General features: G+C 44.2%; 1 protein-coding gene across 2 annotated transcripts; it reads left to right on the forward strand.

Annotated features, from left to right (window-relative positions):
- The first annotated feature begins 1,419 nt into the window (after window positions 1-1,419).
- Dyrk1a (dual specificity tyrosine phosphorylation regulated kinase 1A) lies at window positions 1,420-60,427 on the forward strand. 2 transcript variants are annotated; one of them, XM_051191926.1, is made up of 11 exons: window positions 1,420-1,505; window positions 33,689-33,885; window positions 37,019-37,138; window positions 38,950-39,138; window positions 40,969-41,116; window positions 44,906-45,192; window positions 45,575-45,721; window positions 46,703-46,843; window positions 50,708-51,023; window positions 51,956-52,083; window positions 57,213-60,427. In XM_051191926.1, the coding sequence occupies exons 1-11, from the start codon at window positions 1,496-1,498 to the stop codon at window positions 57,831-57,833; spliced, it is 2,304 nt and encodes a 767-aa protein (XP_051047883.1). In that variant the 5' UTR covers window positions 1,420-1,495; the 3' UTR covers window positions 57,834-60,427. The 2 variants fall into 2 exon arrangements, with proteins under 2 accessions (XP_051047883.1, XP_051047884.1); XM_051191927.1 differs by having other exon boundaries at window positions 37,046-37,138.
- The last annotated feature ends 8,777 nt before the right edge of the window (window positions 60,428-69,204 follow it).

Genomic DNA, 69,204 nt, shown 5'->3' on the forward strand with positions numbered 1-69,204 from the left:
CTACTTCAGACTTAGTTTTCTTACTGTTTTGTAGCATTATTTGGATTTCTACTAATGAGTTCATTTGGGCTAATTAACACCACTTGTTGTGAATTAGTTACTGTAAATTGTTTAGTCTAGATGATTTTTTTTTTTTTGGTAGTTTACCTGAAATAATGGACTACACTGATAAGTAAGACCTTTGCATGATAATTTCAGAAACTAGAGTAAGTTGGAGAAAAGGATCATGGCAGGGATAACTGGAGGGAAGTCATTATGTAAAGCGTAGGGATTACAGGCATCTCGAGTAGGGACAGCGCCACAAAGGACAGCTTGCCCAGACGAAGTAGATTAGATAGGGTTAGCCTGTGCTCACTGTCTATAGTGAAGTAGATTAGATGGGTCAGCCTGTTCTCACTGTCTATAGTGAAGTAGATTAGATGGGTTAGCCTGTTCTCACTGTCTATAGTGAAGTAGATTAGATGGGTTAGCCTGTTCTCACTGTCTATAGTGAAGTAGATTAGATGGGCTAGCCTGTTCTCACTCACTGTCTATAGTGCCTATGACCACAACAGTATCTTTGTGTTTGTTAGTTTGTTTCTTTGCGCTTATTTAAAAAGCAAACAAACAAAAAACAAACTTGGTAGTTAGGAGGACTGTCTGCTCTTCCAGAGGGCCTGAGTTGAATTCCCAGTACCCATATGGCAGCTCACAAATCAGTCAAGGTAATTTAGCTACCTTGAGAATTAGGTCACCGTAAGCGACCCTGTTTCCTGTGGACCATTTACTGGGTCCTTCTTCAGCCCGCGGGTTTTGCTTCTCTCTCGTTACTCTGTCCCCATGGATAGCCATGGGGCTGCATCATCCACTTTCCCACCACTCTCCATGGAGGTGTCTGAGCAGTCTCAAAATTACCAGTGGAAGCCACGGAGAGGCGGGCCCTTAGAAAGTTAAGTGGGCCACTGGGAGGGTAAGGGAGGGCCCATGGGCAGGGTAACCCATTTGAAAATGTCTCTGAACTCCATATAAAAATAATATTGGTAGATAGCTTTTATCACCTCTGCTTTGATAGTAAGTCACTGTGAAAAGTGAACTAAAGTCTGTATTAGTTTATACAGATTGTATGAGATCATAATGGTTTGTTTTCTTTAGATAAATTATGTAAAAGCGCACAGTACTGCTTTATGCCTAGAAATGCCTGGAATGGTTATTGGTCATAGGTGCATTTTAAAGCTTTATTCTTTTTCATGATAATTGTTATATTTTCTATATGCTTGATTTTGATGAGTAGAAATTATTCAAATAAGCTAAATGTTAGTAAATTATATTGATAAATTTGGAATAACTTAAATTTTGGAGATTGTAGTTATTAAATACTTCCCAATTAGGGGTGATTGTCTTGCATCATCATATCTTATTGTAATCTGTTTTTCTTCACAGTGTTATAGTTTTGCCGCTGGACTCCTCCCTCCCCTCCCCCACCCCATCAGGATGATATGAGACTCGAAAGAAGACGATGCATACAGGTGACGCACATTTTGATGTACAGTAGAGCTGTGGCTATATGACAGTATGGGGACTGGCTGTTAGTACTTTCAGGGTGGGGCCTCTGATGGTGTTAAGATCAGTAAATGAAAGGTGGAAAATACTGGAAGTGAGTGACTTTGGGTTAATGCTCAGTGTTAATAGTGGTGTTAATAGAGTAATCCTTAGCAATTGAGCTTTCCACAAAGCTGGCTCGTGCTTTCAAAGTTGAAATATTTGTTTTAAAAACTAATAACATTTACGTTTATGGTTAAATATATGTCTCCTGGTATTCCTATGGAAATAGTAAATCTTTCCGGCAGTGGTTGTTAAGATGACTAGATGACTTCAACCAGACTGATAGGTCAAGGTAAAAAGCTATTAGCAGAGCACTTGCAAGTGTGGTCCTTTAAGCACACGGGTGTGGGGTGTGGAAATTTGTGTTTTCTTGTTCCTTCCTTCCTTCCTGATTTGTTTTTGTAGTTTCTCCTTCTCTCTCATCTTTTGTCATTTGAATTTATGAAAAGCTGTGAGGTTGTTTTGAAGATTATGTTTGTGTACTTCACAGTTAATGGAGAGGGTCTTACTGTACTGTGAAAACAGACCCGTTTGGTTATACTCTGACAAAGAAGACAGTGTGCTTGTAGACTAGGTAGTTACGTTTATGGTAGAGTTGAGTTTTTATTTGATTATATTATAAGCTTAATGCTTGAAAATGATTTTTACCTGGGAAAGAAATCCTGAGTAGGTATATGATGATGATTGGTATAGCTGTTGGTGATTTTTATTTTCTATGACCCCAATTTTTTAAAATCTAATTTTTTATTTTGCTTTAGAATGAGATTTTAGGTATGCCATTTTCTGTGATGGAATGTGTTCGTATATAACATTTATAAAGTAAATGGCAGGGGAAAGTTAAGTTACCATGTATCTTACACAAGGGACCCACCGTTTTTGGAATGGTGATGGTAGCTGTCTAAGTCAGAGACCAGTCATCCCTCGGTGGGTGTAGATTTACTCAGGGTTCGCCGTGTGGACACCCTATTGTGTCAGCTTTCTGGGGACACACTCTGCCTCAGTGGCTGGTTGTTAAAGTCACAGTGCCGATGCTGGACATCATAAAAGAACCAGGAGGAATGTTCACGGAAACCTTTCCTTTAGATTTTATAAACTTGGCCTTTCGCTGTTGGTGAACAGTTGGTCAGCACTGTCCTTCAGCCCTAGGTGGCTCCTGGCTGCAGTCTGTAGCATCTGGGTGATGCCAACCCAATGCTGCCTGCACTGTTGTAGAGCTCAGTAAAAGAACAAAGCAGCTTTCAGTTGTTTGATAGTTAGCTGTGACTTTACTATTGGGAGAGACTCTTCTTGAGGTTTTCCTTTTTGCAAAGTTGTTCCTAATCAAAGCTATACAATGTGTTCCCAAGTAACTATTTCTCTTAAAAGCTTTATGGTCTCAGTAGTATTAAACAGCTGGAGAGTAAATGTTTTTTTTTTTTTTAAAGATACCCAATTAACTTAAAAGTGTTACAATATAAGATAATTCTGTGACTTTAGATATGTGTTATAAACTAGTATTTTGACTTTTTTGGAATGTAATCAATATTCATTGCCTTACAAAAGAAAAATATAATTCAAGAAAGCTCTTTTTAACATATGTGTACATTGTTGGTATATTTTTCATTCACAATTTGGAAGTATATTCTTTTGTCATGAAATCATTGGCTTCCCCAATCAGTTAATGTGGTACTTTCCTCTTAATGTTACTTATACTTTAGCTGACACAACACATACACGTTTATAATGGGTTTGTCAATGAAAATGATTTCTGCAGTGTTTACATGCATTTGAGAGTGAGTGCTCTGCTCTTATACAGTACTCACGATTGGTTAAATGGAATGGTAACTTACTTTCCCATTCCATTCTGCTGATGGAAATGTAGGTTGAGAAATGCTAGAAAAGTCATTGAAGTAGGCATTGACTGTTTGATTTTCTGTAGTCAAGTGTAATAGGGTTTCATGATAACCATATGACGTGATAGCTGTGTTAATTTCTTTGATTTTTTTTTTTTTTGTAGATTTGCTATTATACACATATGTAAAGTACCATGCAGTGTACCACAGGCCATAAGTATATGCTGTTGGCATTTCCTAGATATACCCAGTAAAGCTGTGGAGAAAGGAAGGAAAAGACAGTAAAGACTGTTTTTACTGCACACTGAGCCACATGAGACTGACATGTTCCCAGCACTGGTGTGTGCCGGCTGGCTGCTTTGTGCTCCTGAAAACTCTAAGCTCTTTTGTCGTGCATGGTAAAGGGAACTAGGTAATAGTATTAGGTAAATTCAGAGTTTCCTTTAAATTTTGGGAGAGTGTATGTAAACACTTACTTGTCTAACACTTGTTTCATAACAATACTGTAATGGATGTTATGGCTGTAAGGATTCTGGGTATTAACTATCTAGGGTCATATTTCCTTTAGAGCAAGGATGGGTGTATAAGGACCTATGTCATGGAATGGATGTATGTCATAACATTTTAGCACTTACCTATGGATTTCAAGGCACATTTAGTCATCTATCTAATTGTGTTCACCGCAGCGGCTTCAACTGATACCTCAGTGCCCGTGGTACAAAATGTGCCCGTGGTACAAAATCTCTGTCCAGACTTAGTGAGGAGTCTCTGTCGGTGTGTCTGGCAGTGGGCGTGATGGGCAGCACACAGATGTTTTAGACATTTCTTTACTTGTGTGTGCCTTCCTTCCTCTATATGGGTCCTGGGGATTGAATTCAGGGCAGCAGCTTCCTTGACTCAAAGTGACGACAGTCTCCTACATGATCACTTCTCCTGCTGAAATGTCACAATGATGGTTTATAAGTAACCCAGCTCTGCTTATTTTGAATACGGAATCATTGCTAAGATTAGGTTTGGGAAGGAAAAAGGAACTCTTTCTCAGGTTCACACACATTAACATACAGCTTCCTGCAGGAAGGAACCTGAGAGGCCAACATCTCTTCAGTGTGTTTGATAAAAGACTTCCTTTTTGTTTTGAGTTGTACTCACTCACATCCTGTAGACTATTATTTGGGAAAACTTGTTCATTACGCAGTTGTGGTTTTATGGCTTTCTTTGACTGCCTTTTTTTTTTTTTTTTTTTTTTTTTTTTTTTTTAAAGCACATAATAGTGTTATGCTCCTTGCTCAGCCTTGCTTTCTAGAAGCATCCAGGATGACGTACATAGGGGTGGCACCACTGCAATGGGTAGACCTCAGTCCATAGTCAGGCCAGTGCTGTGCAGATCTGTCTTTAGGTCAGTCTTCTTTCTGGAGGCGTTTTCTCAGTTCAGAACCCTTCTTCCCAGGTGCATCTAGGTTTGTGTCAAGTTGATAAGACCCAACCAGCACAGTGTACTTCTAAAACAAGGTTTGCGGGCTAGAAAGCTGATCAGGGTTAAGGGCACTGTGTGCGCCCACTTGTTAGCTCACAACTGTCTGGCTCCGGTGCATCTGATGCATTCTTTTGTTCTCGCATTTCCCTAACAGTGGACAGGACATCTGGATGGGCAAAGCCCCCAAGCCCATTGACGTTGCGTACACGACTGTGACACCATCCCACAGACGAAGATAGAAGTGGGTAGGTGCCACAGTGGTGTGGGGTCAGCATCTGCAAGAGAAAGCACAGCAGAGTGCTGTGGCAGCAAAACCCCAAGCTCACAAGCAAAGGCTCCCACAAGAGCAGAGTGGGCAGGCCTGCGAATACCAGTGCAAGCCCAAAACCGTTAGAGCTGGCCCGTATATTCCCCAAAGCACTCAAAGCTTCCTTGCTAGCCAAAGCAGACACCACTGGGAAGAGACTCCAAATTGAGCAGTTGTGGGATCGGCAAGGACAAAGGAAAATGGAGGAAGATAAAAACACAGGGATTCTTGCTTAATAACCTGTATTTTGACATCCTTCGTGAAACAAGGGAAGAGAAGACACTTACTGTAGACAGATACTGCAGCCACCCAGTGGTTTTATTTCTGTGTGTGGAGGTCAGGGGACAGCTGTCAGGAGTTTGTGCTCTGCTGCCACCTGGTGGGAGCCAGGGGTCAAACTCAGGCTGCCCCAGCCAGCTAAGCGGTTTTGCTGCCCCCTCAATGGTATTTTATTTATTTTATTCAAAAAGGGCAGAGAAGGCTCAGCACACATTAATCTCTTGACACAAGAACATGTCCTGAGATTGAGTGGTTTTTGCCTCTGTTTTGGGAGAGAGGGGAAGCATGGGGGTATGTATGTAACTTAAAAGAGTAATGTGGATAAGGCTAGGCATGGTGACACTCATCTGTGTACTCCGTGCACCCTTAGACAGAGGCAGGAGGAACCCTGCTAGTATGAGGCCAGTCTGGTCTACATAGAAATTATAGGCCAGCCAAAGCTGTATATAGCAGGGTCCTGTTTATAAAAACAGTTAGGCACTATCCTCTCTCCCTCTCTCTCTCTCTCTCTCTCTCTCTCTCTCTCTCTCTCTGATGGGTTATTGAGGAGGTAATATTAACAGCTGAGCTGATTTTTTTTTTTTGATAGCAGTGTTTTGAGCAGAAACAGTAAAGTAACAGTCAATGTGCTCAAGGGAAACCTAAGAATTTTGTATCCAGCTACAGCACACAAAATGCTAAAAACACGAGTGTGAATTTGGACACCATTGCTTGTATGATCTCCTAATGACTGCCAGAGAAGACAGGAGTCTTCATGCTGTATAGCTATGGGCCAGGAGTCAAAGAACATCACTTCAGTTTAGAGACAGGTGGCACAGGTTGTCGTCTCTGGGTAGGGATTCTTAGGCTATGTTCCGTCTGACACATAACAGAAAAAAGGAAGTAGACAGGATTTTTGGTGTTGTTACTGGCAGTTTTCCCGCCAGCCTGGTCCTACAGCCGCTTCAGCCCAAAAAAAAAAAAAAAACCCACAGAGACGCTGCATTAGATACAAAGCTGTTGGCCTGTTACTAGCGTTTCTCATTGTCTAGCTCTGTTACTGTTCACATTTGGGACTCGCAGGTTCTTAATTTCTTTTTTTGTTTGAGAAACTGGTAGATTTTCTCAGATTACATATTAATGCTCCACATGTTATTTGTTCTGTGTTACTAGTTCAGAGTCATGTTATGCACATAATTGGGAATTTTTGTTAATCATGAATATACAGTTCTCCTGTGCATCAGATCATTGAAAATGGACTGTAATTGTGTGTTGTGCCCATCAGGCACTGGAGTTCTCTGTTTACTTGGTGTGTCACGTCTGTTCTTCGTGCCTTATGATTGGGGTGGAACTTTTTAATTCAAATATACTTGAAATACTTGATGTTCTTTCTGTCCTCATAAAGTAAAATACATCGTATATGTGATTGCTAAATTCTTATCTTCTTGAGGTTAAGTGTTTCTTACTCATCACCTCTAAAATAAGTTGTGTGACCATAAAAATTGCACAAACTTATTTGTGATCCATACATTCACTGATTTTAGAAAGTCTTATTTCCTGGTGCATTTGTAACCATCATCCCAACTAATTGTACATGTTTCCCATTAAGAATAATTTCAGTTCACTATGTGTGTTTATCCATTTCTGTATGTTAAGAGCTATTATAAGTTATATATGTAATAACCAATTTTCTCTTAGTGGTAGCTCTGGGACAGGTGCCATGATTGACACCATATCACATGCCTGTAAGAGTCGGACTGGTGTGCAAGCTGAGTATTGACATCCTTTCCCGGACCCTCGTGCATTGTTTACTTGTGAAGTCGTCTTTAGTTTGCTGTGTCTGAGTTTGTTTTCGCAGTACCATGCTGCACAGGAGCTGTATGTTTTGTCTGGAATGGATAAGGTCCTGTAATAACGTCTGAACATAATAGCTTTTCAGATCTCTTGAACAAATTAGAATGAAGCCATTAGCAATCTGTTGATGACCTTTTATTTTCTTTAATATGTTTCCCCCTTTAAAGGTCCCGAAGGGTTTCACAGCTAACTTCTGCTTGTGATAAGGTGCAGCAGCTTAGCAGTGGCAGCTTTTGTCCGTGGAGACAATCACTTTTAAGTAGGAACATGCTTTCTTAAATGGCCAAGTCAGAGTTTGTATTCCTAACAGGGATTTAGATCCTCGACAGATTGAAGCGCCATGCTTGTTTCTGAAGATAAGCTAATGGAGTTCTTGCTTTGTATTTTTAGAAAGTATTATGGATAAATTTGACCATTGTTTTAAATTTGTTTTAGTTTATGAAGTAAAACAGCCGAAACCAAGAAACCTAATACAATGTTCTCATGTAGTAACCCTAAAAAGATGAAGTTTAACTTTTTTTTTGGTCAAAGACTAGTCCTGTGTGTAGTCTTTAAACGAAGTGTTGAGGTCTGTGTCATTAGTGGCTATTTTTAGGGAGAGTGACCCTAAGTTCACTATCATTTTGTTGATCTAGTTTGGTTTGTATCAGCTAGAGTTATCTGGGATCAGGAAACCTCCATTGAGAAAATGCCATCATGAGACTGGCCTGAAAGTCTGTAGGGCGTTTCCTTGATTGATGATTGGTGTGGGAGATCCATCTCACGGTGGGAGGATTACTGGGGCATGAGGTCCTGAGTTGTATAAAAGAGGTTAAGCCAGCCAGTAAGAAGCACTCACTCCTGTAATGAATAGGGTTTTTCCTCCCGCCGCCGCGCCAGCCCCAGTTAACACACAGAGACTCTGTATTTGATATAATGCTGTTGGCCAGGTACTAGTTTCTTATCGGCTAGCTCTGCCTTAATTATTAACCCATTTCTGTTAATCTATGTATTTTTATGTGTTTTCATCTTATCAGGGAATGGGCTGGTGTTGTGCTTCTCTGGTCTCTCCATCTTGACTCCTCCTTTCTATTTTTTTCTTTCCTCCTTGTCTCCTAGTCCCTCCTGTCTTCCTTTCCTGTTGGCCAACAGTGCCTTGTTCATTAATCAGTATGAGAAACATACTTACAGAATAACATCTCCCATCACACTGCTTTGTGGTCTCCTGTTTGGTTCCTGCTTAGGCTCTCGCCTGACTTTCTCTCAATGATGTCATCTGAAAGCCAAGTAAACTCTTCTTCAGTTTGGTTTTGACCATGTATCACAACAATAGAAACCCAAGGCACAGTTATACAAATTATCTACAAATACATCTACAAGGAATTTATTTTAAATCAGATGTGCAACATGTAATGATTTTAAAACTGGCTGGTAATTAAAGGCGTGATTCCCTTCCTGGAATGTGGTCATCTTTAATACCTTTTCTAATGAACAAACACAGTATACAGCATTCTCTCTTTCAGTTTCAGAGTCTCTCTCTCTTTCTTAATGTTCACCGGTGATGTTGTGAGGAAACCAAGTGACCTCATGAGAAGCCCCCACTCCCCCACCCACAAGTCACCTAACCACCACTGAGTGGACAGAGAAATTTTCCCTGACATACCCTACCCAGAGTTTGTGTTCGGGGTGTTGCGGGGCAGTAGTAATCAGAACAGCAACTCTGTGGCCAGGGCTGTTACCCAGCTGTGCTGTGATGGTGGCATGGTGAAGGCTGGCCCAGCATCACTTCTGAGACCCCCAGTTAGTGAGAATGTGCAGATACTGAGACAGGGGTCTCAAGTTCTCTTCCGTAAGGTGGGCACCATTCACTGGTGGTGCCTCGTTTGTTTATGACTGGGAGGCTCAGATGTGTGGCTGGAAGCCCACCGAGGACGCACACACCCCTCGCTTCACTGCTGGTGTCTCTGCGGTCACTGCATGGCCAGTGCACATGTGTTTGTGCATGTCCTGTCTGCCTGCCTCCTGAGTGGGTTGGAAGCTGGGTAGAGGAATGGCATTTGCCCACTGCCCAGCACTCCCCAGTGGGTCTTCAGGCCATACCTAGCTCCCTTGCTAATGCAGGCTTGTGGCTCCTGCCTGCTTTAATACGTTTTGGAAATAGAAAAAATTGTAACTTGTTTTTTTTTTTTTTTTTTTTTTTTCCTTGTTCACATTCCTAGGAATAACTTTTAAAAGCACTTTTAAGCTCTCTATCACTTTTAGATACAGTGATAGTTTACTGCTATGTTTTAACATTTAAAAAACAAACAAACAAACAAAAAAAAACCTACTGTCAGTCTACCAGGGAGACAGAACAAATACCCGTCTGCAGTGTGCCTTCTCACCATCCTTTCCTGACCCTCTTACAGGTTTTGGTTAATTAACATTTAATACAGTTGATTTGAAACCTCCCTCCTTTGTGACTCACTGGTTTCTAGGCAGTTTTTCACTTAGAGCTGCAGTGTGTGACCTCTCCCAGCAGATGTTATGTTGTGTACAGACACCACACATTGCACACTTCAAAGCTACAGCTACGGCCACATTTTTGCCTTAAAAGCCCCGAAGACTGAAACCAGACGACTACTAGGTAAAATAACTTGTCAGGGCCCTAGAAAGGGAGTGCCTACCACGTCACTGACTGCATTGCTGTGACCCTAGAGAAAGTGCTTGCCTAGTGTTGCCAGGTAATAATGACTAACAGATTTCATAGTCACCTACCACATGACAGTTTCTGTTCGTTTTTAATCTTAGATACAGAGTAAGTGTTGTTGTTGCTTATCTTAAGGCCAGGTGTGGCCTGTTTTACAGTGTTTCTGTAATAAACACTACTTTGAACCCTTATTGCCCAGTCAGGAGCCAAAGGTTATCCTCTGCTGTTGTGTGCTTTTCTTCCGAGCTAGAGGAAGCAGGGAGGCATGCGCTGGTCTGCTGTTGGCGGGTGAAGCTTAGTAGTGGGCTTCGGTGTAGTGGCGTGGTGCTTTTGAGTCCACCATGAGGAGGCCCTGTGGACGGTGCAGTGAGGACCTGCGCTCCTTCCTTCCAGCCCAGTCCTTAGCCCTGGCCTGGTGTGAACCCTTTTTCTGCTTCCTAGAGCTACTGGGGGACGCTAATGCCCAACCCAGCGGTAGCTCTGCCAGCCCTGCCTTCCAGTTCTCTCCTACCTGTGGATACAGGAGAGACGGACAGACCGGGAGAGACCAGATGACAGACTGTCCGCGCGCGCGCGCACGCACACACGCACACACACACACACACACACACACACACACACACACACAGTGGGTGGGGGCTGTGGGGGCGCTCAGACTCCGCCTCCCTGTTGTCCTGCTTTCTGTGTGCGGGTATTGGAGTTGATGTTTTTGATCTCATTCACCCCTTGTCTTGTAGAAAGCTCTTAAGATCCTTCGGCTCACTTGATAAGGCTGCCACCACCCATCCTTTAATGCATTTTAATTTTGTGTATACCAGTGTTTTAATTTTGAGTGCTTTGTGCAACTACGTGTGTTCTGGTGCCTGTAGAGACTAGGAGAGGCATTGGATGCCCTGGAACTGGAGTTTACACAGTCGTGGGCTGCTGTGGGAGTGCTGGGAATCGATACTGGGTCCTCTGGAAGAGCGTCTAGTGGTTTTTAAATGCTGACCATGCATGCTTTAACTAATCCTACTTTGTGATTGTTACTATTCTGCTTTTTAAAATTAAAGGTGTAAACAATACGTTAAGTCTACTTAGGGAGTACTTCAGATTTTTGTCCTAGAGGTGTCCCTCCCCAATTTTCAGAATGTAATTTCCAGATGTCCTTCTGACCCCTCTTGCTGCTCACTCACTCAGCTCTGAAGCCCCAGCTGTGCGCTTCACTTACCTGAGTGGTAGCCCTGGTGGCCCTGGTGGCCTGGCCTTGGGAATGACTGCCTGCTGCCAGGCAGCTGGAGGAAAAGCCACGGGAACTGCAGGTGTCAGCCCTGTCTGTCACTTTTGATTTGGGATCGCTTTGCGGGTTGCCTTCTGTCTCCTCTTCTTGCTCCCAGGGCTCAGCCACTCAGAGGTCGACTGACCATGTGTCCCTAAGGTGGTTTACACCCAAGGCTCCAGAAAGTAAATTTTCATACTGTCGGCTGGGTGGTGGTGGCACACGACTTTTATCCCAGCACTCTGGAGGCAGAGGCAGAGGCAGAGGCAGGGGGATCTCTGTGAGTTCGAGACCAGCCTGGTCTACAGAATTAGTTCCATGACAGCCTGGGCTATTAAACCCAGAAACCCTGTCTCAAAAAACAAACACCCCTCACCCACGAAGAAAAAAGAAAATTAGGACAAATTTATACCTTTAATTTGTTAAGTCTGGAGTTTTGTATGTGAATTTCTTTGAATTTGAGGCCACCTTGGTCTACAGAGTGAGTTCCAGGTTGATCAGGACCGAATAGTGAGACCACGTCTCCAAAAGAAGCAAACAAACCTAACAGCTCTCATTAGGTGACTAGGGATTGACAGGAAACATTTGATGTAGTTTGTACAGACTAGTTAGTGTACTTTAAAGTGATGATGCTGTTTTATCATCTCTAAGTATAGCTCATATACATTTTTAAACCTCAAAATTGTTAGTCTTTCGTTTTAAAAGCATATTATTATGTTAACTTTTAGTTAAATAAAAGCTGCCATAGCTAACTGTTCAATTTCCTTAATACCCAACTGAGAAAACAGTACATTTACTGCATAACAGTGAGCTCCAGTAATGGTTTAGGTGACTTCTGTGTTTTGGAAGAGAACACTCTTAAACAAGAAATCAGGTCTCCAAAAGCAACAGTCCAGTATTTAAAGCTTGGTGTCTGCAGTGTGGTTGCAATTAACAAGGGACCTGTTAGCATCTAAGAAGTAGTGGTCAGAGACAGGCGCATGATGGCTATGAAGTTGGAGCGAGAATCTTGTAAGAGATGCCCAGCAAATTATATGGTAGCCAGTAGCTACCATGTTATAGAGTTAGGTATTAAAAACCTGATCAGGATAGATACCCAAAAATTATTGACTACTTTTTCTAAATAGACAATTTCAAATTTAAAAAGGAAAAGGTATATATTTAAAAAAATTGCAAAACTATAGAGCTGCATCATTTTTCTTCCTGGTGATATGTCACTGGAGCTTATGTAGTGTGGTGAGTGGGTAACATGTCATGCCGTCATGTCTCCTGTGCATGAAGGGACAGGCTGCTTACTGTAGATGAGACATTCTTCCCACAGTACAGGAGACCTAACTGAGAACGCTGGGTTAAAAAGTTAATGATTAATCATATACTTAGAGAACTTACTTCCTTTACTAGAAATTCTAGTGTGTGTTTCATGTAAAGGTTCTAATTTAGTGAGTGAGCTACTTTTAAACATTTTAAATGTTTAACTTCTGTTTCTAAACCTAATACTTATATTTTAATTGTTTGACGAGTGATGATGATAGTGTAGTAAGCATTGCTGCTTTATCCCTGCAGGGCTCTCACCACGTGGAGGATGTTTGCTTGTGTCCTTAGGCCCTGAAGAGAAGGCTCTAGTGCGAAGGCTTTCGTTTTTTTTTTACCCCTTTCAAGGATAGGGGAATTTATTTATTTATTTATTTATTTTTTGATATGGATAGTGTTTGAGAGGTATATTAAGAAACAGTCCTTGTGTATGTGGAAAGTGCTTTTTAAAATTGCTGTAGATTGGAAGATAAGCAGAGTTAGTTAGGACCCCCTATTCAGTGTGAGGGAATAAAAGGGATCTGAATTTGATTCTTGGGTAAAGGGGATGAATTAAATCAGATATTTCCCTTTTTGCTCCGTGCCTTTATAGTTAAGATTTAAAGGAGGCTCACAAAGCTTGTAAGTAGCTAAGAACAGGCCAGCGATTCTGAAGTTTGAGGTATTGGCATGAGCTGTCTTATGGAATCCATTGATGCTGAAGTTTGAGGTATTGGAGTGAGCTGTCTTAAGGAGTGGGTTAAATATTTTGGGTTAGTGAGATTTAAACCTTTCTCAGTAAGTGTAGATGATTACTTGGGGGCATGATTCTCAGCTCATCTTACTCAATTACTTTGATTAAAAAGGCTTTTTTTTTTCCTATGGGCAGGAGAAATTTTTATTAATATTGTTTGGAAGACAATTTGGTAAGGCTTACTTCATTTATAGGATGCTTATAAGGATGTTCTAAAAAAAAAAATGTAGCTTGTAGGAAGAAAAGTTAGTATTTTATAGCCCTTAGGTTTTCTTCTAGATCTCTGCCGTTGAATGAACCCTCTGCACCCTTAAAAGAATCTCACTGTGCTTATCTTAGTACAGTGGACTCTGAGTGCTTTACTTTTTGCTTTTTAAATGAAGAACCTCTGAGGTAGAGAGACCATAGGAACAGATCGGGGACAGGTGTGTGTGGTAGCTGTTGGGGACAGGTGGGAGGCGGTGGGAAAGTGGCTTTAATTCTTTCTCTCTCGTTTTTTGATTATCGCTCCTTTCAGTTTTCTTCTAGTTTTCCGAAATATTTGTGTTTCATAAGACATTTTCATCATGCTACTGTACTTTGCTTATAGTTGCCCAATGCCCTTGTCTCCCTTGTCATTTCCATAAGCCCTGTCCATTCCCTCTGCCTTGTAAGAGGGGCCAATAGTCACCATGCACATTCCCAAGCTAGTCAGCTTGAGTGCGCTGTGCCTCCCTTCATGCGGTTTGCTTTTACAAGTGCTACAAATCCTTCTGAAGACATTTACAGGCCGCCTGTGGAAAATACTTAAAAACTATAACTTCTCAACAGCATGGGACAGATCCACATTTTATTTAGGTGAGGATAATTGCTAGGAAGGGTGACATAAGTTAACGCATTTTAAATGCATCCTTTGTAAGGTAAAAGTAACAACTGTTTCCTTGACATATTTTAAAGCATTTCTACGAAATTAAAGAAATTCTCTCAACCACAAGATTGTCAGACAGATATTTTTAAAAACTGTCTTTGTAGCTATTGGTATGTAGTAACAGAATTGGAAAAAATATTTTATTCGTTACTGAAATTTTACAGATGTATGTCCTGTCTTTATATTGTGGCTACATTTTTTAGTTGCACGTTTTTCTCAGCTATGAAAATTTTACTTGGTTCCAACCTACATATTTTAAACCTTACATGTTTAATACTTACTGCATTTTATTATCTTTGAAATTGTGTTACATAATTATATTCTAAAAGGTACCATAAAAACAAAATACTATTTTTTAACCTGAAAATATTTACTTGAGCTTTGTTTTTTGTTACAATCATCTAAACTATAGTTTTAAAAATTAAAAATGGTATTATAGGATGTCTCTAAAGTGTAACGTTTGAGAATCTCTTTAAGTGTATAGAAATGCATTTACATGATTTTTAGAAGGTGGGGTAAAACTTGAAGTGTTGAAGGGTGCAGGTGTTAGAAAACCGTATGTCTATAAAGTAAAAAGTTAAAATTGTCAACGGATAAGTGCTTCAACAGTATTCTCTGTGTGTTAGCATCTGTTTGCCTTTGTAGTACAAGGTAGTTTGAAAATCTAATCTTTTATAAGTTGCTGTTAAATTTTTTCTAAACCTGAAAGTGTTAACAGCAACTTGAAAATGTGACAAAGCTCGATTTCATTTCTTGTTTATTGCTTGTTTTCCTATTGGACAATTGGAAGTAGCTCTACCCTGGCAACTAAAATAGTCTATTTGCATAACCTAGTTTGATTGGCTAGCATTCTGACTAACAGTTCCAATCATATGGTCTCAGTTTAGTGGTAGGCTATGCTAATTAGCTGCTGTTGCTGGGGTTCAGGATGGTGTCCGTGTGCTTTTCTGCATTGTGTTGCCTGGTGAGAGACATTGATAAAGGCGAGATTAACGATCTGCGGCAGTCCCCACTCACTGCGGGCAGGCGGACTTCAGGACAGGAGTGGAAATACGGATTTAATTGCTCCGTTAAATGTCTGTAGCCAAATAAGTGTATTAAATTATAGAAGTGGAGTTGTAAATCTTGATTAATTAAATACAACATAAAAGGCAGCACTTCTGCTTTGTCTTTTATAATCACTGTGAGGTAGCAGCACTATGTAAATATTTTCTAAAACTGTTCGGTGAAATTGACCCTTCTGTTTTAGAGTAAGCAGTAGTACCGTTTCACAATCAGCAGCAGAGATGGTTCCCCTCACAGTCTGGATCTCTTATAGTGATACCTGTTAGTAATAATACGTTGCTGTAAGCTTTTGCATCGAAGTTGCCTCTTGCTGCCGTGTTACCTAGCACAGAGGAGAAGGAACCTTGACCCCATGAATTGTTCTTCTGTTCTGTTTGAAAACCACACTGTATTCATTTGCTTCTGTCATTTACCAATTTAAAGCACACAGTTTGAAACACAGCTTTACTCCTGCTTAGTTTGGGTTTACAACAAGTCTCCTAGGTGTTCCTAGGTGGAAGGTTCTGTGAAAAATAGAAAACAAAGTCAAATCTTTGTTAATGAAATATAAGAGCAGAGACATAAGCATATACATCATTAAATGAAAATGCAAAATGGCCACACACAGACGTGCCACCAGGGTGAATGCCAGTGATTTAGGGGAAAGTCTCTAGGACTTTTTGTTTTTTAACTGAACCTTGACTTTTATTTCTTTAAAAAGTTAGGTATTTCCAGGACACACTCCAAAGCTACACAGAGAAACCTTGTCTCAAAAAAAAAAAAAAAAAAAAAAAAAAAAATTCTATTTCTGACTCTGCTTTGCTTTCAGAACTCTCAAGCTCTCTGCCCCTCAGTAAGGAAGGCCCGCTTGATTCTGCTGCAGACAGACTCAGCACACATGAGCCACCATAAGTCCGCAGACGCTCTGACGAGGCGCTTTGGTGTCAAGCATGACGCCCTCAGTTTGTCTGGGCTGGTGCACACCGAGTGTGGGTTCTGGTGGCTCCCCACACTTGTTGGTAGAAGGCAGAGTTTTCTTGCCAGGGTTTGTTAGAGGCTGTGCTGAGGAAAACCTGTGTCAGACAGTTGCACTTTGGAAGCACTGGGTGGTTCAAGGGCCTCCCAAGGCCCTCCCTGCTCTCCACCTCTCTATGGCTGTCTCCCTCACAGCAGCTGCAGCACTGTCCTCAGGGTGGCTGGCTCAGTGGCTGGACATCCTAAACAGAGCGGCATGCACCACCCTTGTCAGGGTTAGGACTTTTGATGAAGGGGGTGGAAGAGTGTCTGAGGGAAACTAAGGAGACCTGTGGTTTGCGGAAGTGTGGCCTAAATGAGTGAGCAGCTGGGCGTGTTGCAGGAATGAAGAGCTTTAGGGCGATGGGCAGATGGGGAGAAGCAGCCTTTGCTCTCACACATAGGTGTTCACTTCACCAAGGCTTCTGATATCTTAGACGGCTCCATTGCCTGAGCTTTCAGACTGGCTGGTGTCATCCATTATCTTAAATCTGAGCTGGTGTCTTACTGTCCGGCTAATGTTGCTGGCTGTTTTCTTCTTCTTGGTTTTTGTGCTTAGTATTTTGCATTTTCTGGGTCTCCTGGCTGAACACATGGCACTTTTACCTTCTTTATCCCCTTGTTTGGCCCTAAGGCCTTGAAATCCCCCGAATAATCTGAGTTTATATGTTTGTCCTCACTTTTTTAGAATATTTGCACATTTAATTCTTCTGTCCATTATTGAAGAACTACTTACGTCAGGTAGGCTAATTGGACAGTTTTACAGACTTGTGAAGAATGAAAATAAAAATTAAGACTGTGACTTTATTAATTATATTTTTTCTATCCATGTATCCTGGAGATATTTAAAAAATAACCTTAAAAGAATGTTTTATTTGTCCACAGAGTCAGTGTTTTGGTTTTTAATTATAATTCAATGGAGGGGATGAGATTTGTTTTTCCATGACTCCATCTCAAGATGGAGTGTGCCCATGCTGGGAGCAAAGTGGATCGGGCTGGACAAGCATTGTTGATGGAAGTAGCATTTCACATGGTTTGGAAATATGGGTAGGATTTTCATGGGTGGCGTTGAAAGTCTCAGGATGTGGAAGGTGGTCCATCAAAGTGCAGGTGATTGTTTTCAGAACTTAGGTAGGAGAGATTGATGATGCTGAGGGCTGTGGAGGGAGATGGCCCCCTGGGTAGAGTGGCTCATGCTTGTAATCCAGCTCAGGAGGCCGAAGCAGGAGGTTCCAGGCCAGCTGTAGATAATAAATGAGAGGCTCTCTATCCTCCCAACAAACAAATCATGAATGGTGGAGCACACGGATTCCAAGACTGTCTTGTGGAAATGGGGGTGTTTTAAATTCTGTATAGAATTGTGTTATGAGTAAGAAAGCAAACAAGTTTTCTGTGACTGTTGCAGAGCCTGGAGGGAAGCTCGCAGCTGCCAGCAAGGCCAGCACTGTTGCAAACAGTTTTATTTGGCATACAGTAAACTTAGAGTGTGACTATTCTCTAATTGAATGCACTCTCCCCTCTCCTGAAGTCTATAGGTTGCTATCCCCTCTCTTTTTGTCGTTATTTATTGCTTTGCCTTTTCTAGAATTCTGTGGTAGCCCACATACAAGTTGTCTTGTTTTCATGTAGTATGGCTCTTCTGAGAGTCATATGTGTCACATTACATATCATTAGTTTGTCTTTTTGTTTTAAACAGGTTAGTATTGTGTTGTTACCACAGTTTGCACATTTGTCTATTGGAAGTTTTAAATCTTTTCAGAATTTGAATATTAATGCACAATCTTTGTATTGATACACGTTTTAATTTCTTGGGTAAAGCGGGATGGTGTCATATAGGGATTTATACTTTTTGGAACTGTGAGCTGTCTTTCTGAGGTGTCATGTCCCCCTTGTCTCTGGGCCCATTTAGACGGTGAGCAGTGAAGGCTTTCAGCGTGTTTTCATGGTGGCTATCAAAGGGGCATTTTGCACATACTCGGTTTGCCCTTCCAGTGAGTAACTGACACAATGATTACCTTTGTTGTTGGCGTTGATCTTTAATAAAACAATTGGTTGTTTCCTTACTGAGCTTCAAGAGTTTTCCGATTTTAGTTTTTGTTAGTTTGTTTCCCAAGACGGGTTTCTCTGTGTGGCCCTGGCTGTCCTGGAACTCACTCTGTAGACCAGGCTGGCCTGGAACTCACAGAGATCCATCTGCCTCTGCCTCCCGAGTGCTGGGATTAAAGGCGTGCATTACTATCACCTGGCTTAGATTTTTTTTTTTTTTATTTAAATCAGTATGTGATTTCTAAAATTTCCTCCATCCCATGGCTTGTCTTTCATTAAGTGTTGTAAAGATTAGATGTTTAAAATTTTAATGAAGTCTTATTAATTGGATTCTTTTAAAAACTGGCCTTTTGCCAGTTCTTGACTTGATTGTTCTGGTGCTGTGATTTTTCTCTCCTAAACTTACAGCTTCCATATTTTACTTTTAAGTCAGGGGATTCATTTGAGTTAATATTTGATGGTGTCAAGAGATACAGTTTTAGCTGTCACTGTCACTACTTGTGTGTGTGCGCTTCCCTTTTCAGGGTTGTTGCTGCTGGTTGAGCTCCTCGACACGGAATCTTTCAAGTTGTTTTGTTAATTTCTTTAAGAGAAAAACAAACAAAAAAAAAAAAAACTTAGATTGTATTGAGTCTATAGTAATTTTGGAGGACTTGTTAGCGGTATTGCTTTTTTAGACTCAGTTCGAATAGTACATATTTTTAGTTGATTTCGTCTGTTTGAGATTTTTTTCATTTTGTTTCTTTGATATGTAGTTTATCATGTGACAAAAATATTTTACATTTTTGATGTTATAAATTCATTTACAGTCCAGATTCTAATTGTAGTTAGTGATGTATGGTAATTTTCCTATATTGATCTTGTATTATTAACTCAAATAGGGTTCATTGTTTGTTCCCAGTTTTTCTGAGAGAGGTTGGTTTCACTGTGTAGCCTCGGCTGTCATGGAACTCACTTTGTAGACTTTGAACTTGAGATCTGCCTGCCTCTGCCTCCCAAGCCATGGGCTTAAAGGTGTGCGCTACCACACCTGACTGAAATTGTTTTTGGTTGGTGATTTTTTTTTTTCTTCAGAGATAATTGGCCATTGATGAGAGATAGTTTTCCATTTTGGTTGTTTATACTTCTTTTTCTTACATTACCACACTGACGAAGTCTCCGTGGACTATATTTACAGAGAACACTTATAGAATATATTTGTGGAACGTTGGATATGGCATTGAGTAGAGGTCCCTTGGTTCAGAAGGAGGAATTTCATTTCCAAAGTGTGATGTCAGATGTAGGCATTTTTTCTGTTCTTCTTTTCCCGGTTTCCTTTGTCGCTCTGAGGAAGATAAGTTCTAGTCCTCATGTAAAGCTTTTTTTCTTTTTTTAAAATCTAGAACGGTGTTAAATTTATCAGTTCTCTGTCTGATATTTGTAGAGACTATTTATTATTTTTTAATTTATTTTTTTGAGTCTCAGTGCTAAACTACATTGCATCTGAAATAGAGGCTAGTTGGTTATGGTATTTGTCCTTTTAGAAAGATCGTTGATTTATTTTATTGCAGTTTTGTTTAATACTTTTGACTCTGTGACCAGTTCTCTGTGGCATAAACATCAACCAGATCGGATTAGTGTCTATTCAATAACTTTATCTTAACAAACATAACTGAATCTTTTGCTGAGTTATTTCCAAATAATCTCATAGTCTGAGTGAGGTGTCACATGGAGAGTTTAGAGAGGTCACAGTTCAGACTGCAGCCTCTTTCCCGGGTGGGATCTCCTGCACTTACACTTAATGGCCTTAGGTTCTTCTATCTGGTGGTCTTTTCTTGCTTGGAATGCCTACTCCCCTTTCTCTCTTTATCCTGTTGGAAAGCCATTTTTACTAATCAGAAGTGGCTAAGAAGTTAACAATGATGCCGTGTCACGAATAGACCTATTCCAGCACTTGCTTGCAGCAACTTCGAGAAGGAAACTGGAGAGGGCTGTTTGCTCGCCCTGGTACCTCCTGTGGTAGTACTTTGTAACTACTGGCTGCTTGCAACAATCTGTAAATGAATGTACCGGAATGGGCAGGCTGCAGGAACGAGACACTTTAGCACAGAATTGTGCAAGGGAGGCTTGGGAGTTTAGAGGTCCAGCCCAGGAGCTGAGTTGGGAGGATGTTTGTAGTGAGTCAGTTAGGGTGTGCTGTTTCTTAGGCTGAGCTCAGGGAGGGGAGCGAGCCCTCACCAAATGCAGACAGCACACCAGAAGTTTGATAGTGTGCCTCTGACCCCACAGACTTAAAGGAAGAGCATTATGGTAACACACAAGGTGAATCTGGAGCAAGTGGCGTGGAGTTTAAGTGGCACCAGGGCCAAGACCAGCTGGGTAGAAGGGAGCTTGTGTGGTTCCTGTAGCTTCTCTTGTTGACTTCTGGGGCATTGTTGCATTATGCTCTGTGTCTGTGTAATGATGAGTTGGGGTGTTTATTTATACTCAGGGTTTTGTGCTTGTTGGTCAGTGTTGTGCAGAAGATCCTGGGAACCCCTCATTTCCTGAAGGACCTCACATTGTCCCACGATTGGAGCTTGGGAGCATGTCTGTTCGTGTTTAAATAGTCATGTTGGTGAGACTTTATGGTAATGGTAGCATCTGGCCCTCCCTCCCTCCCTCCCTCCCTCCCTCCCGTCTCTGTGTCTCTGTGCTGTTTGTGCTGACCACATGCTTCTGGTTGCTGGGCCGTCCACTGGAGCATGGTCAACCTACCAGAAGTTACACCTGTAAGTCCTTTCCAGTTGGAACGGTGACAGTGTGGCCTTGTGCAGGTGAGTGTAGCTGCTGTGAGCCCTGTCATGTTCAGAAGACTGTGGCCTTCCCTCGTCTCCAGCTCTTACTCTGTTCTCTCTCACAGCGATCCCTGAGCCTTGGGGTGGTGGTCGTGTTATTCCGTTTGGGGCTGGGCACTCCACTGACAAATTCTGCAGTTTGTCTTTTAAGGCGCCTGTTACTTGTCCATTCCCTACAGACTGGTCATTGCCCGGGGCAGCAGTTCCAACCTCAGAGTCCATTGATTGATTGATCCCTTATAGTTGGAGAGGAAGACTTAATAGCAGAAAAATCTATGGGAGATAGCTCAGTTAGCTCAGTTGATTATGTTCTTGCCTTGCAAGTATGAGGAGGGACTTAAATCTGCCTAAAAGTTAGTTGGCTTTTTTTTTTTTTCTTCAAACCACAGCTGTTGTCTTTTTTTTTTTTAAAGATTTATTTTATTTATTATGTATATAGTGTTCTGTCTGCATGTGTCCTTGCAGGCCAGAGGAGGGCACCAGATTCTCATTACAGATGGTTGTGAGCCACGATGTGGTTGCTGGGAATTGAACTCAGGACCTCTGGAAGAGTAGCCAGCGCTCTTAACCTCTGAACCATCTCTCCAGCCCCTAAAGTTTGTTTAAAAAAAAAAAAGCAGTGGTGCATGCCTTTAATCCCAGCAGCAGCACTTGGGAGGCAGAAGCAGGCGGATCTCTGTGAGTTTGAGGCTCCAAAGCTATAGAGGAACTCCCCCCCCCATCTTGAACAACACCCTCACCACCACCAAAAAAAAAAAAAAAACCCAAACCAAACAAACAAAACACAAAACACTGAGTTGATTGTGGCGGTTCACGCAGGGAGGCAAATGCTTAAAGGCTGTGCCAGGAAGAGCACAAGTTTGAGGACAGCCTGGCTCCCCCTGACAAGTGTGCCCACTTGTCACCTGGCATGGGTGAGGGGTAACGGGACCCTGGGGCTCATTGCCTGCCAGGGTGGGCTGCACCTGGGGAATGACAGCTGGGCGTGCCCTGTGGCCTCTGCTCAGGGCACACTCACCTCCTACCCCCATCGTATTGCTCTCCTGGCACTCAAGATCATTCCGTACTAAAAACATGCAAAACAAAGTGAGGTATTTCAGGCCTGATGTTGACACACATTTATATTAATGAACCTACGTACAAATAAATATGAGTTTCAGGGCTACTGAGACTTACTTTGTTTCAGAATGCCAAGATTCAAAATCCAGCGTCTGCTGCTTCTTTGGGATCCAGTGGTGCGCATTGGATTTTATAATAACCTTTGTGTGACAGTAGTATGAGTGGCTGTTGAGATAGAGACTGTGTCACACAGTCAGACTGGTGAGCCACCCCAGATTGTGTGTCCTGAACAGGCACCGTATGAGCAACTCGAAGAGGGACTCGACAGGATGTGTACTCTCTCTCTCTCTGCGTGTGTGTATTAATTAATAGTGATTAAGAAGGGGGATGGGGAATGCACACGAACATTCTAAAAAACTAATTAAATTCTAAAACATTACTGATTTCTGTTCAAGGCTTTGCTGGCCATTTTACTGAAAAGCAGGGTCCAGGGTTGGCGCTAGAGAGTTAAGTTCCCTCTGAGGGCCAGCAGAAGTGACTCATGCTGCGTGCTGCAGGCAGGCGGCGGCAGCTGCCACTTCTTGGTGCGGGATCGCCGTGTGGCTGTAACCACTTTTTACTTTGAAGTGACAAACCTGTTGTGCCTCAGAACAACATTTATTCTAAGTGTTTCTAGGTGTGGATATGTTATGGTTTTATGTGTTAAAATTACAAATTAACAGAAGTGTGTGTAAACTAGACAGAGTTGCTCTTCAACTCTCCTGCTTCACGGAAGTTGAGATACAGATTTCCCTCTGAGTTCTTTTCTCTGGGTTGGAATTTTATTAATAAAGTTGTTTAGTAATTTTAAGACATGTTTTATTTCAAATCATATTCCTTCACACAGTGACTTGGGTTTCCAGAAATAGAGAATGCAGGTTATTACTTTGTTAGTTATGTTATAAATTACATTAAGGAGAATTAACAGGCTCTTCTGTCAGCTAAGAGGTTGATGGTGTTCTGAGTTTTGTTATGTAATATGCTAAACGTTTAAATACACTATTATACCTTTCTTGTTCATTCGTTCGTTCATTGGTTCATTCACTCGATCCCCTAGAGTTAATATCTCGCTGCTGTGTGATGTGAGCCGGGCTGGCCTGGACCGTGCTGTAACCCGGGTTGATAAACTCACCGTCCTGCCCTGGCCTGCAGTGTGCTGGTGCCCCAGGCGTGTGCCACCACCGTTTGTCATTGTTATTTCACACTGTACTGTTCAAGAAACCCCGAGACACCGTGGGAAACGGATGCTCAAAACTGCAGAGGGGGTGTCTAGTATTGTTGAGGAGGCCCCTCGCTGAGCCATGGTGAAATAGTGTCCTGCTGTGGTAATGAAAATGTAAAGTTTCAACACCAGTGATGGAGGCACGCCATCCCACTGGTACAGACCAGGGATAACTCTTAAAAAACAAAACAAAACTGTGTCTGGTTGAAGACGTAGTTCCTGTCCCACCTGGTCAATGCTTTCAGTCCCAAATACACCCACAGAGGCTTATGTTAATTATAAGTTGTTTGACCGGTGGCTCAGGCTGCCTGTTGGCTAGCTCTCTCTTAATTATTAACACATTTCTGTTAAATATGTATTGCCATAAGACTACGGCTTACCCCATAAATGCTCTGGCATGTTGCTCCTTTGGCGGCTACTTGGCATCTCTCTCTGGCAACTGTGTCTGTGTGTTCTTCCCAGAATTCCTAGTCTGGTAGCTCCGCCAACACTTCCTGCCTGGCTACTGGCCAATCAGCATTTATTCACCAACCAGTAAGAGAAACGTACATTCACAGCACTCAAGGACATCCCCCATCACTTCCAGCAGGCGGCAGTCAGCTTTCTGTAACAGCAAGTGTCCCAGACCGTGTTTGTACTGGAGAAACGGCCTGGTTAGCCGCCAGTGTAGATAGAGAGGATGGAGAAGGGACTGTGGTGTCTCCTCACCACAGGGTCCTCTTGCCTGTTTGTGCTTGAGAACACAAGCACCCTGCTCTGACCCATCCACCTCCACACAAACTTTCTGAACGGCTGAGGCTGTGCTCATTGCCTTCACACGTATGTCAGCAGTGCGTGAACTTTCTAGAACGGCACTATCTAGTAACCAACACTCATAACTTAGGACAGCCAAGCAGTCACTTTTTCTTTTAAGATAAAAAAAAATTTAAGATTATTTTAATAATAATACAATTTCCCCAGTATATCTAAAATGGATTATTTAAATGTCTTATCAAATTTCAGAAGTTAGTGAGGTATTTTACATATCTTGGTTCTGAGTAACCAGACACACTGAACCAATGTTGAGTGAGTGCCTGTCTCAGGGTTAGTGAAGGAACTGTAAGAACTGCTGTGAAGCTCACATGTGCAGGCAGGGCGTTTTTTGCTTTTGCTGTGCAGCAGTTGGACATGCTACTGAACGTTAGCCGTGAGGTGGGGCTGACAGGATATAGCACTGAGGCTGCAGGGTGTGCCGAGGTGCCAGGAGCAGGGTCTGCTGTCACTTAGGCCCTTAGAAGACGGTGACGGTCCAGGCTGTGAGCACCGACAGTTCTGTAGCTGCCCGGAACATTTTAGACATACACCAACATTTGAGTAGTAGAGGGTCGTTTCAAAAGTCTTAAAATTGACTAAGGGGCTGACTTGTTAGTGGTTAGAGCAGCTCAGAGTCCTGGGTTCGAATCCCCAGCATGTTAACATGGGGTAGAAAAGTGCTGTTGTAGTGTGCTAATATTTTTATTTTAGTTTTCATTCAACTGGAAAGAAGTATTTTATGTACTAAAGATTAATTTACTTAATATGATTTTTAGAATTTATTTGAGATTTTATATATCTGAATATCAAATGCGATTATTTTTCTAAAATTGTCTCTTAGTGATAATTACACATTTCAGTGATTAAATGATATCTTGTTTGGTCTCTCATATTCTTGAAATGACTTCTATTAATCACCTTAACTGAGAAGTCCTCTTCAAGGGTAACACGGTCCCACAATGTCCTTTTTTCTTAACAGTCTTGGAAGCTTATGGAAGTTATTTAATAGTATGGAGTTGTAGGAGAGCCATACAAAGACTTCAGAAGTCTTTGAGATTAGGGAGCTCATATTTTCAGATGTTACTGCAAACAAAACTCAAGAGGACCCTGGGGTTACTAGAAACATCACTATTCTAATGTTAAAAACTTTCATATCTGACAACTGCACTCAGCAGAGCAGTGTTTGTGTTCCTACCTTGTGAGCCCCACCCCCCCCCCCCTCTCTCTCTCTCTCTCTCTCTCTCTCTCTCTCTCTCTCTGTCCCATTGTTGGTACTGAAATCTTTGTGTCTTTAACAGTTTTAATTGTCTAATGCTAGAAAACACGAAAGCCGCGGGGCTATACCAGGAAGCGGTCATTGAATTCCAGTCAGGATACACCGGGGAAACGACACTTAATTCAGCCTCTTGCTTAGGTTGCGGAACTAGACCACTAACCCTGTGCTCTCTTTTCCTTCCTTTGCTCATCATTCCTGTTATTTTGGTAGGCCCACTTCTCATTTTAGGCAGTGGTGTTTAAGTGCTCTTCCTAGCGCACTCTTCAGATGGAAAAGGGAGGTGAAGATCTAGTTGACTTATCCAGGGTCGCCAGTAGCTAACCTGTAAATGGCACGCTGCCCTGAGCAAGACCTCTAGTGCTTGTTCCTCTCACATTCTCCATCCGGCTTGGCCCACCCCGTACACGCCCCCCCCACATCCGGCTTGGCCCACCCCGTACACGCCCCCCCCACATCCGGCTTGGCCCACCCCGTACACGCCCCCCCCACATCCGGCTTGGCCCACCCCGTACACGCCCCCCCCCACATCCGGCTTGGCCCACCCCGTACCACGCCCCCCCACATCCGGCTTGGCCCACCCCGTACACGCCCCCCCACATCCGGCTTGGCCCACCCCGTACACGCCCCCCCCACATCCGGCTTGGCCCACCCCGTACACGCCCCCCCCCACATCCGGCTTGGCCCACCCCGTACACGCCCCCGCCCCAGCATGCCCCACGCTGTGGCCTGAACTGCAGGGCCTTGTATTTGCTAAGGACAGCTCTACCTCTGAGCCAGCCCCAATCTGTTGCGTGTTCTCTGGTCACATCTAAGCTGTTGCTTGAAAGAAAGACAGCAGCAGGTGGCGCCTGGGGCAGCTTGTGAAGTACTTGTTCTGTGTGCTACACAGGGCTTTTTGGGAGCTGATCATGAGACCATGGCTACTGATAAAACCACAGCCTTTTTTCTTGGTTTTAAAAATGTGCTTTCGGAAACCTGTGAATTCCCTCTTGCCTGAATGCTTTATTTAGTCTCCAATCTCCCCATGGCCACAACTGCCATGTAGGCTGTGCCTGGAGCAGAGAGAGGATCTTCCTCTGCTTGCACTGTGACAAGTTCTCTGCTGGTTCACTGGCTGCAGCGAGCCTCACACAGGGCTTCTATGCCTTAGGGGCGTATTGTCACAGTTTGATAAAATCCACCCGCCCCCAGGGTTTCCCTGGCTGTCCTGGAGCGCCCTCTGTAGCCCAGGCTAGCCCTGAACTCAGACAGATCTCCTGCCTCTGCCTCCCAAGTACTGGGAGCAAAGGCGTGTCCATCACTGCCTGGCTTTACTCTTTTATTCTTTGCTCTGCTGTTGGCAACTATGCATAAACCTGTGGTGAAGTGTTCTGGAAATCCATGTTCTCCATTCTGTTGTTATCAAGAATATTTGCTTCTAAACTGTACTTCTTGAAAAGGAAAAAGAAACTTGGCTGTTATATACACTTTAGATCAGTGAGCGTGAGGCTTTTCTTTAATTTTTTAAATTTAAAAACAATTACTTTACATTCCAATCCCAGTTCCCTCCCCTCCATCCTCCCATCCCCCACCATGCGCCCCTCACAAGCAGCTTTTCTCACACTCTGTCTGCTAGCGTCCCCTGTGTGATTTTGAGTGGCATTGGGTGAAGACAGGGAGGTGGCTTTAGTGACTTGAATTGTATCATTTAGGCTAGAGTGCTGCCATGTGTATTGAGGATAGGATGCAGGCTTTGGACGACAGAACTTTCTAGATTATTTTGGTTAGGTGTAGAACTGAAATGGTAACTGCTTTTGCAAAATATATGTAAAGAAGGTGAAGTTTGCTATATAAATAGACTTTTTTTTACAAGGAACTTTTATTCTTAAACGTTAAAACCATTATTATGTAGTTTATTTGGTTTATTTTACTTTATTCATTATTTGTTTATTGAAACAGGGTCTTACTGTGTATCTCTGACTGGCCTCAGATTCTGTGTAGGCTACAGAGTAGACATCAGACTCTGTGTAGATCCTGCTGACCGGACACTGGAAAGAGATCCACCTGTTTCTGCTGCCTAAGTGCTGGGGTTGAAGGCACATGCCATCAAGCCCACTCATGATTAACTTTTCAGTGTCTTTGTTCAGGTAAATACCCTGTCTTTTGAGTGGGTTGTGATGGAAACTCTGTAAATACATAGTGTTCTAATTGAAATCATTAAGCTAAATGATTACCTCATTGGATAATTTTAAATGTTAAGCTATAAGTACTTAACTGGCTTAAAAATATCTTGTTTACTTAACAGCTGTTTAACTAGAACTAAAAAAGAGTTATGAGTATGTATGTGGCTCCCTGTTTATCCTTGGGATAGGAGAGGGGAAATTTTTCTTTTCTTTTTAAAGTTCTTTCTTAGCTGCTTTTGCTGAGCCTGCTTTAGAGGGCAGAGGAACCCTTGAAGCAGACTGCCCAAAGCTAAGTCTTGTCTCAGGCATTTCTAGGCAGCATGGCTGTGAGCAGTGGTTGGTAGGGTTCTCCCATACTCAGTTCTGGTTGTCTTTTTCTGTGTTTTAATCGTTTCTGCCGAGGAAAAAGCAGCTAACCAGTCAACTTTTGGCTTTGTAATGGCTTTGAAATGATTTAGTGTCTCTGTTCTTGGCCGTCCCTGGGAAGATCCTGTTAATGCTTTGTAAAGACTCGACAAAGTGACGGGTGTCAGATTTGAAGAGAAACTGAGGGCATAGGGGAGAGGTAATTTGTGTGTGTGTGTGTGTATGTATGTATGTATGTACTTAAGTATGTTTGAATCCCTGTGCAACATTAACATTTTTAGATAAATAGCATTTTGCTATTTTTGGAATTTTTGATAAAATGAATTAATTTAGAATTTTCCATTAAAAGTTGTCTTTTGGTTTATGAATGATCTTTTGCCCCCCTCTGCAAATTATATAGTGTTTTCCTGTCCATGGCATGTCACAAGGGAGCGCTCAATTTCCATTGAGTGTGGCAGTGAGTTGTCTTTTTGCCCACAGGACTTCTTTGGACAGTAATTTGGGTATCATAGCTGGACTTGTGGGACAAGTTTGAAAATCGTCTGAGCTATGAAAAGTAGGCCTGGGACAGTTTAGTGAGCAGCTCGAGTGCTCCTACAGCTGGCTGTCCTGAGTGTTGTGGGATTGCCCGTAACTGTCCCACACCTGCACGACTGACCCTGGTCTAGGAGCACACTGAAAATGGGAAGGGCTGTTTCTGTCAAATGGATGCACTCAGCACACATGTGAGCACATGTGGTTGACATGTGAGCACTTGATGTGTCACTGGCTGTTTTTAACCCTTGATGTCTGAAGTGACTGCACCTGACGGACACAAGTGTGAAGTCAGTTCAGAGTCAACACTGGGACACCCCTTCTCACCCAGAGGGTCAGAGGCTTTCCTACCATCCACTCTGAAGGACAGTCTTTTATTAGGGTCTTTTGCACAATTATATATTCTGTAAATATTATACATTTACAGACTATAACCAGTGTAGTGTATCAGCTTGAAGAACGAGGAATTTTTATACAGTTGCTTACATGTTTGTGAGAATTTGGACTGTAAACATTGGCTAGCCTACGAGGAGTCTCATCAGGACCCCCTTACTGCCTTATTTTCTGTACTGTTAACTTGGATGCTGCTGGAGTAACGACCTCTGTTCTCTAGAAATCTAAAATCCTGCAAACACTGTTCATCCTTAAAAGTGGTTATAGATGTCAGGCATTTTCCGGGTGTGGTTTTGGTCTTACAGCCTGGGCTTTCCATGGGTGCAGCGTTGTGCTCTGTGCTGGGACTATGCTGGGAAAGGACCACTTCAGCAGCTGTCTGTCGTCTGTCCAAAGACACCCTGGGCTAGTCCTTCAGGGCTCCGAGCTCCACCAAAAATGAACATGCTGTTTGTCACTCAAAGGTAGGTGAGCTCTGCTTAGGAAAGGAATGCGTGTGGAAAGCCGTGTCCCTAATCTCTTGGGTGCCTTAGGGTGAGTGCTTGGTTAAGCCACTGAGGATCACAAACCACAAGGTTAACTGTTTTCTTATTACATTTGCCTCAAACGGAAAACATGATGATATAAGTAGGCATTTCCAAATTGCTGCTGTTTTTAAAATGGGAAATGTTTCTAGTAAAGCATTAAGTTTCTCAAAAGTTTGTTGTAATAATTTCAGAACTCTCAGCTTGTCTTATTGTTAGCATGAGAGGGTCTTCCATTTTATGCTGGCTTTGCTAAACTTTTTAATGGAAGATTCTGCCATACCATTTAATTTTCTGTGTATCAGGCAGTGAATATGTAGGAGCTTCCATGGCGATCCTCATCCCTGGGGCCCAACAAGCAGGTCGACCGGTGGCCCCGCTCTGTAGCAGCAGCCACCAGACCAATTCTCTTTGGTGTATTGTTGTTTATTTGTTTTCCAGACAGGGTTTGGAAAACTCCATAGATCAAGTTGGCATCGAACTCAGAGGTCCATCTGCTTTGCTCCTCTCACTGTTGGGACTAAAGGTGTCGTGCCCTGCCACCAGCAGACAAGATGGCCCCCTCTCCCTGTCAGAGCTTCCCCTCCCTGGCTTTACCCTGAGGCACGGCATGCCTTTATGTCCCTGCCTTGGTTCTGAAGTCCCATCCCTTGTGCACTCAGAGCTGCTTGGTAGCACCCAAAGGGGTGAAAAGTTTCGGATGGCTTTCCTTCTGAAAGGTGGCACTGCCACTTAAAAGTAGTGTCAGGGTATTTGCTAGAGAAAATAGTGATTTACACATATGAGTTCTAACAACAGTACAGTAATTAAGGCACCCAGTAGCTATAGATCTTCAGGCACTATTTTAATATTTTTCATATTCCATGTTCTATTAAAAACTAAGTTCTTGGCTTCCTATTTCAGCAGCAAGGAGCTAGCTTAGCGCTTGTGATTGGGAGGTAAAAGTACTTTTGCTTTGAAGTTAAGTAAGGTTTTCTATAGTTTAGCTTTGAGGATGTATTGCGTCAGGATAAGCTCATGTGAAGTACACAGTAGATTAAATGTTGTCAGGACTGTTCTCTGGGGGCTCTTGTCTTTGCAGCTGTCCATCTCAGTTGCTGTTGTGGGGCTCTCCAGACACACTGCGCAGGTGCCCCGCCCAAGCTTCCAGGGCCCCATGCTTGCCTCGTGCTGTGACTGGCATCCATTTATTTTTATGCATGTAGTGAGCTCCACAGCGTGCCATTTTGCACACACAGTTGTCTGAGAAGCCTTTTCCTGGAGTACTTAGTTAGCTTTTGCCTGCGTCACTTCCCTCCAGGAAGCCTCCCTGAACTGTAGTTGTTTGAGTGCAGATCTTATGTTGACATTCTCTTGTTGACTTTGCTGGCCTCTTCATGAGGCTGTTTTTTTTTTTTTTTTTTTTTTTTTTCCCCCCACTGGAGACAGAAGTGTAGGCTGGAGGTCTCTTTCTTTGGTCTTCCTGAAGATTTCCTTTCTCCTGATGGGGTGTATGGTTTTTCATAAGTCAGTGGTTTACATGTATGTAGAACCCTCTGACTGCTTTGTTGATTTCAGCGATTTGGTTGGATGTTTCAGTGCTTTGTACTTTTCCCTGTTATTCTTTGTGTTTTTGAATTCAGCAAGTTCCCATTATTGATTGATCAGCAAGTTCCCGTTGGTTGGTTGGTTGGTTGGTTGGTTGGTTGGTTGGTTGGTTGGTTCGTTCGTTTGTTCGTTCGTTCATTCATTCATTCTTCACTGATCTCTAGTGTCTGGTCTGCCATGAGGTCAAATGACTGAATTTCCATGTGGTTCCTTTTGTAGGTTACACCTCTCTAGTAAGATTCACTGTTTACTTACAGTAGCAGTTTTTGTGTGTTAATTTCACTATTTCTTGTCACTGGATGTTTGTACCTCTTGCAGTCCCTTGTGTTTTCTGGCCTCTGTTGGGCCTCTGTGATTGTGTATCTTGGTTGACTCCTCTAGTTGGAACACAGCATCGCACTGGCCATGCAGGTTGGGATCATTGTTTAGCTCACAGCTTTCTGATAGATTTTGCTGCCTGGGCTCTACTGTGTAGCTTAGCTAAAGATGAGAGTCCAGGGTGGCTCAGCAATGCTGCTTGCTGTGTTTTATCGACGGCTGACACTACTCTGCAGGGTTCCTCCAGAGAGAATGAGACTGACCAGTTCCTGTTTCTCAGTGCTCATAGATGTCCCCAACATGTCTGAAAAGCAGTTACTTCATGTCTCGGCCAGTCCTGTAGTCATTTATGATGAATGAGGTAGGGTAGGGGGTAGCAGGGACTTTAAAGTGGCCAGGCGTGGGCGTCTGAGGTGACAGTCTTGTCATATTCCCTCTGTTGCCAAGAGCTCGATAGACTGATTTCACAATGTTTCGTACTTACGACAAACATTGGCTTTTACTTAAGTCTCATAAGCAGTGCCATTGTTTCTGTGCACAATTAGGTACTTTGTCTAATAGGTGAAGATGTTTGCATGTGCCTGTGTGGTGTGTGTATGGATATGGACATGTCTGTATTATGAATCACGTTGCAACATATATTGGTCACCACAAGTCAGTTCATATGTTCTTAATTTAAAATCACTTTTATTTTTTATTTTTATGTTTTTCTTTCTTTTTTTGAGACAGGGTTTCTCTGTGTAAGAGCCTTAGCTGTCCTGGAACTCATCTGTAGACCAGGCTAGCCTCGAACTCACAGAGATCCACCTGCCTCTGCCTCTGCCTCCTGAGTGCTGGGATTAAAGGCATGTGCTACCAATGCCCCAGTTGTTTGTTTGTTGTTTTGTTTTTTAAGATTTATTTATTTATTGTGTATGCAGTATTTTGTCTACATGTATGCTTGCAGGCCAGAAGAGGGCACCAGATCTCATTACAGGTGGTTGTAAGCCACCATGTGGGTGTTGGGAATTGAACTCAGGACCTCTGCAAGAGCAGCCAGAGCTCTTAACCTCTGAACCATCATCTCTCCAGCCCCCGGCTTTTTTTTTTTTTTTTTTTTTTTGAGATATTTTTATTCATTGAGCTTTGGCCTTGGTATGAGGTGTAGCAGTGTATTAGCACTGTACCTCTATAATAAGAACAGTGACTTCTCGTTTAGGCTTCTTAACATTAAACAGGGTTAGTAATTGGGGAAACTAAGTTCCTGAATGGTTACGTAATTTGTCATTTACAGCCTTAAACCATACAACTGTTACCGAGCTCTTTTTATGTATTAAGGACCTCTGTCCCTCTATCTGTATTCTGTGGTGACATGTTCTCCTTAGCATATAGACTGAAGCCTCCCTCCGTACCATTTGACAATTAGCATTCTGAATGTTTGCTGTTACAGACATGGCTGCTGTCTTTTGTTCACATTAGTTATCAGGATAATTTCCTGGGAGTTGTTTTTTTCCCCTTAACTGAGAAGCTTCTCCATTTGATTAAATTTACTGGAAAAAGGAAAGTTTGTGAAGAGTCGTCTTAACTCTTAATGTATGTTCGGTGTCACTTGGGTTGTTTGCACTCAGTGTCAGTCAGTAAACACAGGCTGCTCTAAGAACAGTGTTGGGGACAGGAGATGGAAGGGCAGGCTGAGCCCTGCGTGTAGAAAGGTCACTGTAGCCAGGCATGCTGAGTGTTAGCTTTGCTTTCAGATGTGTTGTGAGGCGCTGCTTAATTGGCAGGGCCCTTCCCAAGAATTCACACTATGGGTTCTTAAGTGTTGAGAATTTCATATGTGCAGATAAGTTTCAAAAGTTGTTACTTCTGTACTGATGAGATGGTTCAGTGGATAAAAGCACTTGCTGCCAAATCTGATGGCCTGAGTTTGATCCCCAGGACTTACATGGTACAAGGAGAGAAACTGACTCCTCTAGTTTGCCCTCTGTCTTCACGTGTGCACAATGACACGGCATGTGTGAGCTTGTGTACATACACTCACAAAAATTTTAAGAAGTAAACAATTTCATATTTTTAAGTTGTTACTATTCATTATAAAATGCTTTTAAAGGGATTTTCTCAACAGAAATTGTGTTCGCTTTAATCTGTGTTTTATGCCATATTTAACATACAGCTATTATGTTTAATGACTATACCTGTTGGTTGTTACAAAGGTTTTTAATACTAAGTGTCCTCAAGGACTAATGTAGGTGACTGAGGATATATATCAAGTGACAGACACGCAGCAGGGTGCGAGTCCTTTTTAACACTCGTGTCTAACCCTGCCTGTTGCAGGAGGAGAGACTTCAGCATGCAAACCTTCGTCTGTTCGGCTCGCACCGTCGTTTTCATTCCACGCTGCTGGCCTTCAGATGGCTGGACAGATGCCCCACTCACACCAGTGCAGCGACCGTCGCCAGCCACATTTAAGTGACCAGCAGGTCTCTGCCTTATCATATTCTGACCAGATTCCACAGCCTCTAACTAACCAGGTAATTTCATTAATTACCAAAAATGATGTTGAAATTGTAGCTTATCCTTTTGAAAATACTAGGTCCGTAAAATGGCAAACCCTTCAGTTTTGCGTGTTAGTGGGAGCCTTGGTAGATAAAGCATGGAGTTTAGAAGTTTGCGTTTGCGTTTGTTGGTTCCCCTCACCCCCTCACTCCTTTAACAGGTTTATTTCACTTTACTGAAAGGTAAGTCAGAAACAAAGCCATGACTTCTCAATCTGGAGTAAAGAAGTGGGAATTGTTTCTAAAGAAGAGTATTTTTTTTTTAAAAAGTAAAAACCTATTTATGAAAAGATAATGTCTAATTTAAGAAAGGCATAGGAAACTGAGAACCAGTTAAACAAATTTATGTTTATGATTTTATATTATAAGCAATATCTATATACATCTGTAAATTTATAGGCAAAATCCTTAGCACTCAAAGGATGTGTGAATATTGAGCATGCTGTTCTAGCGTTCAGACTAGAGATCGGTCATTTTCTCACGAATTTGAGGCTATAAAAAGAATGTGTATATGTATACATACGCGTGGGTATATCTTAAAGGTCTGAAGTAGCCGCGCCCTACCTTACTCACGGTTTGGGGCATCTTCTGCTGGCTGTGGTCGCGAGGCAGAGGCAGAGTTTTCTCACTGTGGTGATTGTCGTTAATGGATGTGGGGTCTCAATGGGCCATGGCTTTATTCAGATCTTTTCTTATAGCGAGTGAGGAATGGGTGACACGTGTTTCTTACCCTGCACCGGTTGGGTGAAATGAGCTTTCTCTGGCTGAGTAATGAGTAGTTGGCTATAGCTGAGTGCCTGCGTCACAGGTGTCTCTTGCCAGTAGCCTCTTGTAGAGTTTGTGAACAGCAAGCGCATGGTGGGGCTTTGGGTGTTTCGTTCAGTCCATTGGTTCAGAGGTTAGGACTGTGCTTGAGAAGTGGAGGAGTTCTTCAGGAGGCTCAGATGTAGACAGCTCTTGGTCATGTAGACAGCTCTACTCCAGAAGGGAGCAGAAAGAGTGTGTTAGCCAAAGCACTGTCCAGGGTCCACTTTGGGCGAGCTCTGAAGACGGGTGCCCTCAGGGTTAGGCTCCACTGAGTGTATGTCTTCCAGCTGGAGAGGCTGGCTTCCACTCTGACTCCTCTGTGTGTGAGTGATGGTAGACTTCCCAGCCCAGCTCTGCTTGCTTCCTGTAGATACGGTGCTCTCGGATTTATAACAGCTGCTGTTTGGAGAGCCAGAAAAAAAAACAAAACAAAACAAAACAAAACAAACCAAACAAAAACCCTTTAAAGTAAATTTTATCATTATATCATGTTAGTTGATAATTTAGTTAGCAAAGTATCTATTTTCATATTTAGCTAGTATCTTTAAATCATTTAAATGATACTTTGCTTAATATTTCTGATTTAAAACATAAAATGTTTTTAAAGATTCATATGATGTAAACAGACTACTAAATACAGCAGGTGTGGCGGCCCACTTTGGAGGCAGGAGGTAACAAGAGCTCTGAGTTTTGAGTCCAGCCAGCTTTGTCTATATAGTGAGTTCTAAGACAGCCGGGGCTACAGACAATCAAACAAAAGACTGCTAAGTAATAATGAAGTATTTCTTTCAAAGTTAACAAATTTCTTCACCTAATAAGGCAGCCTGTAGAAGAAGGAGTCTTCCTTAGGACTGATGTGTGGCTTGCCAAGGACTATTTAATGGGTTGAGTTAAGGACTTGAGTTAAAAACACACAGACATCTCATGTCTGAGAGGTTTTTGAATGTAAAACTGGGTCCTTATTCTAGACCGTCTTAAGTATTTTCTAATCATTTTCATGTATAAATTTCATAATGTGATGTTCATTGCTTCTTACTATCATTTTATCAATGTCTTTTAAGTGAAGTGCACTGCCCAAGTGCTTTGAAAAGAACTAAGATTTTTATTTCTCGTCATTAGTTTTCTCATGAATATGTTGTGTATAAATGTAATAGATTCTATTTGAAAATTAGTTACGACGTGAGTGTAAACAAGTATGGCTGTCACTGGAGCCCTGACCTCTGGGCTAGCCCAGCTCTCAAGGCATTTTTTTTTTGGGGGGGGGAGGGTTGTTCTTGAGATCACCGGTGCCCTGAGTGTGGGTGTAAGTGTTGTTCCACTTCATCGAGAAAACAGTGTTCCATTTCCTTATGGGTGAAAATAGGGACTAAGTTTAAATGAATGGAATAGAAATGGTTTCTGAGCGAAGCATAGATTTGTGACTACATCCTTTTCAGTGTGCGCAGTGTTACTTGTTTGCACGTCTTCAGGGCTGAGCATTCGGTGTTGGCTAACTGACCAGCTGCCTTGCTCTCGCCTGGGAAAGGCCATGCTGTCGGCCTCCTTAGTTACCTGTAGTTCTTTATGCAGGGCTGAGGCCTCGTGTGCTTGACCACCACTTGCACTGGGCCCTTGGCCAGTTTATTGGGGCAGCATTCAGTATTCTCGTTTATAAATGGTGGTAGGAATATTACCTTTTCTTATAAGATACGCACAAAATGTGCATGCTTAAAATAGTTTTCAGTAGCTATTTACTGTTAGTGTCATTTTACTATTTGGCTATTGAATCGGTTTGGCTATAATACCAGCTTTTACATACAGTGGTAGTGGACGTGGAGTGTTGTAATGATCTTTGTCTTTGAGGCTACATTGCATGGATCCAGGAAAGGACCTCTTAAACACAAGTTACTCTCATGAAACAATGCTAGAAACTTAAATTCAAAAGGGAACACTGTCAATTAAAACATTTTCATTACTTTAAATGCTTATAGCATGAAAGAACTGACATGCTTATTTATTACTAGTGGTGTCTCTTCAGTATAAGTCCCCAAGGAATGGTATTCTTTGAATTTAGTTTTGCCTGTTTACATTTTAAGAAAAAAAACATTTGGAAAATTAATTTAAGTCTTGTTAATTATGAGGGTACTGCAGATGTGTAGTTACAAATAACTCCTTCTAGGTTACCAGATGAGAAGTAAAAGAGATGCTCCGCCACCCAGTTCAGTGTCTTTGCCATTTGGGTATCAGAGTGTGACCAGATCATGGTAGCGGGTGTTATGCCGCTACAGCGTAGTTAAACTGCTAGTCTCTCTGTCTGTTTAAGGTGATGCCTGACATTGTCATGTTACAGAGGCGGATGCCCCAAACCTTTCGTGATCCAGCAACTGCTCCTTTGAGAAAACTTTCTGTCGACTTGATCAAAACATACAAGCATATTAATGAGGTAAGAGTGTTGGTTTGCTATGGTGTCATCTATATTTTCAATAGAACAAGGGACAAGTGGTCTGTTGCCTCTTTAGACATCTACGTGTGTTTTGTTCCTTACAATTATTATATTTATGAAAACTGTGAATTTTAATGAGTTAATGATTTTTAGATAGCATAATTAGAACTTAAGAAAGTGTATTAACAAGGACTACAGATGAGAACTCTGTTAATGACTGCCTCTTTTCCGAAGTATATTTAATATGCTGAGCTATTTCTGTAGTGTCTCCTCAGAGCAAGCGAGGGGAGCAAATAACAATGAAAAACATCTATATTATATATGAGAAATACACATACATGTGTATGTATTTCTATATATTTCTGCTTTGGTCCTAATGCAGGACTTCATATGAGATGCACTATTAAGTTAAAAGGACCTGCTTTATTTGAACTAGTTTTATTTCTGTCATGCCTTTTACAGTCTCCCCCCCAATTAATTAATTAATTGGGTCTCGCTCTGTAGCCGAGGCTGGTCTCGAACTCCCAACAGTCCTCCTGCCCCAACCTGCTGAATGCTGGGATTACAGGGCTATGTGTGTTCTTTATCTGTGCCTTTTCATGGTAAGATACTTAAAAACTTTAATTTAAAAACAGGATTTTAAAAAAGCACATTGAATTATTTGTCTTGTAACTTGGCTTGTTGCCACTAAAAACTATTTTCTGCTATTTGGACCTTTTCTCCTTGATAAGACTCTAGTTTTTATAACTAATTGTAAAGTGAGAGATTTCTTGAGCTGTGTAGAAGAGCTTCCTCACTGGCACCTTTCACACTGATGGCTTCACTCTGGAGCTACTGTGCCAAAGAGGTGTTCTTAGTTGTATAGAAATGTTGCAACAGTTCAGTGCCATTTAATGCCTCAGCAGTGTAGCAAGATAAAATCAGAAACCCTCAATGAACATTCCTGAGGTAGATTCTGTACACCTTTGTTTATTATACCCTGTGATCATCTGGAAATATCTGAGACATTATTTCTCACAGTGTATCAATGTCAGTTTGTTAGCGTGATGAGTTTTTATCAAACCCTGGTTAAATTGTTGTTAATAATAGCATCTTTGTTGAAACTCATTTATCAGATGTCTTGTCACAGTGTATCAAGGTACCAATTTCTTAGAATATTATTGTTGTCAAACCAGTAGGTTTAAAAACTAAGCTGTAAGAAACTCAGGTTTGAGAACAATAACTTGGTTTGTGATTGACCACAAAGGCAGGGAGGTATGTGGACAGAATAGATTTAGCTTTCATCAGTCACTAGATTCTGGACGTCGAAATTGGATGAGTTTAGTATAGCATCAATTTGTTGGTATTTAAAACTGTAATGTTAATTAACATTAACATTAACTGGAGAAGGTAGCATGAAAGCTCTTGAACTCAAAGGGAACAAATAAAAATGTTACTCCTTTTGTTTGGAGTTCCTCATTGTTTTTCTAAGATCTGTGTAATCTCACTGTGTATAAATTATGCCATACATTTATGAAAGTGTAAATGAGGGGCTTTGTTAATAGGATATTTTAGACCAGGCACTTAATACCTCTTATTTATAAAATCTACCTGCAGTAAAACGCTGCATCTCACTCTGGACATTTCTCTACATATACACTTTTGCATTCCGATGGTCAGCTCTAGAAAAATCTTTGGGTGTTTTGTATTTTCTATTAAAAAAAGAGTTGTTCATCAACTTTATACTGATTTGTTGGGAGTATACTTTTAATTTAATACACACCCTCAATAGTGATTTAAGTCACAGTTAACTCTGTATATATTCATTTCAGGTTTACTATGCAAAAAAGAAGCGAAGACACCAACAAGGCCAAGGAGACGATTCCAGTCACAAGAAGGAGCGGAAGGTTTACAACGATGGCTACGATGATGACAACTATGATTATATTGTAAAAAACGGAGAAAAGTGGATGGACCGTTATGAAATTGACTCCTTGATAGGCAAAGGTTCATTTGGACAGGTAATTTAATGGAGAATGCTGAATTTCATTAAATAAAATTTCCATTTAATCATGTCAGTATATCCTTAGTAACACACTTTGGATAGTAATAAGTTCATTTAAACAGTATGTATTTAAATATTCTAGATGATCATAATTTTCCAGCCTTAAAATACCCTTTTATTTTTATAAATGTTTATTTTGCTGCTGTTTACTTTCTAGCTAGTGACTAAGTGATTAACTTTAATTGCAAACATTGATTATTTCCTCTTTGTCTGGGCTAAAGTCTGTACTCAATTCCTCCCTCATTGGTTTAGACTTAGATGCCCCTGTCTGCTCAGACCTCTTGAGGCAGCACACAGAGAGCACTCATCGTCGCCATCTTCTTGAGGCTGGACCTGTGCTCTGGTTTATAGTGGCCAATCTGAGTATGCAGGGAGAGAGGCTTCCGATCCTTCTTCCTTCCAGTCTTCCAGCAGTTAGTGCATTAAACACTCTCTGCTTGGGGTGACCGTGGTGGACGTGGCCTTCTCTGCATCTGTAATTCCCCTGTCCTCTCTGAACGCCTGCTTGCATCATACTCGCCCAGGCAGGAGTAGAGTAGAGACCTTTAGGCTCTGGGTACTGACCTGCCACTGTTGCTAAAGTGGGTATTGTTGTCTGAAATAAAAGATTATTGGAACTACTTGGTCACGTGTTTACAGGTGTAACTCCTGACATAAAAGGCAGCAGCTAATGGTTTTCAGAATTGAGTGTGGTTTTCATTCCAACCACGTATAATTTATTTCCATTCTATTTGACCTTGACTAATTCAGACTGGCAACAGATTCAGCTTTCCTGACCTCATGACTGTCAGTCTTTGCTTTGGCGTCTTTTGAGTTTCTTCCACCTCCAGACCTTTTGAATGTGGTCAAATATATCTAAAACCATCACCTATCAGACTCTGTATCATAATACAAATGTGTAGCGTGTCAGTGAGGTCTGATGTTTGTGTCTGGGTAGAAGAATTTTTAAACGTCTTCTAATGATGACATTCCCATTATACTTTACTGGTCCTTTGGTTTTTTTTTTTTTTAATAAACTAATTCTTTTATTTCATTGTTTTTATGTATGGGAATCTAATTTAAAATTTAAAAATTGTCTGCTTTCTAAGAAGCATTAGAACCTTTCATGTATTCGTAGGGTTAAACCAGAGCTGCTCTGCATAAACGAGTAGCTGAACTGGAAGTGCAGATACACGCCTTTAACCCTGAGCTGGAGAGACCCAGGCAGGGAGATCTCTGAGCCTGACTGCAGCTCAGTCTCCATAGTGAGCTCTAGGTCAGCAGGGTTTTACAGTTAGGTCCTGTCTCAACAACATCAATAAAAACCCAGTAGCTGAGTGAGTTGTCTTATTTAAAACAATAAATTAATTAAAATAAAGACACACACGTATGTGTGTCATGCTTACATATATACATGCACACATACATATGCAGACTTGTACATGTATATATACACACACACACATATACATACACACATACATTTGTTTTAATGAGAAAGTGAAAATTAAATTCAGAGCATTCTTCAGGAATCGTTTGTTTCTGAAGGAGAAAACCAGTTCTAATATTGTTGGAGCTGTCCATCCTGTGGATATTGAGAAATACTGTACAGAGGACTTAAGAGGAAACTCAATGCTAAAGATGGATGTAGCTGCCTTGTGGTAAAGTAGACGGTCTGTTGAGTAAAAGCAGCTGTTACTTAGAAACATCAGAGGAATGTAGTTAGAGTTAAGTTGATACATGGTATGAGAAATGTGACTCTGTGACGCTGTCCTAATGAAACTGAGGATTACTTGTCTTTGTGCAGGTGGTGAAAGCCTATGACCGAGTAGAGCAGGAATGGGTCGCCATTAAGATAATAAAGAACAAGAAAGCGTTTCTGAATCAGGCCCAGATAGAAGTGCGGCTGCTGGAGCTCATGAACAAGCATGACACAGAAATGAAGTACTACATAGGTAAGGCTGCTCACGTGATGCAGTGCTACATAGGAGAGGCTGCTCACGCGTCATGGTGGGCTGGTTTACTTTAGAGTGAGCTGTGGAAAGCTTTGGGATGGCTCACAGTATGAAGCCACTGACAGCAGTCTGGGCCATTTGTTTTACCTAAGTCAGGTTGCAGGTACCACGTGCTTGCTTTACTGTATCTTTGGTCAGGGAGTCGTTGCCAAGTGCTTTGCTTGCGCTGTGTGTGGCTGATGGGCCTGGTTTTTTGTTGTTGTTTTTTTTTTTTTTTTTTTTTATAAACTGGGGTCTCCACCCCCCCCCCCAGGTGAACTCTGTCAGTAATGCAGTATCTAATGCTGCAGTACCCACAGTAGTGTGGGGAGCAAACCACGCCATCCCTGCCCTGTGGTTTGCTTTTCCTCTGGCCACCCGCAGGGAGATGACTGTAGCCTTAAACTGCAGAAGTCCTTTGAGTAGTGAGTGTGCAGAGCCCTGCTTAAGCCCAGACTCAGTGTCTGTTTCATTACCACACTATCTGTCTCCCTGCAGGAAACGGAAACAGTAAGCCAGCCAGAGAGCCAGGAAGTTAGATACCTCCCAATCACACCTTTCATACTTTTCAAAGGTGTGTGTGTGTGTGTGTGTGTGTGTGTGTGTGTGTGTGTGTGTGTGTGTGTACGTACATTATACGTGCAGGTACCTGCAGAGACTAGAGCCCTACTGATCCACTGAGCTGGAGTTATAAACGCTTGTATGAACTGCCTGGTGGGTGCTGCGAATCAAACTCTTGGGTTTTCTGGAACATACTCATTCTTACCCACTGAGCTATTTCTACATCCTGAAGCTTTCATGTTTTTAAAAATCAGATCTAAAATGTCAGTGCTGATAAAACGCCATTGTTTTGTTCCCTAGCAAGAAAAATGTGCCACCCATGTTGTCTAACTCATAAATCAGCTCTGGAGATTGATGTCTTCCTGTAGCTTCCACAGACACCTGCACATGTGTGAACCACAGGAATGTACACACACATGCATAACAATAAAGTTTCTTCTCCTCTTCCATAGAGAATTGATTGACAGGAGTATGCCTGAAACTGTAACCGAGGCTTCCAGAAAGTCTCAAGGGAAAGTATTGTGAGGTCACATGTGAGCAACAGGGTTAGTTAGCTGTGTGAGCACAGAGTTTGCTGTGCGGTCAGGTGCAAAAGGAAGGGGTGGAGAGAGAGATTTTTAAAAGGTGAATACTGCTCCCAGGATACAGAGGCATCAAAGTAGTTCTCGACAAGGATCATTTCCTACTTAGAGATGATAACACAGTTGGGAAGTGTGTGAGGTAAAATCAAAGCTGAAACGGTGACACACAAAGCTGCCCATTCTACTGATGTTCTGAACATGTATGTCATGGTGTAATCATTTCCATGCCTCCTTTATACTAAACTGTTGATACCTAAGTTGGTGACTTCCATTGTCCCTGAAAAGGAAATTAAAAAATAAACCTATGCCATGCACACATGTATATATTGTTTCCACAGCCATTGCTGAAGGGCAAGATTTAACCATAAATTCTGTAGCCATTTTAATGTTTAGCTGCTGTTGTAAGTTACTGGACATCCTTAATGTTTGAGCACAGATCATATGTACCAGGAGAAGTAACAGTATTGCAGTTTGTACTGTAATGAATAAAACTGGATTTCAAAGGGGCATCATTAAAACAAGTCCTGAGAGTGTATTATGGTTTAGTCCTAGAATTAGCAATCCTCCCTGGTTTCCTCTCTGGAAATTGTCAGGACAGTCCCTGATGAAACAGGTGTATCTTAAACCCTTTCCTCATCACACTAACTGAAGCTCATGTTCATATCGGGTCTGTGTAGTGCCAGCAACCCCAGCTCTGAACAAGAACATGCCTCAGCGCCTCCCTTATTTTTGTGCTGTGTATTTTGAGTGTTTGGGCCCCTGTTTAAGAGTGTGGAAAATTAATTCACAGTAACTGAGAGGAAAGCTGATGGCCATGCTCTGAACGACAGCAGCGACACAAGTTTAGACCCCACCGCTCTGCTTGGTCCCTTTTTGATGGTGCACTGAGTTTAAGACAGTTGATGGATACAACACATTCTGGTGACCACACGTTTGAACTTTAAAAAACACCTGCCATATAGTGTAACTCCTTTTAACTGCCATAAATAGTTGCGCACGGTTTGTCTCCCACGCTACTTTAATGTATGTGTGCCTTATGTAATGTTCATGGCACATTCTCATTTCCATGGTCACCCTGTGCCAGGGGTCAGAGTTTACTTCTTTCTTACTTTAAATTGAAACCCACGTTTCTTTCCCCGCCCTTCCCTCCCTCCCTTCTTCATAGAACAGTTTCTTTTCTGGGATATTTAGTGACAGCTGTCTGCTTAAAAGTGTTTTATTTCATACATTGGAGAAAGTTTTGCCAACTCTCCATTCTTTCAGAATTCGGTCAAAAAGATGAACAGATGCATCTGTGTTTGTGAGTTTTCTTTGATAATGTTTTTCCTGTCAGTGTGTCTCAGGCTCTCAGTAACTGAGTGCTTAGCAAGAAGTGAGTCGATCTCTCATTGGAATGTCACTCTGGTTGCACAGCTTCTGGAACAGACTGACATTCACACTGGGTTTTTGACTTCAGAGCTCTTTGCATTCCTTTTGTGGCTACTGCTTAACCAGGGACTAAAATCACCACAGGGCCCTGTCTATGAGGGTTAGAGTTTTAAACCTCAGAATTGTGATGCGACGTCCTTAGGCAAGTTTTAAAGATTGTTTTTATTACTTTGCAGTGTCAAGGGGTGCTGTAGACTTCTATTTGAACCACATAGAATACTTGTTGCGAGGTTTATCCCCAACTCCAGATCACTTACATCATGAATGACCTAAAAATAGTTACAGATGTGTACTTCTCAAGGTAGTTAGTCTAGGACTATGCCACGGAGACTTAGTATGTGTGTGTTTCACACACAATGAGTGTTTGAATACTGCCATATTTTTCTGGAGAAATCTGTAAAGAAAGCTTTTTTTTTTTTTTTTTTTTGTGAGAGACTGCAAGGCCATAGTCAAGAGTTATCTTCCCATCGTTGCCCTGAGATCGAAGCCATTGACTCGAAGATGCTTTCTGATGTGTTTGAGAATGACTGTGCTGGCGGCTGTATCTTTAGATAACTTGTCTCGAGTGTTCACTGGTGACGCTGAAGCACTCCCTAGTGAGTTTTCACTAGGGACCCTGTAGAGGGCAGCAGCAGTTGCTACCATCTCCTGGACTGTTCCTAGTCATAGGCCTGCTGCTCATTTCTTTCTGTGGTTGACCTGTACCTCATAGTTTTCCTAAAACTTTCAGCCTCCCACAGACTTTGCTTTTCCCAGTTTGCTGAACATAGTACGTTGGTCAAGGATTCCCAAGAACTTACTTGGCATGGTTTCCAGACACTTGCTGTGTTTACCTAATACACAAAACCAGACTGCGGTACTTAGGCAGCTGCCAGAAAACTGCCAGCCAGTTGTTGGTGAAAATTACCATTACACACAGGTTATACATTGACCAAAGCCAGTGGAGGAGGCCGTGTGATGAGTGTCGTCACACACCGGTAGACACTGTGGCTCCGCAGTGTAGAATGGTGAGTGGGAGACGCTCTGAGCAAATGATGAGTGGCTCTTCCTGCTGGGGCTGCTCTTCCATGCTGACTTGCCTTGTGCTCTGCACTGCGTGTTAAGTGTTGGGGAGCACAGATACATGCTAACTTTCATCTCACCATTACGTGTAACTTGTGAAATTTCTTTTCTCTTTCAGTGCATTTGAAACGCCACTTTATGTTTCGAAACCATCTTTGTTTAGTGTTTGAAATGCTGTCCTATAATCTCTATGACTTGCTGAGGAACACCAACTTCCGTGGGGTCTCTTTGAACCTCACACGGAAGTTTGCACAGCAGATGTGCACAGCACTGCTTTTCCTTGCGACTCCAGAGCTTAGCATCATTCACTGTGACCTCAAGCCTGAGAACATCCTCCTGTGCAACCCCAAGCGCAGCGCCATCAAGATCGTTGACTTTGGCAGTTCTTGTCAGTTGGGGCAGAGGGTGTGTATTATTTTAGGGCATGTGAGTTAACAGAATTAGCTATTTAAAACGTGTTTTAGCCAATGTACTTACAGTCTGGAGGCAATTAAAGGCTGTTTTTTAATGTTGAGTATGTAGCATGTGCTTCACAAGCTGCTGACATCTTCTTAAAACCCATATTGCCATACTTGATTTGGAAGACAGTGATTTTAGAGTAAATGTTTAAAATTATGTTTAATACTAAAAATTTTAAGAAAGAGTTAAGAGATAAAAGAGTTAAATATTAGTTGATTTATAGCTTCTAAATAGAGGTTTTAGTATAGAATTTGGGTAGTATTCTTAATCTGATGTTGAATATAAATAAAATGACATGGAATTAATATTGTTCTGAAATATGTTTCAGATATACCAATATATTCAGAGTCGCTTTTACCGGTCTCCAGAGGTGCTACTGGGAATGCCTTACGATCTTGCTATCGACATGTGGTCCCTTGGGTGTATCTTGGTTGAAATGCATACTGGAGAGCCTCTGTTCAGCGGCGCCAATGAGGTATGTAAAGGGCGTGCAGCTCTGTTTCCATAGAGACAGTGCATCTGACAGTTGTTTTCCTAAGACGATGTCTACTTAATAGCTTCATCACTTGTGTCTGAGGTCAGCTTGGTCTTATTTTACACTCTTAATTTTTCCTCTTTGTCAATGATCATAATGGTAGGTTTAGAATTCTGAACTAGTAATTGTGATGGTTAATATGTTAATGGAGATAGTAAATTTGACTAGAGCATAGTATTGCATAGGTATTTGCAGGTTTAAGTACAGTAACAGAAAGTCTCAGTGTGTGGTGAAAGATGAGGGCCACAATAGTGGGAGTGCTGGTTAAAACCCTGCAGGCTAGGGCTCGGCACTCGATGAGCAGTGAACAAGTCTGCAAACTTCTCTGTGTTCCTAAGAGATTGTAGAGGTGAGAAACAGTGAACTGCCCGGCAAAGCAACTGAACATTAGTTTGTTTTAAATCACTTATTAGTAGATTATTATACAACGTATTTGAGTGCCCATGGATTTGGATATCCATGGATGGGGGTTGGGCTGTTCCTGCCTAGAATCAGTTCCATAAGGATACTGAGGCTTGACTGTTTCTAGTTGGCCTCTTCCAAAACAGGATTTGTCTCGGTTTACTCTTCTGTGTCCTGTCACTAAGCATGGTTTCTAGCCGTATGATAGACCTATAGATGTGTGGGTGCCTAATTTTCACTTAAACAGTAATTAACGTCTATAAGATAGTGAGACATTTTTATTGGTTATTTAAAACTTCAAAAAACTGGCACTTAATGTCTTCCCAGTCTTAGAGTCCCCACCTTCCCTTCTGCTGAGCGTGTAGCCCGGTGAGTGCAAGACCATTACGTCTGTTGGTTTCCTGTACGCTCAGTGTTCAGACAGAGGACTTGTGCAGCTTGTCTAGGAAAGAATTGACAAGCAGAAGTGAATGTATGTACAGTAAAAAGCCACAGGTTTTGTTTTTGTTTTTAATACAGGTAGATCAGATGAATAAAATAGTGGAGGTTTTGGGCATTCCTCCTGCTCATATTCTCGACCAAGCACCAAAAGCAAGAAAGTTCTTTGAGAAGTTGCCCGATGGCACTTGGAACTTAAAGAAGACCAAAGACGGAAAGCGGGTAAAGTAGGGTACATTTGTTCTTGGAGGGAGGAGCTTCCTTTCTCTTCTCCCTGCCCCTTGTTTTTCTCAGCAAAGCTGCTGACTTCTACTCTAGCCCCTGACGGTGAAAAGCTGGTGTGTTGTTTGTTCTCAGTTGCATGTAGTGACCTAACTCCTGTCTGCCTGTATTTGGAGCTGGCTGAGGAAGCTAGTATTCTTTTCAGGACTGCACCAGTAAGATCCACAGTTTGTACACAGGGTAGTTTTTAAGCTTCAGCAGGTCCTGATAGGTTTTCAAGGATATCAACCAACAGTGAGCCTTTGACAGATTTAGGTTCCTAGCTCAGTGACTGAAATAGCAGGGTGTTTGGATCTTTCTAGTGATTTTCCTTTTGCTTTCCTTTTTCCAAAGATTTAGTTTTTATTCATGTGCTCTCTGCATGTGTATAAGTGTGCACCTGCAGAGGCCATATAGAAGCATCAGATCTGGGGGCTGGAATAATTAGCTACCCAGTGTAGATGCTGGGAACCAAACTCTGTTCCTCAGATGAGCAGCAGGTTCCCTTGACCACCAGGCCAGTCTCTTCAACTCTGCTCTTTGTTTTGTTTTGTGACTGAGTCTGGTAATAGTCCAGGCTGACTTTGAACTTGCTGTGTAGCTGGGATGCTTGGCAGGCACTGCCAGCTGAATTACAGCCCCAGCTCCCAGAGTCTTACACTGCTCAGAGATTTACATAGTTACTATTTCTGTCATAACTGGTTTGCAACTTTTTGCTTCCTGAGCTGTACCTGTGGCTTTCTTCCCCAGTACGAGCTGTGAAATTTGCTGATTCCACATTGAAATCGAGCAAACTGGCGTCATCAGCGGTCTCTAAATGCAGGAGACAGTATTTTGTTCAGGGGATGGAATGCACCTCGCTGCACCCTGAGACTCTCACATGTGTGTACATAGATTATAGTGTCCTAGGTAGATTGTGCCAGTTTGAGTTAGCCACGAAGGATGTAAGGCTCCTTTATGTTTGCTCTGCAGTGCAGGCGGCTACCATTTTTTAATTTTAAACTTATCCCCTCCACCCCACCCCAAATAAAACATTCTTCCCATTCAGTTTTCCAAATCTCTGTCTTTTTAAAATTAAAGAACTGCTTTGTCAGCCATCATTTCTCCCAAATTGAGCTGTAACTATTGTTTATTATGGACATTTCAGAAATTAGTGGATCTTCTTTATGAATCAAATCCTAACACATACTTAATTCCTGTTAATTAACTATAAATTCAGTGGGATTTCCTATAGCCAAACTTAGTGATTGACTTATTTCTCTGTTAGCAAAACTAAATTTTGTAACAACAACAAATCTGCAATCTGCGGATCATACTGTGGGGGAGGAGATATCAAAAGTGCACACTGTCATTGTCTGTGAGGTTTTGTTTCGCTTTGTTTTGTTTGTTTGTTTGTTTTTCAAGACAGGGTTTCTCTGTGTAGCTTTGGAATCTGTCCTGGAACTCGCTCTGTAGACCAGGCTGGCCTCGAAGTCACAGAGATCTATCTGCTTGCCTCTGCCTCCCAAGTGCTGGGACTAAAGGTATGCGCCACCAATTCCCGCCATGTCTGTGCAGTTTAATTTTCATGTTCCAGAAGCCTATATTCAAGGTTTAAATGAAATCTCTATTAGTCTTTTTTCTGTGATTGAAAAACCCCCATGACCACAGCAGCTTAGAGAAGGAAAGGTCCCTTTCTTGTTCAGACTGGCTAGAACAACCTGGCAGCAGTTGGCACACACGGTGGCTGGAGCTGGAAGCTCAGAGCTGGCGGCGTCGTCTTCAGCCACAGCAGGAGTCAGAGAGCAGACTAGAAGTGGTGTGCGACTTGAACCCTGAAGACCTTTTCCAGTTTAACCAGTTTAGCCTCCAGTTTAACTTGTCTACCAAGGACAAACCCATGAGCCTGTGGAGAACTTCTCATTCATACCACTAAAAATCCATCCACGTTTACTGTTTATTTTCTGAAGGGAATAAAAACATAAGGCTGCAAATCTTGTTAACTTTGGCACATAATTTATTTGCAATAATATGTGCATATTTTCTGTGTCAGATGGTACCTACTGCCCACCATAAGATATAGAATATTCCCACCAAGCCTCCCCTGCTGTTCTGACTCTGTCCTATTCTCCTTCTGATTTCTGCCTCAGGTGGGTTTGACCAGTAGGTGCACTTCATAAAAAATGATACCCTCTGCTCTGCCATCGTCACCTCATGCTAATCTTGTTTCTGTGACAAAGTGTCTGACAGAAGTTATCTAACGGAGCGGGATGTTTTGCTTTCGTTGTGGGTATCGTTCATGTGGCAGGCGGGCTGCCTAGCTGTCGCCTCCTTTTGGCCCTGTTGGACTGTGCTCCTGACACTTGGATAAATTCCCTCCATCTCAGCTAACTGAGTGGGGAAACTCACAGATACAGCCAGAGGTTTGTTTCCATGGCTGTGGCTAAGCCCCGTCTACTTGACAATGAAGGTTAAGTATCACACTTACTTAGGAAGACAGTATTTTGGAGGAACTCATATTGTTGTATATCTATCTCAGGACTTAATTTATTCTTTTGCTTCATGCTGTTTAATTGACTATACTGTAATTTATTAACTAACTGGCAGTAAACTTTCTGTTTATATCTAATTAAGGACTAATTGATTATGACTAGTGTTATTTTTTTTTTTTTTTTTTTGCGTATTGGCCAAGAATTGCCAGGGTATAGGGCCTGCGTGCGTTTATTCTCATTAGAAAATATTTAATAGACCTTCTTTTGGGTTTTTCCTAATCTTTAAGAGGTTCCTTCTTATGCTGGGTATGAGGCCTTACCTGTCAGTACTTTTCCTATGCAGTGGCTTGCTTATTTATTTTCTTAAACATGGTCTGTTGGAGCCAGCGTTGGTGCACACACGCCTTTAATCCCAGCACTGGGGAGGCAGAGGCAGGTGGGTCTCTGTGAGTTTGAGGCCAGCCTGGTCTGGTCTATAGAGCGAGTTCCAGGATAGGCTCCAAAGCGATATGGTCTGTTGGATGCCAGGGAAGCTTCTGTTAGTACAATATCATTAATAGATTGTGCTGTTCAAATCTGTAGAACTTTTCTTTTCTCACATTTCCAAGTTGGTAAAGATAAGCTTTGAAGGTGTTTTCTCCTAAGTGTAATTGGCTTTTCCCTAGCTTTCTTTCCCGTGGCTCGCCTTGGATTCATTGTTGAGCATGGGGGTAGTGTTGGACTTCATTTGCTGATGATTGCCTGTCCCTATTGGTCAGATTTGGTACTGTTTTTTACAGGGCTCGTTCTCCTTTTATGTCTGTGAATTTGGGCTGTTCATTGCCCTGTCTACCTGCTAGCAAGCAGCACAGTAATTACCATCTCCTTAGTAACCCTGACTGCTGGCAGTGAAGGCCTTCTATGCTTGATGGCTGCCTGTATCTTGGAATTAGCCCATGTTCTAGGCCTTTTCTTCCTATGTAAAATCTGAAAACATACTTGTACATGATGTTGGGTCCTGCTAGAAATTGCAGTCATGCTACATATTTTACCTTGTCACAAGCCATTTCTTCATCTACAGAGATGATCATGTGACCCCTCTTCCCCTGGGTGAAGTTGTGTGAACCCAGCTCTAGGCTGGCCATCGTCTTTCTGCTTATGCTGAACGACACTGGTCTTCACAGTCTTGTTTTTGTTTGCAAAGCTGCACTGGATCTCTGTAACAGCATGTGCTGTGTGCAGGAGTAGGGGCGTCTACCCATCTCAGGAACTGTCCTTCCTCACAGTGTCGTGCCGCAGACATTTGCAGTAAATCATGCAAACGTTGCATCCCCACCAAACTTAGAGGCGGTTTTTCTTTTCTCTTCTCTAACAGGAGTACAAACCACCAGGAACCCGTAAACTTCATAATATCCTTGGAGTAGAGACAGGAGGGCCTGGCGGACGGCGAGCTGGGGAATCGGGTCATACCGTGGCCGACTACTTGAAGTTCAAAGACCTCATTTTAAGGATGCTTGATTATGACCCCAAAACTCGGATTCAGCCGTATTATGCCCTGCAGCACAGTTTCTTCAAGAAAACAGCCGATGAAGGGACAAACACGAGCAACAGTGTGTCCACCAGCCCTGCGATGGAGCAGTCTCAGTCTTCCCAGTCTTCAGGCACCACCTCCAGCACCTCGTCCAGCTCAGGTCTGCTGCCACCGGGCTGCACACACGCGTGCACTCGCGCTTCTGTTGGCTTACGGGTGTGGGGGCTCTTAAAGTACCCATAGAGTAATTCTTCAAGCTGTGTGGATGGGCAGCAAGGGCGCGCGTGCGTGTGTGTGTGTGTGTGTGTGTGTGTGTGTGTGTGTGTGTGTGGGTGGCGCTCCAGTCCAATCACCTGTAAGCACCTGACCCTTCTGTGTAGTTAGCAGCAAATTCAGCCCTTAATTATGCATGTGGTAATTGTTTGCCTGACAGCTGGAAACAAAGCTACGTGTTAGCTGGGTTTCTAAGAGGTTGTAAATGGTGTTATTTTTCCACATCTCGAACTCTTCCTCGACTGAGGCGAACTTGGCTGTGTTAGTGGCCCATGTGGGGAGATGCCTTCTGCGGCCCGGGAACACGATGGTTAACGCTATAGCTTAAAGCTTTGTGTGTCTTTATATGGTGCTGTCTGGTGCATTTGTCTGAGTGTGCGTACACATGCACCTGAGGCCACACAGGGAGGGAGACTCATGACACTGTGTGTCTTCCTTTCACTGTCTGCCTTATTCCCTAACGACTAGAGTCTCACTGCACTAGAAGCCTGCTGGTTCAGCCAGGCTGGTTGGCCAGCGCGTTCTTAGGATTCCTGTCTCCTTCTGAAGTCCTGGGATTGTAGTTAGCCTGGTCTCTCTCTCTCTCTCTCTCTCTCTCTCTCTCTCTCTCTCTCTCTCTCTCTGTTTCTCTGTCTCTCTCTCTGCCTGCCTCTCTGTCTCTCTCTCTGCCTATCTCTCTGTCTCTCTCTCTGTCTCTGTTTGTCTCTGTCTCTCTCTCAGTGTCTCCCTACCCTGATTACAGTTGTGACCATAAAGTCAGGGAACTAATGAAGAGAGTTCACTTTAAGCTCACAGCTATCCCATGTCCTTGCCCTGAAGGTGGATCCTCGGGGACCAGCAGCAACAGTGGAAGAGCCCGGTCAGACCCAACGCACCAGCATCGGCACAGCGGCGGACACTTCACAGCTGCTGTCCAGGCCATGGACTGTGAGACACACAGTCCCCAGGTGAGCTGTCCTGGTGCTCATGCCATGACCCCGTTAACAAGGGCTGCTAGGATGCCTTGTCCTGTTTTTCTAATGGTGTGTGATGTCCTCACTGCTGAAGATGAGGTGGATACCCTGGTAACTCTTCTCCTTGTGGGAAGTGAGAGCTTGCATTGGGCACGCCCTACCGTCCTTGCAGACGCTTCCCTGTTTATTACATCATTTGCCACAGCAGTTTCTGTGACGCATGCAGCTTGACCCCACTTTTCTGGGGCGCCCGCTAAGATTGCAGGTGCAGCTCCACCCAGTCTGGGTGTCCGTCATCCCCGCTTGTGACCTCCGCTCCCACACCTGGTTTCTGAGCCAGCTGCACTTGCGATTTTAACTTTGTATTTTAACTTTGTTTTTCTTTTTGAACATACTGATTTTAGTAAGCTTAGTATTAAGGTAACTTTTGAACTAATTTTCAGAATTAGTGTGGAGTGGGTAGTAGCGGTAGAAGCGTTGAGATATGTTTTAGCCATTTTCCACTGTTGTGATAAAATCAATACCCACACAGGAAGCATCGTGAGGAAGACAAGGTTTGTTTTGGCTCATTGTCCCTAAGGAAATAATTGATTCTGTTCGGGAAGGCAGGGGCAGGAGGCTCCCTGCTCACCGGGCCTCTCTCTGCATTTGGGGAGCGAGGGGCGTGACTCGGGGCTGGGCTATGGAGCTCCTTCTTTAGGACCGTCACCTCTACCTGTGCCATTGGGGACCTAGGGGAGGTGTTTCCTGTTCAGACAGAGCACGTGACTTTATGAGACAATATGCCTCCACTCTGTCTGGTACACTGTGACTTTTTGTGGTGAGGGACCAGTCAGGGATTTGGTGGAGTAAGTAAAATCTATGCTAGATTGATAGTCCCTGTCTTGTGACTGGGCCACCCGGTTCTACTGGAGAAACTGTCACACAGTTCTCATCCCTGTTAGCATTCACCAAACTCTACTAGGTAATTATACAGTCCTCAGGGAGTCCCATCTCCCTCCTGTTCTCTGTAAAATGCTGCAAAGTTTTCTGCTCTTGTGTAGAAGCCTTTGGCCTCTCTCTCTGACTCCTCTGCCTTGGATGGAGTATTGAGACAGCCACTGTCCACTCTGTACTGAGACAGCCACCACTGTCCACGCTGTACTGAGACAGCCACTGTCCACGCTGTACTGAGACAGCCACCACTCTCCACGCTGTACTGAGACAGCCACCACTGTCCACTCTGTACTGAGACAGCCACCACTGTCCACGCTGTACTGAGACAGCCACCACTGTCCACGCTGTACTGAGACAGCCACTGTCCACGTTGTGCATACTCTTGCACATAGCTCGCCGTCTCTGCTGTCACTGGGCTCCTGTTGCTGTCACTGGGCCCCTGAGCAGCAGTGCCCGTATGTATCCAACACCCTTTCTCAGGTGCTTCAGCACACTTGACTCAAGAGTCCAGAGGACTGGCTAGTGCTGCATTTGTCGTTTACAGAATTTGGCAGTGTTGGCTTCTGCACACACACTGAGTCTCCTCGGTAGCACGTGTCCCTGTCCACCATGCTTTGGAGATGGCCCGTGTCTTGTCCCTTGCTCCCTTGAATTCCTCCTGCTTGGTCTCATCCCTTGTTGCAGTCATTGTAGTCAGCATTTTTAAAGCCTTCCTTCCTGCTTTATTTCTGACTAGGCTTCACTCCCGAGTCCCTGCAGGCTTGGCTTGGCTTATTGTAAATATCACTTTGAAAGTCTGAGCAAGACAGTGCAGCTGTCCTGTTGAAACTGATAACCATTTTCACATTCAACCTGACTCTCTTAGCTGTTGGTTGTAAAAATGGCCCTAAATTCACTTGTTTGCTTGTAATAAATGCAGGGCCAACAAGTGAGTCTTTGGATCAGTAAAGTGTGAATCTGAACTTGATGGATGTAATGTTTGTCTCTCCCTTTGGGGGCTGTCTGTGCCTTGTCGTCCTGCCAGCACAGCCAGCTACTGTTCCCCTGTTGTGTGTGCCTGTCAGCCCCAGGTGCCTCTGCAGACTGGTGCGCCCTTGTCCTCCAGTCCAGTGCGGCCTCTTTTATGTTACCCTTGTTTACCCTGTACCTGAAGCTAGCGTGCAGAGCCCATGGTGACAGCAGCGCCTTGACACTCTGCCCCTGTCCGGGCCTTTCTTCAGCCTCTACGTTCAGAATGCTCAGAGGTCTGCACATGGGGATGGCCAGGCTGGATCTCCAAGCTTTTCTCATTCTGCGTGCTCAGCTGACTACTCTTGCTTCGGCTTAGTGATGGTACTTGACACTTAGTTCCCAAGTATCACCTGGGCATCAAACTGTCCTGAATTGTTCTGGACTATTCTTTGTTCATTCCTTCTATATATGCTGTACTGTAAACACACACAGAAAGTTCCCAGGATAACACGCCTTTTTGTTTCCATCTATCCTACAGAAGCCACGGTTTGGTTTCAGATTAGCTATTGAACTACCTGTTCATCTTACGTTGCTACTGGGCAGCCCCATCTGGCCTTCCAGCTTACGATCATCATCCCCCTGCCTCCAAGTAGTTGGAGTTACAGACATGCTTTACTGTGCCCAGCATATTTGTTTTTCTTGAATTAATTTTTTAGTTGCTTATTTATTGTGTGTGTGTGTGTGTGTGTGTGTGTGTGTGTGTGTGTGTGCGTGCGCGTGTGTGTGCATAGCATGGAGGTCAGAGGACAACTGCAGGAGTCATCTCTGTGGCCTGGGTGGGTTCTAGGCAATTTAACTCTGAGACCGTCGGGCTGAGTGGCAGGTGTGGAGCCAGCTGGCACTCCAGTTTTTGAGCAGCTGATACAGCCAGCACTCAAGGCTGTGGGAAGCCCTCTCTTTGATGTCACTAGCATAGTGCAGACTAGCAGCAGCAGCTTTTCTATCATCTAACTATATATGTATTAGCCAGGTAGTATTTTATATCATATACAACATTCTATATACATTCAAACACCTATCCTGGGTATTTTATGCACTCCAGCCTGTGTATAAACAGTGTCATACTGTACATACTTTTACATCTAGGTTTTTATACATTTTGGCATGGATTTGATTTTCTTCCTGTATCAAATAAAGGAAGCTTTTATCCTGTTTCACAATATTACATTATTTAAATATTCTATGAATCATTTCATTCATAGCTTACTAATGGGCATTTTGTTTACTTCCACTCTCTTTTTTTTCTTTACTATTTTTGATGGCATAATTAAAAAAAAATCTTTATATGTGTGTCAGGAGGTAGGGTAATGGTGGTACCCATCTTTAATCCTAGCACTCGGGAGGCAGACGAAGGATCTCTGTAGACCAGGCTGGCCTTGAACTCATAGCTCCTCCTGCCTCTACCTGCTGAGTGCTGGGATTACAGGCGTGTGCCACCTGGTTTACAATGATTTTAAAATCCACCATTTGATACTGGGTCCAGCACAGGAGTGTCGCGCTGACTCAGCTCTGTCAGAGCTGCTGCTGCCGTCTGTGCTGGGCTTTGTTTATTCAGCCAGTGTCAGCCTTCCTTTTGCCTGAGAGCATAGCTGTGCATCAGGAGCTGGCCCTCTCCCATGGCTAACAAGGCCTTCCAGTGCCCAGTGTGGACTCCAGTGTCAAGTATCCCTTACCTGAGGGTGCTGGAATTTCAGTTCTTTTTGATCCTGCTGAGCTGTTCACCTTTTACTAGTTGAGTGTTCCTAATCTGAAATCCTAAAATGCTCTAATTTTAAAGAATTTCATACCAGATTAAGGGTGTTCTACCTGCATTTTCTTCTGTCAGATTGGCTACCAGTTAGTTTTGTTTTCCCCTACGGGATTTTTAGGAGTTTTCAGTTCTATGTAATTTTTAGTAAATAAGTACTTAACAATTTGTGCTGACCTAGTGGTAGAGACAGTCTTTGCCTTTTCAGAGGTTTCGTTGACATAAGTAAGCAGTAGAACACAAAAATGACAATTAATGTTTACGAAAAGAAGGTCTAGGGGTATACCTCAGATGTTACCGTCAGGGCATTGGTGAAGCCCGGGCTAGACCCCAGTGCTCACGTGACTGAGAAAGACTGTTACATTGAGGCGGCTTGAGGAACACAGACTACACACGCACTGCCCGAGTTGATCGTCTGAGAGAACACAAAGAGTTCCCCTTCTTGAATGGAACATGAAGTAATTGAAGCAGTTGTTGAGGGTACAGGCGTCATCTGTGCTGTGATCTCTTTCCCATTTGTGACTCCACACGCTGTAGTCAGCTGCCCAGGGTGTGGCATCCAGCAGACCTGGCTGCACCCAGGGAAGGTAGCGGTGACACCTAAAACTCACGCGCACTTCAGCCATGGTTCTGCTGATGGCTGTGCCCAGTGTGAAGAAGGCATGTGCACAGGGGGTGGCCGATGAGTGGCCTCTGCCACAGACAGTTAGGCCAGCATCTGCCAGAGCATCCAGGAACTCAAGCAAAGATTAGAAATAAAATCTTTCTTGATGCTGGGAAGCATTGAGTGCCTGCTGATGCCCTGAATCTCATATCTGGGTCCAGGGTGAGGAGATCTGTGGTGGTTGGAACCCAGGTCCCTAAGGGACGAGTTGATCTTTGTTTTGAAAGGGTTTTTGCTTTTCTCAGTGGGTTGAGAAGGGCAAGTGTGGAAGCAGGGGCTGATTTTTAATTTAAAAAAAAAAAAAAAAAGAAGTTATTTTGTGAAGTGGCCATTGCATTAGTGTAGGCTAAGTGATGGTGGAGGTGGCAGGTAAGAAAAGTGACCAGATGTGGGATCCGGTGGGAGGTGTCTCTTTGGTACTTTCTGCTGGGTTCTGTCATGAAATCTGGAAGGGGGAGGGAGGGACTCCGAGGGAAAGGGAAGTTTCTCCTGGACCTGCCAGGAGCCCTGCTGGGCCCTCATAGAATGCTTCCTGATCTGACGCACACAGAGAAATGGGGCCTGGACATGAGGGTAACTTCCTAAAATTGGCTGCTTTTATGGTATAACATTTTTGCTCTGGAACTTACATAGAATTTTATGGTAGAGAACTCTGTAGTGTGCTAAGAGTTTGAACAAACCCCCACCCCGTGCCCACCGCGTGCCCAGCTGCAGGTTAAGTTTGGGAGCTGTGCTGAATAATCCCCTGTAATGTTCTCCTCACAGGTGCGCCAGCCGTTCCCGGCTCCTCTGGGCTGGTCAGGCACTGAAGCTCCTACACAAGTCACTGTTGAGACTCATCCTGTTGAAGAAACGACCTTTCATGTAGCCCCTCAGCAGAATGCGTTGCATCATCACCATGGAAACAGTTCCCATCACCACCACCACCACCATCACCACCACCACCACCATGGACAGCAAGCCTTGGGTAGCCGGACCAGGCCAAGGGTGTACAGTTCTCCAACAAACAGCTCCTCCACCCAGGATTCTATGGAGGTTGGGCACAGCCACCACTCCATGACATCCCTGTCTTCCTCAACGACTTCTTCCTCGACATCTTCCTCCTCTACTGGTAACCAAGGCAACCAGGCCTATCAGAACCGCCCAGTGGCTGCTAACGCCTTGGACTTTGGACAGAATGGAGCTATGGACGTTAACTTAACCGTCTACTCCAATCCCCGCCAAGAGACTGGCATAGCTGGACATCCAACATACCAATTTTCTGCTAACACAGGCCCTGCGCATTACATGACTGAAGGGCACCTGACGATGAGGCAAGGGGCTGACAGAGAAGAATCTCCCATGACAGGAGTGTGTGTGCAGCAGAGTCCTGTAGCTAGCTCGTGACTACATTGAAACTTGAGTTTGTTTCTTGTGTGTTTTTATAGAAGTGGTGTTTTTTTCCCAAACAAAGTGCAAAGCTGCTTGAATCAGAAGGAGATTAACACACTGAACCGCTACAACAGGGCAGAGCTGACTTTTTTAACTTGAAAAGATTGCAGAGGGACAGAAGTTTTTACGAGCCATGCCCACCTGTCTCCATGGAGAGCTCTGAGGTGCCCTTGTTTTGTCCTCTCTTAACCACCGTCTCCCAGTCATAGTGGGCTTGTCTTTTCTATCCAGCAAGAGTTAATGTTCAGGTGTTGGGTCTTGGTCATTGCCAACTGGTTTTAAAATAAAAAGGCACTGCGTACAGTTTGCATAAAGGGCCCCATGAGGGTGTTTTGTTTTTTGTTTTCCCCCACTTTTATTTTTCCTCCTTTTCCCCATGTTTTGTTTTGTTTTGGGTTGGGGGTGGGGTGGGAAACGTGGTTTTTATGTCCTCTATACACTTGGGCACGGAAATGCAGTACTGTAAGGAAGAGGGACCTCCAGCTCACACACACATCATCTGCAGCTGTGTGAAAGGGACGATTGTGTTGAAGTTTGTAAGGCACATTAAGCATGCTAAGTGGCGGGGATCAGGACTCTCCTATCTGAACCTACGGAGGAGCGAAGCAGCAATCCCATGGGATCCTGTGGGCCTCCTTCCTGTTGGAGAGGCCCCGGGAAGACGGGCCTGGAACGGGACTGGGTCTCCCCAGCAAGGTGCACTGAGAAGCAAGCACCTCGCGGGTCAGTTGCGGCCAGCCCTGGGGAGGTCTGAGTGGTGGTCTTTGGGATAACCTTTGGCCTTATGGATCTGGACTCGTTAGAAGAGCCTGCCGTTTCAGACACAATCGCTTGTGGACATGCGTTTGCAGACGGTCCTCAATGCTGGAAACACAGAGAATGGGTAACTCGAGGCCTTTCTTTTAAAATAGACTTTTGTGACCCACTAATTGTAAGGTATTGCAAGGTCACGGCGTGTGTCATAAAGCTGACCCCTTATTGGTTGAAGGCCACAGGTGCAGTGGTTTGCTCTGAGGGACGGACGGCTGCAGCTGTGTCCCCCGCTCTCACCGTTTGTTTGGCGCGCTCTCGGCACGTGGTGTCTGCACCGTTTCTTCTGTTCATCCTGAACATTTTAAAATGCAGAATTTTATGTGACTGCTTTTTTGCCTCACAATTATGCTGTGAATTTTACAAAAATTTATTTTCTTTTTTGATAATTTATTGTACCAAAGCTGTTTTTATAGCACATAGATGTCTGTAACCAATAATGTAGCGGCTCTGCACTTTGACACAAGGTGTGACTAGACCATTTTTAAATGTCAGTGGGAATTATGGCTGTGCTATTGCTTAGACAAAACTGGAACTGTTGTGGAACCCATAGCCAACACATGACAGCGATCTGTGTACTGGACAGAGTAGGTTGACATCCAATTCAAAGCTACAGCTCCTGTCACATTCTAAATGTGTTCAGGCTTCCGCAGGGAAAGGGACACTGCACCCAGAGCTGTGGAGCCAGCAGTTGATGCTTGCATCCTGATTAACTTGTAAACTTGAACGTGAGACCTTGATTGAACCAACAGGTGCACAGTAGGAGCAGCGGAGCTCTGAGCATGACCTGAGGTGAGCAGGCTGGCCTTAGCAGGCACCTCCTTGGGGAGTACGCTGCCTTCACGTAACACGGTTGGCAGTGGCTAAATTTGTGTTCCCATTTAAGTTGAGCAATTTTAGGGTGTTATTGCTCTTAAGCATTTGAATTGGGAGAGTGGAGATACAGTAACCTCCCTGTCCAGGGTCACAAGAAGCCTAGGAGAGAAACAGTGACCTACCTCTGCCTGCCCACAGCCCTGTTGGAAGCAACTCAGCAGAACACCACGTTGTTACTTTTTATTGGTCAACTCCATGTGGCTGACTAGGTCATTTTTTTCCCTCCTGAGCAAAAACAGGTTTTTTATATGTAACAGTGACTAAAGAAAGGCCTAAAACTCTGTGAATGTGAATGGAAACCTGGAGAGCCCCGTTTTTTATAAACGCAAATACTTTGGTTGTTAATCAGGAAATCCATAATATTTATTTTGAAATTAAATGTCAAGCCTGTGGATTGTTTTGAAGTTGGTAGTTGATGAGAGTTTGCGTGAATAAAGGCGTCACCTCGAGTACCGCACGGTCAGAAGGGACGCAGCGCCTGCTGCTGTGGAAACCCCGACACCACACAGGTGGCTCCGGTCGTCTTTCTCCCCTCCGTGCTGGTTGCCACAGTTTAGCAAGCACCAAAACAAGAAAGCAGTTTCTAAAGCGATGCTCACATAAAGGAAACCACGCCATCCAGCGCTTCTGCGTACTGTGTCACGTTGCAGTCCAGTTTTGTGTGCTTTCCTACACAGTTTGGTTACAGGACTCCTGTGCATTGTAAACATAAGCAGCATGGAAAGGTTAAATACCTATGTTCAGATTGTAAGATCTAGTCCGGACTTGCTGTGTATATTGTAACGTTAAATGAAAAAAGACCCCCCTTTGTATTATAGTCATGCGGTCTTATGTATGATAAACAGTTGAATAATTTGTCCTCAGACTCTTTACTATGCTTTTTTAAAAATTAATTTAAGGAAAAAATGTAAACACAGTAAAAAGACAATCTTCCTATGCAATGAAGCTGGCCCAGCCCTGGGAGGTTCAGCAGGCATAATTCAGTTGCCTGTGTAAAAGGAGATACTGGTGTTGCGAGGCTTAGACCTCACATATCCTTGAAAGTAAAAATTGGAGGCTTGACAGATGATCCTTTCTTTAAAACGGGTTCTTTACCTGGGTGATTATCCCGTGCACAGTGCAGGCTTCTCCATGGTCCCGTGTTAGTGTTCAGATGGGTTGTGGGGACCTCACCCTTCTCCCTGGGGCTCTGGCCTGCTGGGGTTGAGGAGAGACACCGCAAATGCGGTGTCCTACGTCAGCTCCCTGGGACGCACTAGGCACTTTCCTGTTCAGACCCAGAACTCCCGCCATGCCTCGGCAGGTTCTAACTGTGTGTGTCAGTCAGCCTGGCGGCTCGGAAGGTAAGAAACGTTTGTTATAGAGCTTGTGTGTTAGAGTGGAGAACTTCGGTTGTTTGCCTTAGACTGTGGGGTTTTTTGTTTTGTTTTTTAAAGCTTAGGTAACAAGCATATTTTGTGATACTGGACTAAAATACCCTAGGCTTATTTTACCTAATAAATAGAACTATTTTTTTTTTTTTTTTTTTTTTTTTTTTTTTTTAATGAGGCTTTAGTAATCTGACACCTCAGAAATAACGTCTGGGCCTTTACCACTGCCCTTGGTTCTTGCTTATTTGTTAAATATACTGTCATGTTCTTACAGTGGGGGAAATACATGAAGAGAGACAGTAAACTCTTTATTTTAAATTGGTCCCCAACTTTCTTATTTTACTTGCCCAGGCTCAATACCCTCTTCTGTCTGCTTCCGTTCTGGTGGCCACGTGCAGTGGTCAGATGGTTCTTCCAGACACAGAGCAGGCCTTCGTATCCTGTGTGAGAGAAGCTTGGAAATGAAGAGAAAACGCACGGCGTTGGTGTACTGAGACCAGAGTTCTTAGGGTCTGGATGTCTTCAGGGCAGATACCCCCCCCCTCTCACACACACACACACACACACACACACACACACTGAGCAGAGCTCCCCGTGTGGCTCATTTCCAAGTGCACACAAGCCTTGGCAGTGTGTGCACGCTAGCTGTGCAGATTCTCACACTGTCTTGCCAGGTCCTGGGTCCCAGCTGCTGTTAGCTGGGAAAGGTGAGGTGTGTAGCAGCGTTAATGCGGGCTGAACACAAGCAGTTGGTCAGTTTCAGAAGTACTTGCCTTGAATCTCGGGACAAAGCTGTGTTGCCGACTAGTTGCTGATGTAATCAGATATGCTGCATATCCAATATTTACATTATGATTCATGACAGTAGCAAAATTACAGTTGTGAAGTAGCAACGAAATAATCTTATGGTTGGGGGTCAGCACAACGTGGGGAAACGCACTAAAATGTCACAGCATTGGGAAGATACTCTCCCTCGGATCCCACCACCACCCCGCTCCTGATGGGAGGGCCTCACAGAGGCCTTCCTTCCATCCAGCTCTATGATCTACTCTGCCTCTGCGCGGCTAGGTCCTGAAAGTGCGAAAGTGCTCAGAGAGGGGTCACACTGATAAAATGCTTCCGGGTGAGACGGGTAGCGCAAGCTCACAATGAAGACGCTGAAAGAGCTGTGACTCAGGAGGGGATGGCGATGTCCACTGCTGTTGCCAAGCACTCTTGTAGCTAGGAAAGTACTCTGGCATCTTTAGGAAGACCAAGAAACACCAAGTGGGCATCGATGCTCATGCCCTGTGTGGGGGAAGGGGGTCGATTTGATTATTTTTCCAATTAAACTTTCTGAAATCGTTACCTTTGGGCTTTTATCTTATTCTCGTGCTCATAAATCCCCACAGCTGTCCCTAATTCCTTAGCTGAAACCAGTAGAATGGAGCGGCTGAGCCCCAGAGGCAGAGTGTGGTGTGCCAGGCGCTGTGAGTTGTGCCTGGCCTTGGGAGTGGGCAGGGAAGAGGAGAGGCCTGGCCAGGGTTGGAGACGGTGGAGATGGAGGTGTCAGCCAGCCTGCCACTCACCATTGTGGAGAAGCAGCACATAGAAGAGCTGTGGGGTGCAGTAAGGCGGGTTGGTGTATGCATTGCTGCTGGACAGGACGCCTTGCGTGACACTGCCACTTTGGTGTCCACGTGCAGGAAACATACTCTGGGGGAAAGGTGGCTTGATGGACCAGTGACCACACCAAACTGATGCCTGTGCGCCTACAGGGTTAAACAGGTCTGGGACCTTTGCAGAATCCTCCCAGCCTTTGATTCAGGAGGGGAATGGGGTCAGGCCATCATTTTAAAAAGCTTTTCCTAAGGTGCTGAACCTGCAGCCAGGCTGACTAGAGCAAGGAGGCATGTGGCCCACAAGGACCCTCCTAAATGGCTGCTGCTGTTGCTTACGCACACGAGACTGTCAGGCCAGTGCACTGCGCAGAGCGCACCGTGTTACTTACGTTATCGGCCCTTGTGGAAGTGGGTGGCTGTGGTGTCAGTGCTTAGATGTTCCATGAGAAGGCTGTGACCAGTGTATTTCCCAGTAGTGACCTGGAATTTGCTTCCCAAAACATGAGTCCTGTGTGGCCTTGGGAAGGCAGTGGCCTTCCTCCCCCAGGGCCTGGGCTGGAGGTGTATGTAGTAGTAGATGCAGTTTGTATGTGGAATCATGGATGGGTTCAAATCCTGGCTGGTATGCCCATTAGCTCCAAGTCCTGGCAGATCCCTTCTTTACCCTCACACCGCATTCCAGCTGTCTGCTGTGATTACACGCAGCATTGTCGTGCAGTATCGAGGAGCGGATGCAGATAAGACACGACTGTCTTCAGAGCTGGGAACCTGCCTTTCCCACACAGTATAACGGGATCAGGGGAGTATGGAGCCTGGCTGGCTGTTATCCTTAGTATTAATGCTGCCTTACAGTACCAATTACAGTTGGGAAAGCTGTTGGCTGGGGGTTTTTGGTAGTTCCCTTGCCCTCATATCTATGTGACTAATAAGGACCAGCACTGCGTTATTTGGGTGGGGAGGGGTGGGGGGGAGGGAATGGTCTCACTATGTAGCTCTGGCTGTCATGGAACTTGCTATGTAGCCTAAGCTGGCTGCATGCACAAAGATCCACCCGCCTCTGCCTTCTTAGTGCCGGGGTTAAAGGAGATTGCTACCATGCAGGCCAGCACTGTTACTAGGCCCTGGGAGTTCTGTGTCCAGTGACCCTTTACCGCCTTTCACTCAGTGCAGTCCAAGGCTTTTGTAGCCGTCAGAGAAACAGTTCTAATTTAATCACAGGAAGTATGCTTGTGTCTTCGTGTGTGAATATGGAGTGTGTGTGTGTGTGTGTGCATGCCCATCTGTGTGCAAGGGTTCGTGTCAGTGCATGTACAGTTGGAGACAGTGGTTGACAGCACATTCCCCTCTGTTGATGTCCACAGTAACTTTGAGAATGTGTCTTTGTCTGGATGTGGGGTTGCCTTTCCAGTTAGACCAGCTGGCGGGCCAGCTCAGGGATCCAGCTGTCTCTCCCCAACCCCAGCCCTCCACGGTAGGATTGCAGATACCACCTCTGCACATGCTGTTGGCTTTGTTTCGGGGTTCGGGGGTTGGGCTCTCAACTTTCACAGTAAGCATTTTACCTTCCCGCCGTCTCAGCCCTGCCCGGTAGGATTTTTAAGATTATGACCAGTGACATCAGGGAAGTATTTAAAAGCCATATAACACAACCTTTAAAAGCAGTACGGCCAACTGCTGCCAGTTTTAGTTGTGAACATCGCTTTGGAGATGTGTTTGATGGCATGGACAGTTCAGTTTCCCGAAGGGTCATTTAACCTCTTATCCCTAAAGTGTCTTCCCTCCTAAGTAAATTGTGAGGACAAAGGCATCGATCGGGATGAAAGTTACATAATTTACACTGAGCTGGGTGCATTTAGATCACACAGGACCGGTGATGGGGTTAAGGTGTGTGAACCGTGTCCAGGGCCAGTTCTGTGTTCCACGTCCAAACCACAGAGACAGTCCTATGCATGCCTGAAAAGGCCCCTGGACCTGTCCCCATAATGGTTTTCCCCTCCTTGGGTGGGTTTGCACACCTCTGCACTCTGGAGGTGTGTTTCGTAGTGTGGATCTGGCCCCAAGAATGCCAGTGCCATCTGCAGACTCACTGGGGTGGGTAGTGGGGTGCAGGCCCGGAGATGGTCCTCTGGGATCCGGGGCTTCATGAGCATGCCGCTGCAGGCTTACCCAGATGTTCATTAACATCTGTCTTCTATGGACGTGTGAGTACTGGGAGATTGGGCCCCCCACCACTCATGGAATCCCAACGTCCCTACCAGTTACAGAGACTGGCGGTGTTTGAGAGGTGCTGCACAGTGTGTGGGGCCCAGGGCTGGCGGTGCACAACTCCGGTGTGGGCCACCAGCAAGCCACAGTGGAAGCCGCAGCTGAATGCTGGCTGTGTTAGAATTCCACCTGCAAGGCCACGGCTCTCCTCCTTCCTGGCAAGACTAAAAGGGAGTGAACTGTAATACCCGTCCCACTTAACTACAGAGGACACCCGGAAGCAGAGAGCAAGGAGGATTTAGACCTCCAACACAGCCGTGAAATGGAAGTCCTGGCTTGAAACCTGGTGTCTTCCAGGCAGGAGCTCCAGGCCGTAGACAGGACCGTGCCAGAAATGTGGTCAGCACGGGAAAGGCTCCAGGCCCGGAGGAAGGAACCAGACACATTGCTGTTCTCATGAGTGGGAAAGGCAGATGTGACTAAGCCGCACTCTAGAGCATCTGAGTGTGAGAGAGTCTAAGCAGCTGCAGGGTAAGCTGATGCCAGGTGACTGCAGAATGCATCAGCTGCCATGCTACAAGTGGCAGTTTAAGGGGGTTGATGGAGTCCGGGCCGGGGAGGAGCCGGGGAGGAGCTTCCCGAAGTCAAGCCAGCAGCACGAGGAGTGGGCGTGCTGGTGATCAGCTATAGGTCAGGACTGGAAATACGGGTACAAGAAATGGAATCAAGGATGGAAGGTTCTCCCCCCCCCCCCAACAAGGTGGATTAGTGCTGTCAGGGACGCCTAAGTCCACTGGCTGCCTTAGTGTCCCGGTATTCCTAACGAGACGTGAAAACAAACAGGAAAAGGAGAGTGGACTTATTTATTGTTTGACCAAACTAGGGGGAGAGAAGCCAGATCCTCTCCACTGTGCCCACGGCAAGGCCCACAACTTACAGAAAACCACAAGACAAAGGCCAGAAGAGGGTGAGGAGGAAGGGTGGGAGGGGCCTGCATGGCCTCCTGACCCCACGGTGTGAATCAGCAGAAGCTGCTTGTCTCCCAAGAGAGAGCCTGTCAGCAGCGCAGGGCTTACAGCCAAGGCCAGACCTCACCCGCGTTTATTAAACAGGTGGTTTCACAAACTGCAGTACTACTGCTTTTAAGTGGTTTTTGTTGTTGTTGTTGTTGTTGTTTTTTTTTTTTTTTGCTTTAAAGTTTTAAAGTTTTATTCTTTTTTTTTTTTTTGAGGCAGAACAGCCTTGGCTGTTCTGGAACTTGATCTTGGCTGTTCTGGAACTTGATCTGTAGACCAGGTGGCCTTGAACTCAGAGATCCGTCTGCCTCTGAGTGCTGTGCACCACCACAGCTGGCTAAATTTTAAATTTTTTGTTATTGTATGGGCATGTGAGTGAAGTCACAGGCATCCTGGCTTGTGGGGTCAGAGGACACCGCTGAGTTCCAGGGGTTGAACCGAAGTCGTTAGCTTGGTGGCAAGGCCTTCACCTACTGAGCTGTCTCAGCTGTACATGTTAGTGTTTGGGAAAGCGGCCAATACTTCTCTTTAAAAACTCTTGGAAAGCCAAGAGTTCAAATTGAGGATGATTCAACTGACAAATGATTGTCTCTGCCTTTTTTTTTTTTAGTTTAGCCTGTTTCCAAATCTCCATGCAGACGCCGCTCTTGAAGAATAAAAATCAAACCCTTTGGGTGGATATTCCTTCCAGCTGCAGAGACCCCCAGCAGAGTTAGGGAGAATGACGATTTCCATTAGCACAGGCTTTCCTACTGAGTTCCCACAGGGTTCCTACGGGGTTACCCCAGGGTTACCCCAGGCTTTCCCACAGGGTTACCCCAGGCTTTCCCACAGGGTTACCCCAGGCTTTCCCACAGGGTTACCCCAGGCTTTCCCACAGGGTTACCCCAGGCTTTCCCACAGGGTTACCCCAGGCTTTCCCACAGTTACCCCAGGCTTTCCCACAGTTACCCCAGGCTTTCCCACAGGGTTACCCCAGGCTTTCCCACAGGGTTACCCCAGGCTTTCCCACAGGGTTACCCCAGGCTTTCCCACAGGGTTACCCCAGGCTTTCCCACAGGGTTACCCCAGGCTTTCCCACAGGGTTACCCCAGGCTTTCCCACAGGGTTACCCCAGGCTTTCCCACAGGGTTACCCCAGGCTTTCCCACAGGGTTACCCCAGGCTTTCCCACAGGGTTACCCCAGGCTTTCCCACAGGGTTACCCCAGGCTTTCCCACAGGGTTACCCCAGGCTTTCCTACAGAGTTACTCCAGGCTTTCCCACAGGGTTACCCCAGGCTTTCCCACAGGGTTACCCCAGGCTTTCCCACAGAGTTACCCCAGGCTTTCCTACAGAGTTACTCCAGGCTTTCCCACAGAGTTACCCCAGGCTTTCCCACAGGGTTACCCCAGGCTTTCCCACAGGGTTACCCCAGGGTTCCCACAGGGTTACCCCAGGCTTTCCCACAGATTTACCCCAGGCTTTCCCACAGGGTTACCCCAGGCTTTCCCACAGGGTTACCCCAGGGTTCCCACAGGGTTACCCCAGGCTTTCCCACAGAGTTACCCCAGGCTTTCCCACAGGGTTACCCCAGGCTTTCCCACAGTTACCCCAGGCTTTCCCACAGGGTTACCCCAGGCTTTCCCACAGGGTTACCCCAGGCTTTCCCACAGGGTTACCCCAGGCTTTCCCACAGGGTTACCCCAGGCTTTCCCACAGGGTTACCCCAGGCTTTCCCACAGGGTTACCCCAGGCTTTCCCACAGGGTTACCCCAGGCTTTCCCACAGGGTTACCCCAGGCTTTCCCACAGGGTTACTCCAGGCTTTCCCACAGGGTTACCCCAGGCTTTCCCACAGAGTTACCCCAGGCTTTCCCACAGGGTTACCCCAGGCTTTCCCACAGGGTTACCCCAGGGTTCCCACTTCGGCCAGTGTACTGTGAAATAGAAGTGGAGAGGGTTGTCTCTGATGCTGTCTTCATTTATCTGTGACACAGAAAGCATCTCCAGAAACCTCTGAGGAGCCCACACCAAGGGTCTCTGTGAACCCTGTCTGTTCCCTTTCCTCCTCGGCCATTCTCTCCATTTCCAAGGCCCTTGGCCTTGATGGGCTGAGTGCGGCAGCAGAGCTAGGCAGCCACAGCCCCTCCTGCCCACCTGCACACCTGCCTTCATGTGTAGACCCTCTCCACACAGAGAGGGAGCCGAGTTAGGGGCACTGGATTCTAGATGAAGGGAGACCAAGGGAGATTTATTATGCTCGAGCAGCCATCAAAGATTCCCCACCATCAACACCACCTTTTTTTTGTCTCCTTGGCATACCCTTGCAGGGTGTGAACTGGCTTCAGCTTCCTGACCCTTGCAACAGAGTAAGTCTCAGCAAACTATAGCACACCTCCCTGGCTTTGTGTGGCCCACCAAAATAAGAATGGGTTTTCTGCTGGATGTGGTGGCGTGTGCCTTTAACCCCAGCACTCAGGAGCCAAAGGCAGGCAGGTTTACAGAGTGGCCAGTCTGGTCTACAGAATGAGTTCCGGGGCAGGGATGCCTAGAGAAGCCCTGTGTTGAAAAAATAAATAAATAAAACAAACAAAAAAGAATAGGTTTTAAATTTCTAAATGTCTGGAAAAACACACCAGGACGAATACTCATGTAAGCCTCACTGTCTGAATAAAGTTTTGTTGGAAGTTAGGCACTCTGGCTTGCACATCGTCTGTGGTCATTTTGCTGCTGTGGTGGTCACTGTGGTTGCTACGGAGACCACGTGCCATCTCAGTCAATGCACCGGGCCTGCAGTGATGCAGGTGTAGCTCAGTGGCATCCAAGTGTCCAGGATGATGCTACAACATGGCATTTGTTTAAGCCCAGTTACATGCATTTTCCCTGGGGAGACATGGATGTTCGCTCACCCCGGGTGGGGCACCTCGGCAAACCAAACTCCACCCACGCCCAGCTTCCTGAGCCAGGGAGTTACTGGGCTTCCTTAGGGCATGTTGAGGGGGTCATCCATCTACCTGAGTGCTGGTCACGGATGAACATGTTCCCTTCAGTTAGCTTTGCACATTCTGCAGCTCTAGCACCTCCGGAGACCCTTCCTGCCCAGTCTTGCGAGGGAGCATTAGGAGGCGGATCTTGAGGGTGCCTGTGGGTAGTCTCAGGTGCTGAAAAGGTGGTGATGGCTGTTTGCTCAGGGTGTGGGGCTTCACGGACGGTTGACTGGTGACTTCACTGTGTACGTGGTCTTATATTTTCCCAGTAGCTGGCGGCAGGTAGGTTGCTTATTGAAGGCAAAAAAAAAAAAAAAAAGCATATTCGACCTGGCAGCCAAAGGTGTCACCGTCATCTGAAGTCCTGTGGGCTGTTTAGCAGGTGGTGTTGGCCTGTAGATCATTCGTCAACCACAGTGATTGTCAGCTACAGGGACTAGGGAGCGCTTTAGTATCTGTGGGCCCAGTGCCCCCCAAATTC

Source organism: Phodopus roborovskii, unplaced genomic scaffold, assembly GCF_943737965.1.
Source record: "Phodopus roborovskii unplaced genomic scaffold, PHOROB, whole genome shotgun sequence".
NCBI lineage: Eukaryota > Metazoa > Chordata > Mammalia > Rodentia > Cricetidae > Phodopus > Phodopus roborovskii.

Bases quoted from the DNA above. Each gene is read 5' to 3' on its own strand.
- Dyrk1a (XM_051191926.1), top strand. The intron at 41,117-44,905 runs GTAAGGCTGCTC...TTTCTCTTTCAG, and splicing joins AGAAATGAAGTACTACATAG to TGCATTTGAAACGCCACTTT. The intron at 52,084-57,212 runs GTGAGCTGTCCT...TTCTCCTCACAG, and splicing joins GTGAGACACACAGTCCCCAG to GTGCGCCAGCCGTTCCCGGC.